Source organism: Panthera uncia, chromosome B4, assembly GCF_023721935.1.
Source record: "Panthera uncia isolate 11264 chromosome B4, Puncia_PCG_1.0, whole genome shotgun sequence".
NCBI classification, from domain to species: Eukaryota; Metazoa; Chordata; class Mammalia; order Carnivora; family Felidae; genus Panthera; species Panthera uncia.
Window position 1 is genome coordinate 128672357 of NC_064809.1, and position 70440 is coordinate 128742796.

Below are 70440 nucleotides of genomic sequence, written 5' to 3' on the forward strand. Positions count from 1 at the left end.
ATCTCGCAGTTCGTGGGTTTGAGCCCCGGGTCAGGCTCTGTGCTAATAGCTTGGAGCCCGGAGCCCGCTTTGGATTCCGGGTCTCCCTCTCTCTCTGCCCTCCCCCTGCTTGCGTGCTCTCTCTCTCCCAAAAATAAATAAACATTAAAAAAATTTTTTTAATGAACCCAAGGGGCACCTGGGTGGCTCAGTCCATTAAGCGGCCGACTCTTGATTTCAGCTCAGATCACGATCTCACAGTTTGTGGGATTGAGTCCCATGTCAGGCTCAGCGCTGACAGCTTGGAGCCTGCTTGGGATTTTCTCTCTCTCGTTCTCTCTGCCCCTCCCCCCCCCCCAAAATACATAAATAGACTTTTAAAAATTACATATTAAAAAAATAATAATATAAGCCCAAAAGGGAGCTCTTGAAACAGACCAGACGAAGGAGGGATTAATGCCCAGGGATGGTGGAGATGATGGGAGCCAAGGAGCAGGAAGGGAGAACGGAGGAGGCCACAGTGAGAACAGGGCCCTCAAACTCCTGGGTCCTGTCCAGTCTTGCCACAGTGTTCCACGGGGTAGGTATCTTCCTGCCTGCCTGTCTGCTTCTAGGCAGGGCTGGGAACTAGGAGCCCCGGGTTCAGGCCCCACCTCTACTTCCTCTATCCCCCAAACCACCACTGTGGCCTCGGGGTGGGGGTCCACTTCCCTCTTTGGGCTTCGGTTTCCGTTTTTTAAAACAAGGACGTCAGCCCAGTGATTTAAGGGCCAAGCCTTCTGTCTGTATGGAGATACTGGTCTACTGCCCCCGTCGCCTCCAGCCCAGCCTGCCGGGAGCCACGGGGTCCCCGAGGGTCTGTGGTTTCAGGGCCAGAGACCCCCCTGTCTCTTCCCCTGTCTCTCACCTGCGTGTCTCGTACCTCTTCCACATTTAGCGCCTTTGAGGGCTCTGTCGACCCCGTTTGACGGGTGAAGAGACGCAGGTCTAAGGTCTTGCTAAAAGTCACAGTGAGCCACCAAAAATGCAGAACTCCTCTGTGCCCAGGAGCGCAGCAGGACCCAAGGGCATCTTTTTTCAGGAGAGTCCCCAAGCTCTCGAGTGGCCAACTGTTCTCCACACAGATGTAGACACTGCACAGGGCGGGGGTGGGGGGCGGGGGGACCTGCCCAAGGTCACACGGCAAGGCGATGACAGAATGTGCTGCACTTAGGCTCCCTGCCTCCCAGGCGCCACCTAGCCAGGGGGACAGCGACGCGGTCTGACCTCCGGCCCTGGCCCTGGGATCTCTCCAAGATGGGAGCCCTCGTCCTGCCTCCAGGCCCTGCTTGCCTGCTCCCCGGAAGCCCCCAACGCCTGGGACTGAGGCAGCAAGAGTGAGCAGGAAGACAGGAATGAAAGTTGAGGCTTGGCCACTTGCCCCCCGGCCCTCTGTCCCTCCCTCTCCTCGTGCAGGGGGAGCGGCGGTGATGTAATGCACTCGGCTTTGGTCCCGGTGCCAATCTCAGAAGAGAGACGACAGATTGCGTGAGCCAAATTTGGCATCCTAGGGGGAGAGGCATGAAAAGTGGAGATGTGGAGGAGAGGAGCGAGGAGCCTGGGGAGGTGCGGGAGAAGCCCCCTGCCCGGCGGCCCCTAGAGTCACCTCTCCTTCTGCCCTCGCCTTCTCTCCACCCTAGCCCACCTGACCTCAGGGTCTCCCCGCTACTCCCTCTGGGAGACCAGCCCGGTTCTTCTTCCCCGGACCCTCCAGCCCCGGTACTGCCACCCCCCACCCCCCCCCGACACACGGCTCCAGCTCCGTTTCCCACCGCCACGAGTCTCCTGGTTACCATGTTGCTGGTTGTCATGTCGCTTCCATGTCCTCGTGACTCAGTGGTCCCCGCAGAGGGGGCCCCTCCTCCTCACACCCCCCTCGGCACTCGCCCCCGCCTCCCCCAGATCCACATTAAGAACCAACCCGCCCTGTAAGCCTACACTGTTCCTCCTCCCCTTCCTTCTTATCCGAAGCAAAGAAATCTTTCCACAGCCTCTAGAGCTACTTCATCCTGGTTTCTGCAAACGTCTGAGAACCTACTATGCTCCAGGCTTTTGCAAGCTGCTTTCAGAGGCCTCAAATAGTCGGCAAATCGCTCGGCAACCCAGTGGAGTCAGTACCAACGTCCCCATTCTCCGGTTGAAGACACTGAGGCCCAGAGAAGTCGAGCCAGCGGCCCAAGGTCACCCAGCAGATACTCAAGGCCAGCTCTGCCTGTTCCCAGTCACCCCAAAGGCTTTCATGGGGAGAGGGGCTTCCTTTTCCAGGACCCCCAAAGGTTCCTGAGGAATGGCGCCCAAGCCCCAGATGCCCCTCTAACTCCTGGACATTCCCCTCCTTGGTCAATCCTCTCTTGGAGGCCATATACTCCCTCCCCGTTAGCTGTTCACCTTCCTGAAGGTAAAAGGAATCCTTACTGCCGTCCGCCCAGCACTTTCTTGAGTCTGTGAACGGCCCTCCGCTCATCTGAGCCCTTGGAGGTCAGTGGGGCAGGGAGCTGTGTCCTCATTCCACAGCTATGGAAGTTGAGGGTCGGGGAGGAGAGCGACTGCCTCAGGGTGCTGGTCCCTCAGCTAGTGAGCTGATTTCCAGGAGCCTGAACGTAGGGTGTGTGAAGCCCCCTGCCCAGGGTGGAAAGCCCCCAAAAGAGCCCGCCTCCCTGTGGAAAACGGTCGAATGTTCTAGGCTCACCCCTCCAGGCTCCAACTTGGATATGGGTCAGCTCGACGGCCAGCAGCCCGTGCTCCTGCCATGTTGCAACCCAGACCTTAACCCACCACCTCTTCTAGCTGTGGCTGCTCCCATCCCAGGCCAAGGCAGGGCTTGCGTGGCTCACAGGGCCCCCAGAGTCCTGCCAACAGCTCCCCAAACTGCCGAAGCCCTGGAGGTCACAGGACTGTATGTGGGGAGAAGCGGAACAGACATTTTACACACACACACACACACACACACACACACACACACACAGGAGGTCTGGCTCCTCTCTGGGTCTCGAACGCGTGGCCCTGGGACCTCCATCCCTCAGTTCCCGGTTCCCCCAAGCCGCTGCTAAGCATCCTACTGGCCTTGAGGGCCTCACCTGCCGGCCTAGCCAGGCTGCCCTGCCTCGGGTGCTTCCATCACACTCCCACCTGCCACCTCCCTGTATTCTCTCCCCATCTCACAGCCTAGGCACCCACGGCCGAAGTGTGGTGTTGATGCCGGTGGGGAGGCAGGGAAGTTTCCCTGCTCAGGGGTTCATTCAGACCTCTTTCCTTGGGGCTCTCCTCCAGGGAGGGAAAAGCAGCCCTTGCCTCTCTCCACAGTCTCTACCTCGTTTACTGGACCGCACCCTGGGCTCACCTGGCCCAAAGTAGGTGCTCAGAGCATGAGAAGTGGGACGTTGTCGTCTTCTGTCAGATCAGAGGGCCAGGGCCCTTTGCAAACAGGTTGCAGCTGGGGAAGCGGAAAGGGGACACCCCCCCCCCCCCCCGTCCTTTGCCACAAGTCACCTGCCTCGAAGCTCCTCAGAACGGGCTGACAACCGGGGGTGGGTGGAGGCAGGGAAAGGTCGTGGCCGGGGCAGGAGGTCAAGGCCTCTTCCGCCCACCTCTCGCGGCGGCCTTGCCGGCCACAACCCAGACCTTCGCGCTCCCCACCGACCGACCGACCGACCGACAGAGCGACAGAGCTTGCCAGCTCCCGGGGAGTCGCCGGACCGCGCTGAACGCGCGCCTGGAACCCGAGACCCGCGGGGATAAGGTGCTCGGCGGGCGGGGCCCACGGAGCCCAGACGGGACACACAGACACGCACGCGGCCGGACGGACAGACGGACGACGCCAGCGGTGGGCGTGGGCCCGGCTTACCGCGGGGCGGAGGTTCCGACGAAGGTCCAGGAGGCGGCGAGCGGGCTCTACATCCCCCGGCGGCGCAGTCGGGCGGGCGGCGTCCCGGGCGGGGAGAGGGGAGTCCCGGCGCCCCCTCCCCGCGAACTCGGCGGGCCGGCCCCGCCCCCCTCCCCGGCTGCAGGTGGACGTGTCCGTCGGTCTCCGGGTCTCCGCGCCTCCGGGCCGTCCCGCGCCGCTCCCCGCGGGCCGCCCAACTTTCAGCGCTGCCCCGCGCCGCGCCCCCGGCGCCGCCTGGGCGTCAGCATCGTCGGGCCGGGCCCCGGCTCAGAGCGCGGGGGTCCGGGGGCCCATGGCGCTCGGCCGCCCGCGCTCGCGCCCCCCGCCCCCGCCGCAGCCGCCTGCCCCCCGCCGCCCCCCCTGCTGTTCCCGCGCCGTCCCTCCGCGCCCCCCCCCCCCCCGCGCCCCGCCCCCCCCCCCTTCCCCCCCCCCCCCCCCCCCTTCCTCCTCGGCCGGCCGGCCCGGGATCCGCCGCCACCTCCCCCGGCTGCCCCCTCCCCCCGCCCGCCTCCCCGGATCTCTGTCGCTCGGTGGGTCTCCTCCTTCCCGCTGCCGCTCTCTCCGTGTCTCCCTGCGGGGTCCCTTCGTCTCCGTCGCCCTCCCGGTGTCTCCCCTGCCTGCCTCCGCCTCTGCCCTGTCTCTCTCCCCTGCGCGTCTCTATCTGTCCTCCTCCCGGTCCCCGTCTGTCCGTCTCCGTCTCTCTCCCCCTCCCACTCTCGGTGCGGCCCCCGCTGTCTCGGACCCAGGCCCGCGCCTCCGCCGCGTCCCCGGCTCGCCCGGGAGCCCGAGCTCCCGCCGCCCGCGGCGTGCCGAGAACTCCCAACTCGCGGCACGCCGCCCCGCTTTGCGAGACTTTCGCCCCTCCTCACACGTGACCCGCGCCCCAGTGCGGAGGCCGCGCCCCCCCCCCCCCCCAGGGCCCGGGCCCCCGGCGGCCCGCGGGCCCCCGGCCCAGCCCCCTCCCCGCAGCCCGGCGGGTCTTCCAGCCCCCTTCCGCCGGCCGGCCGCGCGGGGCAGGGCCGGGGGCGGGGGGCTGCGTGGCCCCGCTCCTGCCCGCGATCCTGCCCGGGTTTTCCTCCTCCCTCCCGGAGCGCTCCTCCCAGAACCCATTCCGAGAATCCGCTCCCGGGTTTCCTGGCCCCCAGGGACAGGTCGGTTGGGTTCCTCCGGGCCGGGAAGGGGGTGGGTGGGAGAGGGTCTGTCCTGGGTTCCGTGGCTCCCGGCCTCGCGGCTCAGCGCTCCCCTTCCCCTTCCGGGAGTACCCGCACTTAAAGACCCTACGCACCGTGCTCGGGGAGACGGAGGTGGCCTGGCCGGAGGGACCCTCACGGCCGCCTAGACAGCGGCGCCTCATTTTACAGACTGGGAGACTGAGTGCCAGAGAGGGTCAGGAGCTCGCCCAAGGTCACGCAGAGGTGGCAGAGCCGGACCCAAACCCAGTCTCCGGGTCTCTGCGCCCGCATTACTCCGAACTGTCTTTGCAAGGGAGGATCCCCGCCCCGGCGTCCCCCCAGGTCTGGGCCCCACACTCTGGGCTGCGGGGAGTACACCCCCGGCCCCTCACCGCCCCTGGCCACCCCGACCCTCTGAGGAGGGGAAGTGCTCCTCCACCGGTGGTGGGAGGAGAGAATACCTATAGTTAGACAGCCAGAAGAACTTCCCCGAGAGCCTGGCCATCTGTGGCTAGTCTCAGTTAAGAGGCGGACAGACTGAGGCACCCCAAAGCCGGATTGAGAATTTATTGCAGGTGAAATTTCCTCCAGCTTCTCCTCCAAGCTGATCCCGGAGCATGTGTCCCGCACACTAACCACCATGACAGCCTCCCTTCCCCGTGCCTCGTCCCCACCTCCAGTCGGGATCCAGTCCCAACTCCTCAGCATGATGTACAGTCAGGCCCCACCTTACCCAGCACCCTATATACCCACACATACGCCCTGATTCCCACAGATTCCAGAACATACCAGATGCTTCCGCACCTCTCTGCCTTTGCCCGTGCTGTTTTTCCTGCCTGAAGTGCCCTGCCTCCTCCTCTGCCCAGAGAATTCCTGGGGCCCTCCGAGCCCAGTCTCCCCGCCACGTCCCCTGGGAGGGCCTCCTGACGCCCGAAGCACAAGTCGTTCATTACCCACTCATTCATTCATCCAGCCCTGGTGCCCCGATTTTTTATTTAACCTGTTTGTAACACGGGGTCCCTAACAGTCCCGCCCCCTCACAGGGGCAGATTAAGGGAGGTAGATGCACAAGAAATGCACAGCTCATAGCAGGTGTTCAATAAACGTGACCATCTCGCACGGCTCATAGTAGGTGTTCAATAAACGCGACCGGCCCTTTCTCAATCCTCCCTTCAACACTGTGCAGAGCCCCAGGGAGCACTCCATGCCCCCTCCCTCATGACTCTGTGGTGGCCTCACCGGCAGGCAACCAGGACTGGGGTTCCCGTGAGTCTTTGGTGTGAACCGCTGGGGAAACTTAAGTAATCGGAATCCTGGGTCAGTGGCAGAGAAGTGCCTGGTCACTGTCACACCTTTCCGGGGAAACTGGAAGGATTTCAGGGGAGGCAGATGACCTGTGTGGTCCCTTCACCCAGCCAGAGGCCTGGCCTGGTGGCTGCCCTGGGAATGCGGGGTGCCAGGGAAGAAGGGAGGGGCAAGAAGGGGGGGGGGACAGAGGTGTCTGTAGACCCAGAGCCTCTGTTCCTGTGGGATCAGTCCTGATGCTAGGTCACTGGGCACAAGTTTAAGGAAAAGGTAGAGGCTCGGGGACAGTGACGTTTGGGAGACAGGAGAGGGAGGCCTGGTGGCTGTGACACCATAGGGTTGAGAGGAAAGGTTTGGTCATGGCCACCTTGCTAGTTCCGGGACCCCTCTGGCTCATCTCCTGTAAGGAGGGTCTGGTGGAGGCCGACGGTGGACTGAGAGGAGGTGCGGTGAGGCAGACAGGGCAGCTCCAGTCAGAGAGAGGTTCAGGGACCCCAGGAAAAAGAGTCCCCTCCCCACACCCAAGCCTTGAGCGCCTCTGGGCAGCTCTCCTCTCCTCTCTGTGCCTCAGTTTCCTCATATGTATGATACCCTATCATATCGTAGGACAACACCCCCACTGTTGAGACTAGAGGGAGAATTCGCTATATTGGGGAAGGGCAGGGGTGGGGAGGGGGCGGGGGGAGGGATGTGAGACAGGAGCGCAGAGGCCTGAAGGGGCAGGGGAGAGAGGCTTAGATGTCAGAACCTGGGTGACCCCCGGCACGTGGCTTGTCATCTCTGGACCTCAGGAGCCTCACCTGTGGTGGGACAGTCTGGACTGGGTCCCCAGAGGGTGAGTAGGCTTTGACTTCATCTAGCACAGAAGCACGCCCCGGAAGGAGTGAGTAGAACGGGCCCCCTCGAGTGGTTCCATTAGCCCAGCACTATGTCACAGGCCTTCGGGGGCACTGTCCCATTTAATCCTTGCAAGAACTCTATGGTGCAGGCGCTTGTTACTCAACGGGGAAACTGAGGCACGGGTCATCTTGTTGTGAGCGGCGGTGCCCCCGGTGGCCAGGGACAGCTCTCTGGAAGGGCGAGACTTGCTCTGAAGTTGGACGGGTAATGATGGCGAAACCTTCGTCCGCCTGGACGTTTTGCCAAAGCCTCCCTGCCCGTTTCCCACTCTCAGATTTGATCCTCGCAATGTCTTTATGAGGGAGAGTCTACGAGCGTCCCTAGTGCACAGGTGAGAAAACTGAACTAAGACACGGAGAGAGGGAAGTGCCCAGGCTCACTCAGAGAGTAAGCAAGTGTCTGAGCCAGAAGTGGAACCGATTCCCAGTTTCTGGAAAGGTCGTTCCAGGCCAGCAGGGCGCTCACCGGTCGTTTCGCTCTGGGAGCCCAGTCAGGCCTCCCTGGTCCCACGGGGGCCTTGAGAGCCTGTGCAGAGGGCAGGGAGGACTGGAGGTGAGGGGGCTTGGGCCAAGCAGGTTGGACACCCGGAATGGGGGAGGTGGACGGGAAGGGCCGGTTCAAAATGCCGGAGTCACAGAGCCCAGGGGTTTGGGGCTTAGAGAGTTCCTGAACATCTGGCCAGCCCATTCTACAGATGGGACAAACTGAGGCAGCCCAGCCGCTTAGCTTGGTAATCAGACCAGGACACAGCTGGCCTGCCTCAGAACTCTAAAGTCCCAGCAGCCCCGAGGGGGTGAGGACCCACGGTGGGGAAAGGGGCCACGGGGGTCCAGCGGCCCAAGACCCAGCCCAGCAGGCTGTGCCCTGGGTATGGAGGACCGAAGGGGTCTCTCCCGCCCTCCACTCCCACCCTCGCCCACCCCCCAGCACTCAGTAGTCACCAGGGTGGAATATTTTAGCACCTATAGAAAAACCGCCACAGACGGCCTGTGGCAGCTGTTGCTAAGGAAACGCTCCCAAAATAGCCCCCCTCCGCCAACCTTTCCCGCTGCTGCTCCTGCTGTGGGGAGGGGAGGAGGCCAGGAGGGGAGGGGGTGGCACACGAACCCCGGACCCAGCTTCACCCACCCGCCCTTGCCCCTGCTGCCACGCTGCCCCAACACTGGGGCAAGCCAATGACCTGGGCAGCCACAGGTCTGCAGAGGGGGCAAGGGCTGGCCGGTGGCCTCGACCACAGTCCTCGGCTGGAGGAAGGTCACCCAGATGAGGGAAGGTGGCGGAGAAAAGAGCCGCTGCACCCCCACCCCCCCGGCACACTCCTCTACGGGCACCATCACAGACCTCACCGTTTTACACGTCCACTTGTGCACACCACAAGTACAAACGCACAAATGCCCCCCCCCCCAGATATGCCTATTCACCACCCAAGACACAAATAGACGCCCGGGTAAACACATATGCCTCAAATACGCAACACACACCTGCAAGAACATACCCGCAGCCATAAATACGCACATTGACATACACATACTCAAATATGAATCCCAAGTACACACAAACACCAGTGCATGCACGTATGCCTGGCACATGCACACGCACACACACACACACACACACACCCCGATGTATACACAGTCTCACAGCCCGCGAATATACAAGTGGACAAACACGTGCCCAGCACGTGGCGTTCAGAGAGCCCCGAGTGGTGTTACCGTCGGGTTCTGTGCAGAAGCCACGCGCGCCCGGGGCTCTCCAGACACCCTCGCTTAGTGGAGAACTCCTGTGATCCGGCCACGGAGTAGAAGATTAGGAGGAGGTGTACAGGAGCGTGAGTAGAGGTCGATGTCTCTGCGAATCCGTCGAGTAGGCAGTGGGGGGACCAGAGGATCCCTGGTGCCTGGGAGAACGAACCTGGGTCCATTTCTGGGGAAGGGGGCAATTCCGGGAGGGAACTGCAGACCGGAAACCTCCGGGCCTGGAGAGTTGGGAGCCCCAGGTTCACCGGGCATCTGGATGTCACCAGGCCTGCAGCTGGGGGGGGGGGGGGGGGGGGGGGGGGGGGAGGATGAAGACAAGAGGACACTGGAGTGGCAGCAGTGATGGTCCTTAACATGCGCACAGCGCTTTGCAGTTTACAAGCCACCTGACGCTCGTCATGTCACATAGTTGGTAGCAGCTACTCTGAGTTATTCGCGGTGCTGTCCCATCTCTGCGGCACAGGAGGGAGAGGGGACTGGAGGGCCACGCGGCGAGGCACTAGCAGAGCTGGAGCCGGAGCCCAAGCAGGTGCCAGCACCCAGCTCAACGCGCCTGCCACTCGGCTGCACTGCGCGAGCTGGAAAGCAGGCCAGCGGGGTGCAGGGCTTGCCTTGGCCCCTGATTTCGCCCTGTGATATTGGGGAGCAGCCAAGCCCTCCATCTCCCCGCCGGGAAAGCGGAGAGCGGACCCCGGGGGTGTATACGCTCAGCAGTTTGTAGCCACAGGGCTAGACAGAGGTGCCTGCCGGATGCCCTCAGAACGGCACCGCAAGGAGGCAGGGCACCGGTCGCTCGCCTCCGCACTTGGCCAGCCACCCCTTCCCCACAGCCCCCCCGCCCCCACCCCCGCCCCCGCGCACCACGCGCTCCGTGGCTCCGGTTCCTCGATCCGGGTTCCGGGTCTTCGCTGACGCCTCGTCACTCGGGAGACTCGGCGAGCGGCTTGCGGTTGCCTTGGGAACCTCGCGGCGGCCCGGGCGCGCGGCGCACGACTCGCGGGGCGCGGGGCCTGCACCGCGCGCGCGGAGTGTGGCCTTTGATGTCTCAGAAGGACACCTGTCGCCGGGAGCGAAGGGAGGGGGTGTCGCAAGGTTTGTTATGTTTCCTTTTTCTATTAATTGAGGTGTAACTTACAAGCCGTAATACCTACATCTTAAAGGGTCCAGCTCAGTGGATTTTTACGTGTGCATGAAACCTGTGATCACCGCCCGGATCAAAACACACAACGCTTCTAGCGCCCCAGAAGGCTTCCTCGGGCCCAGAGGTTATTTTTAATTGTCTTTTTTGCACTTCTCCTGGAATAAACCGGCGAGGGGATGATCGCCTTCTGAGAACACGGAATGTTCGGAATTTTCTTCTTTTCTCCCGGCTCTGCTTCGCCAGGCCCTCTTTGGGCCTTGGTGTCCCCTCAAGGGAAGCCAGGGACTGGTTCCCCTTGTTGAGCGGTTTCCTGTTTGCAAAGCGCTTTAGAGACTTAGCTAACTTTGACTCGGATAACTAACCTATGAAGTCAGTACTCGGTTCACACCCAGGTTACCCATGAGAACCGTGTGACTTGGAAAGAGAAAACGAATTGCCCAGATTCGGACAGCTCCTCAGTAAGTGGTGAAACTTGAGACTTGAACAAAGATCTGTCTAACCTTGGTGGTCATTCTTCACCCCCCTCCCCTTTCCCCCATTTATTGGCCTCTTTTAAAGATCTATACAAATAAAATACGCTGGGAGAGCGGGTCGTATCCCATTTCCGTGCCTTGGCGCACATCGTTCCTTCTATTTGGGACTCCTACTCTTTTCTCCCAGGTTTTGTCCTTCAGGCAAGCTCCTACTCATGCTGCAAAACCCACTGGGGCATCGTCTGAAGCCTTCCTAACTGCAGTCCTCCCTCACGACTCCCCCCACAACCAAGGGTAATCAGTCTCTCCCCTGTGTCAGATTTAACCCTTGCAGGGACCCCGCCTCCCACGGTGCCCCAGGGGCTCCTTGAGGCTGCCTCTTGGTTCACCCTGCAAGGCACCAGCACGCAGCTGGTCTTCAACAAACGTGCTCAGAGCTAAAAGCAGAGGTTTTGGAGCCTTGGTTTCCCACTGTGTTAAAAATAGGGCCGCACTCGCTCTGCGGAACGTCGCTCAAGAGATACTGGGGGGTGGGAAGCTTCCAGAACACCTGGGCAGAACTGCAGGAGGAGAAAGGCTGCCTGCAGCCCACCCAGACTAGGTGAGGGAACGGACTTGTCCGCCCCTCCCGAATGACGCCTTGGGGGGCTGCCCGGGAAGAGTTCATTCCTCCTACTGGGGGGCGCCCACTCGTGCAGGCCAGAGGATGCCATAGCGGCCCCCGGTGACCCTAAGGGAGTCCCAGGAGCTGGGGCCCATAGCTCCCCAGTGTTTCCAGGGCCCTGCCCAGCGAGAGGCAGCCAATTCACTGGTGGGTATCCTTGGGACAGTGCTTTTCACTCGATAGCCGCACTTTCCTTCCACACGGAATTTGAGGCAGCTATTCAGTTGGGCGTGTAACAAAGTATAACAAAGGGCGAGGACCAGGGAGGAAAAGAGATTGTTATACCCATTTTCTTTTCCCCCTAGAACTCAGTAACTCCCCCATCCTCTCTCCTTTGACTCTGAATGTACAATTTGCATTGTTAATGAGGAAAACAGAACCCTTGCCCTTTGAGTTGAAGGACATTTCCCTCCTGGCGTCCCCCCAACCGCATCCCCGACGCACCCACCGACCGCAGACACATGTTGGGTGTCGGGAAAGCGGGGCTTGCCGTGATGAGGGATGTGCCCGGAACCACCCAGCATCAGGGAAGGACAGTGTCAGCTGGTGGCCTAAGCGCTGGCATGAGCCAGAGCCAAGGGCTTTCCCTCTTCTCCACGAGGAGCTTTGAAAAGGGTTCCAGCTTAAAGATGGGGTGAGTATGAGGAAGGCAGGGCGGGTCACTAAGAACAGAGTGGTAGGACTTTGGAGAGAGCCGTCTACGTGACCTGGGGGAGCAAGAGACAAGTTTGAGCCTCAGTTTCCTCATCTGTAAAATGGGCGTGATGAGCTCCCTGTCTTGAGACCTAGGGAGTACCAGTTCCCTGGGGACGCTGGAGACTAGAGGCAGGGAGGACCACGTCCCCCATCAGCAATACTTTTCCCTTCATTGTCCCCACTAACAGGTGGGAAAGCTGAGGCCCAAGGAGGGGCCCTGGGAGGCTCAAGGCCACGGGGGCCACCCAGCCCGGGATCTCTCCCCTCCGCCACCACGGTGGCCATTCCTCAAACCTACCCTGGTCTCAGCCAGTTCCCCTGGGACGGGGAGGGGGGCCTGGAGAAAGAGAGGGAAGAGGAGAATTCTAGCCTTGTTCCAGCCCCCGCTGGCAGTTGGGGCTGCTTCTCGGGAGGACAGATGTTTCACCAAATGGCAAATGCACGTGCTTTTCCCTGGCTTGGGGAGGAGGTGGGCGCTGAGAAGGAGATGCCAGCTGGTAGGGCAGAGAACCGTAGCCACACCTGAGGGGTTTAAATAGCCACCGCCTTCTCTGGGCGAGAGAAGCATCTGGGCAGGACTGGCGGGGGGGGGGGGGGGGGGGGGGGGGGGGGGGGGGAGGAGAGAGCAGAGCAGCCCATTCAGAACCTGTCACAGCCCCGAGACGAGTGCCTGGCTCCTCCTTCCAGAAAGACTTGGCTTCCGCACCTCACCTCCCTGGACCTCCACAGCTGTCACCTGCAAAACGAGGATTTCAAGCCTGCTTCGGAAGGTGTCTGCGGAGGCTGAACGGATAGAAGCAACTAACGTGCCCGACGCATGCAAGGGACCCGGTCACCGCTCAATACTTGGCGGCTGTTGTTACTCCAAACTCCCTGCCAGGGCAGAAGTCCCCCCCCCCCCCCCCCCCCCCCCCCCCCCCCGGGCAACCCCCCCCCCCCCCCCCCGCCGCATCCTTGGCAAATGGACACCCACTCTCTGTTCACCCACCTCTGGTGACAGGGATCTATCTCATCATCCCCTATTGACAACCCACGGTGTCGTACATTCATTTAATTGCATAAACCCTGGGGGGGGCCTGGCTGGCTCGGTAAGAGACGCACGCGACTCTTGATCTCAGGGTCGTGAGTTTGAGCCCCACGTTGGGTGTAGAGATTACTTAAACGCAAAATCTTTTTTTTTTTTTTTTTTTTTTTTAAAGCCACGAATCACATAAACCCTGGAGCCAGACCGTGCTGGAATCCAGGCTCCAGACTTAGGGTCTGCGTGACTGGAAGCACATCACCTAACCTCTCTGTGCCTCAGTTTCCCGGCTGTAAAATGGGAGTGATAGCGGTACCTCCCCCATGGTATTGCTTACATCAGTGCCTCTCAAACTCCCGTGGGCCCCTGAATCAGCCAGGAATCTTGTTTAACCACAGATGCGGATCCAGTGGGCCTGAGGTAGGACTCAAGATCCCCCCCTTTTTTTTTTAAGTTTATTTCTTTATTTTGGAGAGAGAGAAAGTGGGGGAGGGGCAGAGAGAGGGCTCGAGAGAGAATCCCGAGCAGGCTTCGCGCTGTCAGGACGGAGCCCCGTGCGGGGCTCGAACCCACAAACCGTGAGATCATGAGCTCAGCTGAAGTCAGATGCTTAACTGACTGAGCCCCCCCCCCAAGGAGCCCCGGGGCTTGAGATTCCGCATTCCCAGCAGGTGATACAAATGTTGCTGGCCTGTGGACCGCATTCTGAGTCTCGAAGGACTGCCTTGCCTTAGGAGTCATGGTGAGGGAGCCACGGAAGGGTGATGAGTAGGGGCGAGACAGATTCCATGGTAGCAGAGCCTCTCTGGCCGGGGCAGGGATGAGGCTGGGAGGAGGCCGGTGTTTGGGAGAGAAGATCCTGGGGTCAAAAGGAGGGTGGTAAGGAGGGGCCTTAGCTCATGCCGTGCGCTCTTACAGATGCAGAGACCAAGGCCCAGAGAGGGTGGCACAGCCCTGGAAAGACCCCTGCGGGCCCTTCACCCTTCCCGCCTCCCAGCCTGCTGGCCAACAGCCCGCAGCCCCCTGGAGTCTCCCGGCCTGTGTTCCCGTTTTACATCCTGTCACACCAAGAAGAGGGAGACACTAGTCGCGGCCCCCCGGGGTCTCCCTGACGGACATCTTTCATACTCACAGCAACCTCATTTCACAGATGAAACCACTGAGGCCAAGAGCGGGGGAGGGAGGCCCACAGCACTCGGGCGGGAACAGAGGTCAGCCTGACCCCAAACCTGAGGGCCATCTTTCACCAGCTTCACCGCCCCGACTGGGTGGGTCAGGACAAGGGGGCTCTGGCAGTGGACAGGTAAGAGCGCGGGAAAGGAGGGAGGCCTTGAACCCCAGGCGGATGCTGAAGCGGCAGTGGGTCACATTCACGGGGCGCTGCCAACCCTCTAGGCTTAGGCCAAACGCTGGCGCGCGCCCCGCCCCCCCCCCCATCCACCCTGGCCCCCGAGTTATAAACCCTGGAGGCGGATGAGGGGGCCCCCGGCGGCGGGAGGGGCGCGGGGGCCCGCCCAAGGTCACGTGCGGGAGGCCCCGGGGCCGCGGCGCTGGGACGGGAGGGAGGCGGGATCTCGGGCGGCGGCGCTTCCTGGCTCGCCCGGCACGGCTGCCGGCCTGGCCACGTCACCGCCCGGCCGAGGGTGCGCTGGCGGAGCGGCGGCGGCGGCGCCGGCGGGGAGCGCGGGGCTCGGAGCGCGGGACCCAGAGCCCGGCCCGGGGACGTGGCAGCCGCCTCTCCCGCCAGAAAGTTTCCCAGGAGTTGGCCGCGCGCGGTGCGGGGGCAGGGGTGGGGGCCGCCCGCCCGGGGAACCATGAACGTGTTCCGGATCCTCGGCGACCTGAGCCACCTCCTGGCCATGATCTTGCTCCTGGGGAAGATCTGGAGGTCCAAGTGCTGCTCCGGTGAGGGTCGCCCGGGCGGAGGTGTGCGACGGGGTGGGGGGTGGGGAGTGGGGTGGGGGAGGGAGGGCCTGGGCCGCCTGGGCCCCAGCCGGTGCCGCCTGCCTGCAAGCCCTGGGTGGGGGGCTGCTGAATTTCCGTTCAGGGTGGGGACTTCGGCCTGGGGGTGCTTGAGACTGTCTTCGCACAGCTCAGCTTCCAGAGAACATGGGAAGGTGCACCCCATCAAAGAAGGAGGACCCTCGGAGATTCTGGAGGGAGGGTGATTTACCCCTGCCCCACCCCTGCCAGTGGGAAGAGGAGGGGGTGCGCAGGAGGTGATACCCTCTTGCTTCCGCTAGTCTGGCTTGTTGGACAGTTTGCTCTTTCTGCTTCTCAGGAGCTGGCGGCCTGTGACTCTGTGTACCCTCACTCAGGCCCAGAGTGGGATCCGAAGGTGGAGGGAGGGGTCTGCACCCAGGACTGGCCTCCAGTTCTCAGGGGCTTCTCTTTCCTCCCCCCACCACTCTCCACGGCCCCTTCCAGACATCCCCTCAGGCTGGGCCCTCTTCCCTCCTCTGCCTGCGCGTGGCACACGAGGCTGTGATGTGGCAGGAAGGACACCAGGCTGGGCCCTGGCGAGCCCGGACCTGCCCCTGTAGCAGAAGCCCCGGGAGGGCAGGAGAAGTCCCCCTTTTGCCCAGCAGTCTGGCTGCCTTCCCTGGGGGGTTTGGAGACGTTTCAGGGTGGGACTGCTGGTGGCCAAAAGGACCCGGTGCGTCAAAAAGGCTGCTCAGGCCTCCTGCAGCCATCTTTGCCCCGCTGGTGTCCTGGAGGGGCCCACCCTGTGCTTGGCACTGGGGTCAGGGGATACAGAGATGAATGCAGGCGGAGTGGGGGCCCGAGGAGGCAGAGAGCAGACCCCTGAAGTGTTGGTGGAGGGAGCAGCTCTGTGCTGGGTCCTGGAGGATGGGCGGGCTGTCACCAGGAAGGGTGTGCTGTGTGGAGGGTGCTGGGGGTGCCAAAGCCCACAGGGATTGTCCCAGGGAGAGCTAGCAGCCCGATGTGGGGGAGGTCCGCAAGGGAGATGAGTGGCAGAGGGGTGGGGGGTCCAAATGTGAAAGCGCCTTGTTGGTCAGGCTAGGGAGTCGGGACTGGGGAGCGGCGGAAGTGTGGGGAGCAGGGGAGGGGGGCTCGGAAGGGACGTGAAGCAGGTCACTCCCTCGTGTACTGGCCACGGAGGAGGGGCTGGGTGCTGGCGGGAGAGGCATTACAAGAGGGTGTGGTCCTGGACCTGCTGGCCATTCCGGTTTCCAGTCTCTGGAGAGATGGGCACTCTGGGCCCCTCAAGTTCCCACTCGGGGAAGTGAGGCAGGGGCTCCGGTGTGGGGAGGGTGGGGGAGTCTAGCTCGGACCTGTCCCTGCACTTCCACCGAGGACCCTAGGCGGGAGTGAGCAACCATGACCGGGAGGGGGCGCTGTTCCCCAACCCACGCTGCCCCGCCCGGCCCTTGGCCCCCCGGAGGGAACACCGACAACTTGGGCCCCGCGCCTGGTGGAGGGGACTTTCTAGCAGTGGAGACGTGCCAGCCAGCAACAGTCGTAGCAGCCAAGTAAATGATACGGTTTCTTAGAGGTGCTAAGTGCTACGGGGAAAGAAAAAGGGCAGCTGGGCGGTGAAGCGTGTGTGTGTGTGTGTGTGTGTGTGTGCGCGCGCGCAGGGGGATTGGCACACGCCTGGCGGGGATCTGAGGAGGTGAGGTGCCTGGACGCCAGCCCCGTCTGCCCCCAGACGCAGAGCCTGGTGTGACCCTCGCTGACCCACCCCAAAAGGTAGGAGACTGGGGCTTAGGTCTCGCCCAGCCACTGACTCCCTGTGTCACCCTGGGCCTCAGTTTTGCCATCCGTCAAATGGAAGGAGGGCTGCTGTGTGCTCAGGGGATCCCCGGGGCGGGGCGGTGGGGGGACTCTGGCCAGGTACCGGCTCGCATTCCCTTCCTTGTCCCGGGTCTCTGTGCCTGGCTCCCTTCGGTGGAAATGTTTCACTGCTTTCAAAGGAGCGTGAAAACCTTTGTGCTCCTGACTGTCGGGCTTGAGCACTGAGGTGTGAGTGAAGCCCAGGAACCCAGCAGGCTGAGGATGCAGAGGGGAGCGGGGGAGGAAGGCCATGTGCCGAGAGGGTAGCTGTCCCCCGCCGGACCCTCCTCCTGGACCCTCCTAAGTGGTGCCGAGGACCTCCCTGGAGAGGCCTCTGGGAGGGCTCAGTGAGATGGGGTGGCCACAGGCATGGCCCGGAGCTGGCCTCGGGTCGGCATTGCCGCCTGGACCCCAGGCCACTCCCAGCAGTGGGCTCCGTCACCACAGCCAGCCCCACGGCCTCAAGTCCAAGTCCCAGACCCCCCCAGGGGGCACTCACACCCTCACTGAATCCTGCGTAGGCCTCACGTCAGTGCTGTCCCACCCATGGCAGGGGTGGGGGGGGGCGTTCATCTTACAGATGAGGAGTGTGGGGCTCGGGCTCGCCATACTGGCAGGAAAGCCGGCACGGGGGCCCGGTGCCCCCCAGAACGTTGGGGGGCGTCAGCAGTTGTCTCCCTCCCCAAAATGTGCAGCACCAGAGAAATAGATAAGGCACAGTTCAGGCGTATAAAGGAAGCGGGCCCTTAATCGGGTAATGTCACTTCTGGGTGCCAAAGTCCCCAGTCACTCGGTTACACGTAGAGTAAAACCCAGATGTTATCATCGTGACTGGAGGGAGGGACTGAGGGGGACAGTGATGAGATATGGGGCCAGGCAGGCCGCCAGGAAAGGTTGGGCGGGACCTCAGGAGCCACGAGGAGGATATGAGTCTCTATTTTAAAGGGCATTTGGGAGCCACTTAAGGGCTTTAAGTGGAATTTTATTTTAAAAATTGCCCATTGGTTGGCAAGTGGAATGGGGGTGGGGGTGGCAGCAAGGAAGGACTTGGGGAGACGGGTGGGAGCCCTGAGGTAGGGTGCTGGGCCGGCGAGGGGCACGGGAGTGGGGGCGGTGGAGGTGGATGGCTCTTGCTTTCCTGGCGTGAGCTTGGAGGGGACCGTGGCGGCGTTCTCGAAGGAGGGGAGGGGCTCGCGGGGAGATGGTGAGTGTGGTCAGGCTGGAATATAGGGGTCAGAACTCGGAGGAGAGTCCGGAGCTGGGGCGTCCCTGAGACGGCACGGGGCCAGGGAGAAGCCCGGGGAGCCCTCAACGATTAGGTGGTGAGGACGGGAGCGGCCAGGGGCGGTGAGCTAGCCATGAGGACAGTCGCAGAAGCCCGGGGAAGGATGTGGTTCTGAACGCAGTCCTCAGCCGCCTCTGGGGAGGTTGGGTGAGTTGACCTTTGGATCAGACACGCGGGCATCGTCGATGGGGATGGTTTGGTGAGGTGTCCAGACTGTCCTTGCCTCCCCCACCTCCGTGACGTAGCAGAAGTGGCCGAAGGGCGATTAAGGAACGTGACCACTAAATGCAGCATCGATCCCTGGATTGGCTCGCGGAACAGGAGGAGGGTGTCAGTGGGAAAATGGGTGAAACCTGACTGAAGCCTGGAGTTCGGTCAGTAGTGCCATACGAGGGTGAATGTCTTAGTTTTGGTAAATGTTCTGCAGGAGGAAGCTGGGTGACGGGTATACGGGAACCCTCTGCACTGTCTTTATGATCAGCTGCTTTTTGTTTTACAAAGAGCAAAAATAGTTATTCCTTTTATCGGTGAAAAAAAAAGCGTTTTGAATCTTTGATTTCTTAATTGATTTTCTTTTTAAAAATTTCTTATGTTTGGGCGCCTGGGTGGCTCAGTCGGTGAAGCGTCCGACTTCAGCTCAGGTCACGATCTCACCGTCCGTGAGTTCGAGCCCCACGTCGGGCTCTGGGCTGATGGCTCGGAGCCTGGAGCCTGCTTCCGATTCTGGGTCTCCCTCTCTCTCTGCCCCTCCCCCGTTCATGCTCTGTCTCTCTCTGTCACAAAAATAAATAAAACGTTAAAAAAAAAAATTAGAAAAAAATTTCTTATGTTTATTTTTGAGACAGAGAGAAACAGAGCATGAGTGGGGGAGGGGCAGAGAGAGAGAGGGAGAGACAGAATCCAAAGCAGGTTCCGGGCTCCAAGCTGTCAGCCCAGAGCCCGACGCGGGGCCCGAACCCACGAACCATGAGATCGTGACCCGAGCCGAAGTCGGACGCTTCACCGACTGAGCCACCCAGGCACCCCGCGTTTTGAATGTTTAAAATTTGGAAAATAAAATAGGATGGTCCTCCGGCCCTGCTTCTTCCTCTGCCCGCTCTGGTCTCCCTGATGAATCACCTCTCAGTGAGTTGCCGTCTAAAAGGCAGAACTTTGGGGACTCAGTGGAAGTGTGAGGGTGGAGCGAAGAGAGGCCCGGACCCCCCTACCCCCACCACTACACACACCCTCTCCAGAGCTGAAATCCGGGCAGGCACACGCAGGGACACCGGGATCCCTGAGATCGAGACCTGAGCTGAGGTCAAGAGTGGGACGCGTAAAGGACGGAGCCCCCCCCGGGGCGACCCCGGGCACTGGGCTTCTTGAGTGTCGTGGGGCCTAGGAGTCCGGGTCTCATTTTCCCCTCTTCTCGTTTGGCCACAGGCATCTCTGGGAAGAGCCAGATCCTTTTTGCTCTCGTCTTCACCACCAGGTACCTGGACCTGTTCACCAACTTCATCTCCGTCTACAACACAGTGATGAAGGTGAGGGCGGCGGGGGGGGGTGGCCGTGGTGGCGGGGTCCCCTGAGCCCCGCAGACCGAGACTGCGCGCTCGGGAACACGGGCTGTGGAGCCGGGCAGACCTGGATGGGAATCCTGACTGTGTTGACAGCCGCTGGGGGCCCTGGGCTTGGGCGAGGCCCTGGGCCCTGTGCACTTCATCTTCAGACTGAAGACAGTGCCAGTACTCGCCTCGGCGGGTTCCGTTGTGAACACGAAATGAGGTAATAAATGCAAATACACCACAGCCATCGTATATCAAGTATTCGATAAAGGGTGGCTATTATGACGGTTCCAAAAAATGAGCCAAAAATCAAACCTGGTACCCTGAGCTTGCAGAGAGGTTATTCGTCCAACATGCATTTGACAAATATCCGTATTTCTTGAGCACCTCCTGTGAGCCAGGTACCTGAAGAAGACCCGCGAGGCTTCTGTTCTCAAGGAACCTACATTCTCACTGGGGAGACAGATAATAAAACGGCCAGCAAAACTTTGGTTAGGGGTGAGGTTATGCAGATATTATTAAAATAGGGTGACGTTGGCTTTCATTCTGTTTTTTAACATTTATTTATTTTGAGAGACAGAGTGCAAGCGGGGGAGGGGGCACGGAGAGCAGGAGACACAGAACCCGAAGCAGGCGCCGGGCTCCGAGCCATCAGCACAGAGCCCGACGCGGGGCTGGAACCCACGGACCGCGAGATCATGACCGGAGCTGAAGTCGGACGCTTCACCGACTGAGTCCCCCCAGGCGCCCCTCCTTTGGTTATAAGAAAAGAAGTTTTAATACCTGGGTTACGTGATAGAGAAGGAACAGGAAAATGTTCAGGGAGTGTGACCAGGAGGGGCCTCTCTGAGGAGGTGACACGTAAGCCAAGGTCTGTGTGACACAAGGAACCAGCCACGAGGCGATCAGAGGAAGAGCGTTCCAAGCAGAGAAGAGCTGGTTCAGAAACCACCCAGGTGGGATCAAGCCTGCTGTATTCAGGGGACAGGCAGGGGCTCTGCCGCCGAGGGCTGGGGGAGGGCGCAGGTTAACTTGGACTTAACTTTGTGATGGGAAACTGTTGCTTTGAAGCATGGTCCTGTTTCACAGGGGAAACCGAGAATGTCTTGGTCCTATTCTGACGTCTTGGGCCCCGGGCCACAACCGTTGGAGGTTACGTTGGGGTGAGCTTTTTCCAAATTAGCCATCCCACGTCTTTTTAAACTCCGCACCCAATGTGGGGCTTGCACTCGCGACCCCCAGATCGAGAGTCACGCGCTCCACCGACTGAGCGAGCGGCCAGGAACTTCTCCCTCAGCCATCTTAGCTCTTTAAGGCAACACAGGTTAGTGGAAGGAGCCCGGGTTTCAGAGGGAAGTGGAATGTTCCTGCTTGGATGCTGGTAACAGAGACTTAAGAGTGGTCTCAGTAGGGGCACCTGGGTGGCTCAGTCGGTTAAGCGTCTGACTTGGGCTCAGGTCACGATCTCGCAGTCTGTGAGTTCGAGCCCCGCGTCGGGCTCTGTGCTGACAGCTCGGAGCCTGGATCCTGTTTCGGATTCTGTGTGTCCCTCTCTCTCTGACCCTCCCCCATTCATGCTCTGTCTCTGTCTCAAAAATAAATAAAAACGTTAAAAAAAAAAATTAAAAATAAAAAAAAGAGTGATTTTAGTAAGATGAAGGTTTATTTTTTCTTTACTCATAACATGGAATCTGGAGGTGGGCCATCCAGGCCTGGGATGGCAGCTCCTTTTGTTTGTTTGTTTATTTATTTTGAGAGAGCGCGCGCACACACGAGCAGGGGAAGGGCAGAGAGAGGGGAGAGAGAGAATCCCAAGCAGGCTTGTCAGCGTGGAGCTCGAAATGGAGCTCGATGCGGGGCTCGAACTCACAAACTGTGAGATCATTACCTGAGCCCAAATCAAGAGCTGGATGTTGACCGGCCCACCCAGGCACCCCTAGCTCCTTTTAACGTTCTGCTCCACTATCTTTAGTGTGACCAGGACTTGTCAGTGTGGGACACATGCAGTTGCTCAGAAGAGCCCTACACTGGGTTTAATGCTTTGCTGTTGCCATCTTGAAATTTTTTTTTTTTTTTAACATTTATTTATTGTTGAGAGATAGCGCGCGAGCAGCAGAGGGGCAGAGAGAGAGGGAGACACAGAATCCAAAGCAGGCTCCAGGCCCTGAGCTGTCAGCACAGAGCCCGACGCGGGGATTCAAACCCAGGAACTGTGAGATCATGACCTGAGCCGAAGCCAGATGCTCAACCAACCGGGCCACCAGGCACCCCTTGAAATTTTTAATTTTTAAAGAGGCCTTGCAAGTTATATAGCAAGTCCTAATGTGGCATCTAGCCTCAAGGTTGCCTCAGGGTCACAAAATGGATGCCAGGGCTCCTACCATCACATCACATTCTGGGCAGGAAGGAAGAGGAAAGGAAAAAAGAGCAACAGTGTACCTGCCATCTGGGTAAGCCCTCTGTAAAGAGCTTTCCCTAACGCTAGCCAGTGACTGCGCGTCACTGACCATCCTTATCTGCAAAGGAGGCTGAGAAATATAGTTTTCAGTTGGGCACATCATCTAATAGTTCCATTTTTTTTTTCCTAAAGTTTATTTCTGAGCGAGTGCAAGCAATCATGAGCAGGGGAGGGACAGAGAGAGAACATCCCAGGCAGGCTCCACACTTCCGGCGCAGAGCCCGATGCAGGCCTCGATCTCATGAACTGTGAGCTCATGACCCGAGCTGCGATCAAGAGTTGGATGCTTAACTGAGCCACCCAGGCGCCCCACTAACAGTTCCCTTTTTAAGGAAGGAAGGCTACATAATGGGGAACTCTACCGATCTCGCGGGGCTATTGTGAAGACTGTATGAGATGATTTAGGTAAAGCGCCTGGCACCCAGAAGGTACTTTCTCCTCCTCATCAGGGATGTGACTTTGGGATTCCAGGCATCTTGCTGGAATGGAAGATGTTGTTGCCTGTGGGGCGTCGAACTGTGTGAAATTGTCTGAGGTCCTGAAATCACAGTCTGCTTAAATTCAACACGGAAATAGCAACCACCACCTGCTCGGTTCATTTTTCTGCCTGAGGGTCGGACTTGAACGGTCCTGGGAGGGGCTGAGGACCCAGCGCTTGGCATAGCAGAACGAGTTAGTTGTGGAAACCTCAGAGAGGCCAGTTTCTGCATTGGTGAAGTGAGGAAGTGATCACCACTTCACTGATTCATTCATTCATTCATTCTGGGATGTTTTTTGTGCCGGGCCCTGAGTTAGGGGCTGGGTGTTCAGAGGTGGACAGGACAGTCAGGACCCGCTTACAGAAAACGGGGGAAAGAGACCGGGTACACAGACATTTCCAGAGCATGTGATTATGGGGGACATCGTGTATGTTCCCGTGGAGCTATGGTGACACCAAGTGTATTTGCCTCATTCTGGTGAGGGACTGAGTTTTGAAGTTCACATAGGAGTTCTCTAGGCCAGTGAGTTCCTGGACCAGCAGCATCAGCATCACATAGGAACCTGCTAGAAATACAACAGGCCTACTCAGACCTACCAAATCAGTAACTCTGGGGGCAGGAGGGGAAAAAGGTGGCTACTTGTGCGATTCTGATGCACAAAGTTGAGAACCTCTGGCCTAGAAAGTTAGAGGCCAAACCATAACGTCACATGCTGGAGGGACGGCTACTGCAATTAGAGCTTTTCTGGGGCGCTTGGGTGGCTCGGTCAGTTAAGTGTCCGACTCTTGACTTCGGCTCAGGTCAGGATCTCACGGTTCGTGAGTTTGAGCCCTGCATCGGGTTGTGCACTGACAGTGTAGCACCTGCTTGGGATCCTGTCTCCCTCTCTTCTCTGCCCATCCTCCGCTTGCTCGCTCTCTCTTTCAAAATAAATTAAAAAAAAGAGCAGTGCCCGGGTGGCTCAATCGGTAAGTGTCTGACTTCGGCTCAGGTCATGATCTCGCGGTCTGTGAGTTCGAGCCTCACGTCGGGCTCTGTGCTGACAGCTCAGAGCCTGCAGCCTGCTTCAGATTCTGTGTCTCCGTCTCTCTCTGCCCGTCTCCTGCTTGTGCTCTCTCTCTGAAAAGTAAATATTAAAAAAAAAATTTTTTTTTAAAGAGAGTGCTTTTCCGCAGGACCAATGACCAAATGATTCAAAGGACGTTAGTCCTAGTGGAAGAATGCTCACAGGTCACTGATGCAGATCTAGGAATTTGACATTTAAGAGCCCTGGAATGCCACTGCTAAATCCCCCGACAGAGACCAACCCTCCCCCCCATCTCCTGCCTGAGGCTCTCCAGTAAGGAGATGCCCAGGCACCTTTGGGTCCTCACACGGTTAGTGCCAGTGGTCCTAATTAGAAGCAAGGAGTTACTTAACAAAAGGGTCATTAGTTTCGGAATCGAGGGGAATGACTCCGGAGAAATGGTACGCATTTCACTTCTTCCCCCTTGGGGCAAGAGCACTGGCCCTTTAGTTAGGCTGGTCCCAACTCAAGGTAGCTTGGAAGCCCAGCCAAGAGAGTGGAAAATGACTTCATTATGGATTCCCCTGTGGCTCTTTCCCTTGTTAGGTGGTTTTTCTCCTCTGTGCCTACGTCACAGTGTACATGATCTATGGGAAATTTCGGAAAACATTTGACAGTGAGAATGACACGTTCCGCCTGGAATTTCTTCTGGTCCCTGTCATTGGTCTCTCCTTCCTTGAGAACTACAGTTTCACTCCCTTGGAGGTAAGTGAAGGGACGCGGAATACCAATCGCTAAGGGTAAACACATTGCCGAACATCCTTCCCTCTGATCTTTTGTAAGGTCTGGGCTTGTGTTTTGGTACAACCGTGACCATCGCTCGTATATCGTTGTTAGTTGAGAAATCGGTAATAAGCTATTCACACGACTCCATTTGGAAATGGGCGCATCCAAATAGTCCTGTGGACAAACAGAGCAGGCATCACAGCACCACTTATGGTTACTGAGAACTTCTGTCCCAAAGGTGGACACCTGAGCACAGTCCAGGCCGAGAACGTAACTCAGGAAGTCTGGGCTGTGGACCAACAAACATGAACTTGTGATGCTCGTGCATTGAGAAACTATGGCCTGCATGAAGGCGAGTTTATACAATAAAGTTCTGCTACGATTAAAAAATTATGTTCGAAAATGTCCACGTGATGTGAAAAAAAAGCAGTTTACTTGGAACTTTTAAAATATTTCCTATTTACAGAGAAAAGGGGGTGGAATGGATTATATTTCGGGAACTTTTTTGTTTCGTCATATTCTGTCCCGTGAACATTTTAGTAGTTACCTTCTTTTGAAGCGACGGCCCCCTTCTTGGTCTTGATCAGCCTCCTCCGGCCTCTTCCCTCTTTGGCTCAGATCCTCTGGACTTTCTCCATCTACCTGGAATCGGTGGCCATCCTGCCCCAGCTTTTCATGATCAGTAAAACCGGCGAGGCGGAGACCATCACTACTCACTACCTGTTCTTTCTCGGGCTGTACCGGGCACTCTACCTGGCTAACTGGATCAGGCGGTACCAGACCGAGAACTTCTACGACCAAATCGCGGTGGTGTCTGGAGTGGTACAAACCATCTTCTACTGCGACTTCTTCTACTTGTATGTGACCAAAGGTAGGTGCTCGGCCACAGCAGTGTTGCTGGCACTGGCAGGTGTCACCCGTTCACCAGTTGAGGGCGTTTGGGAAGTGAACGTAGCTCCAAGTCTCTGCCCCTCGTGGTGCTTTTATTTCAGTGGGAAGAGAGGAACGAGTGTCGTTAAGAAACGAGCACCGCGAAGAACTACAGACCAGGACATGGACACAAATGATATACATAGAGAGGTCGACTAGGAGAGGACATCGGACAGAATGCTTGTTAGAAAGATATACAAGGAACATTCCAGAAGAATAGCTTGCGCAGGAGCCCTAAGGCAGGAACCAGCTTGGTGTGCTAAAGGACAGAAAGGCTAGCGTGTTCAGAATCTACGAACCTGGAGAGATCAGAGGGTAATAATGGGTTTGCATCGCACAGGGCGGCCACCGGAGGGCTCATTTACAGAGCCAGCAGCTGCTGGGCAGTGAAAGGGGCCGAAGCAGGGAGACTTGTTACGGCAGGTGCGGTGCGGTTGTTGAAGAGGTCACCGGTGGGTGGGCATTCTTGAGCGGAGAGGAACCGGATAGGTGTGAAAGGGAAGTGGAGGCCAACTGCATTTGTGGCCTGAGGGAGCGTGGGATCAGGAACGTAGGTGGGGCGTAGGGGTGAGGGAGTCTGTAGGTAATCCGTGACGAAGCTTCCCCCTTGGCTGTAACGTGTAGCTACCGTGGACTGGGCATTAGAGATCCTAAGGTTATGTAGTTAAAAGGGAGTTCTCGGTGTGGTGAATTCTCATTTCGTCTCTATTTTCTCCTAGTCCTTAAAGGAAAGAAGTTAAGTCTTCCAATGCCAATTTGAGGGCCCCACAGATGGTTCTACGCCTTCACGAGGACACAGAATAAACTCTTTGAAATAGTCTCCTGGACGACTTCTACAGGACTCAGGCCTAACGTCAGTCAGAAAGATGCTTAGTGGGGATATCTCAGCAGAGCACTGATCTACGTAGAAGACGTTCTCACCAATCTCTCCCTTAAATTATAGCTGCAATGAGAAACCCAGGCCAATTATACGAGCATGGTGCCTGTCAGCTGGACATCAAGAAATCTTAGGTGCTTAACCCATATATGGGTGAAATAACCTTGCTCTCTATGGCCCTAGTGTGAGCCTCCCACTAAGGAACAGTCAGTCCCACCTGGAAAGATGTCGCTCTGTGCAGAAGACAAATGCCCCCAAAGACCAGACCAAGAAAAGCAGGCTGCTGTGGCGATTTTCACTTCCCAGACAGGAGACCAAGTTTAGGCAGGGATACAAAGCTGACAGTCTCACGGGGATGAAGTGTCGTTACTCCACTTCTAACCCGCCTCCAAAAGCCAGACGAAAGCCAAACAGATGAGCTTCGGCCAGACTTCAGTAGTTGTGTGCCTCGGCTCTAAAATGGCCTTGCGTCTTGCCACGGCTACGGCAGCTCCACACGGAGTACTTAAATCCAAGCAATAACCCAGGTGGGTACTGCTACCGCGAGGACCATTTTATCAGTGAGGAAACCGATGCTGAGGCCTCACCCTACTAGGTATTCTGCCTCGTTGCTTTGGGATTCAAATCTTCCCAGTAAGAGCCATCAACCCCACCTCCCTTCCACGTTTTTAGGTGCTAAGGTTACTACTCAACCCAACACGCCCCAAACTTGGTCCTGAAGCGAATAAAAACTGTAAGGCGACTACCACTGTCCTGTGCAATAAAAAGCTCACACCTTATTGTCAACAGTGTTTTATTTATACCTACAAAAGAAAACAAGATGGTATCAAAAGGACAATTGACAAACTAAGAACAGTAACGTAGCTCTTAGAATCCTGTGCCTGAACATCACACATCTACACATCTTTCAAGTCTTAATGCGACAGGAATGTGTTCAGAGACCAGCAAGAACATGAATAGAGCACTGATCCCAAGCAAAAGCCACCAACCTTTTAGATGAGAGAAGTCCACACAACGAATGGTTAGGGAGGAACTGGGGAGAAGCAGCCCCAGAGCTTAATTTTGAAATCCTTTCCCTAAATGAGTTTCAACCGTGACTGCAGTAACTAGCCTCACACGAGGACTCTTCTGCTCATGTCCTGAAGCAAAGGCAGAGCCTGAATCATGAGGGACAGACGTAGAGGCAGAAGAGTTACTCTAAAGCCGTTTAGGAAAAACTCTGCCCGATTTCAGCTGCGCTCAGGCCACGATAGCTTTTGAGATTCGGGCTATGCCGTTCTTTTGACTCTACGACCACAATATCCCTGGCGGAAAAAGGGAAGCGAGTGGCAGACCGAATGCCGTCTGCGGGCCCAGAGGCCTTCACCACCAAGGGAGGCTTTAAGACCTGCGAGAGAGCAAACGGCACCCCTTACAGTGGCACCTCTGCTTAAAAATAGTCACGAGTCTGATGTAGAAAGAAATGTCTACGATGGACTGGTCAGTGCTCAGACACAATTTTTCTGTGGCGGGGGGCACTTTGGTTTGAAAGCACAGAGCGGTTCTGCCCAAGTTTTCCTGTGCCTACCATCCTCCCTCGGCCTCAACTTCTATAAGGGGGGAAAAAAGAGAAGTAAAGGAAGAAGAAAGTGTGGGGGGACTTGGGGGAGACGACATGTCAAAGTTCTCACATGCACAGATTTCAGCTTATGCTGACAACCTACCTGTATGTTGCACATTCAACCATACTTTTCAGAACCCCTCAGAAACCATCCCTTCTCTCTCCCTGAAGAATTTTAAAAAGAAAAGAAAAAAACAAAAGAACCTCAAGTATTTAGATATTACAAACCAGCAAGCACCCTCAGGCCTTAGCCAAAGGACGCAGTGGAGCCTTCCCCCTTTAACTACATTGTTCATGAACGATACCAATAGCATAAAAAAATTAATAGTCCAACACTGGATATGGAAGAGGTTTCTGGTGCTGTCTGGTTTCCCTGTCCTGTTACGGTGACCACAAGAGCAGAGAGTTCTTTCTAGGCCCGTGTGCTACAGGGAGTCTCAGTTAAACAGTATCATTCTAAAGGGGACAAACTCACCTACCTTCGGAAGGAGGAAAAGTGAAAGGACTTAGGCTTTAGTCCTCTGTAACTTCTCTTAAGCACTACCTACCTGTAAAAAGCTGAGTGCAAAAGGATGCTGAAGAAAATGTGCATCCCAAAGCTGTTACAACAAAGCACTGCAGAGAAGAGTATGAAGAGAATTAAGAGTTCTTTCTTAACAGACCCCGAAGGTTCTTTATTCAAGAGAATTTGGCCGAAAGGGCAGAGTAGCTGGCAAGAGTTGCTTTTATTCTAGCTTTATAGATACGGAGTTTAAAAAGAAACTTTGCCACTGAGTATATTGTTTATAATTAAAAGTGGTTTTTACACTGCAGGTGAACGCATATGTAACTGGTTAAATTATTTAACTGGTTAATAAATTTTCAGTGAGCATTTACGTTCATTCTGCCCCGAGCAACTATCTAGTTGGAAAATGAATTTCACAGATGGTCCCTGGTTATGTGGGGAAGAAAACTAGGCAGCTTCCACCCAGACGCCGAGATGCTACGTTTCACCATTTCAATAAACACTTGGGGTTTTTAAAAGACACACTTAAGAAACTCAGACTCAGCAATTCAATGTCTAACCTGACTAAAATGGTTATTTTTCAGTAATTGGGAAGGGGCAAGGCAGATATAAGGGAGACAAAACCAATTAGGAATTTTTTTAACTGTCAAATGCGCTTAACGAGCAATCAGCCAAAATGACAACGGCCAATGCATTGTCTTAAATATTCATCAGGCCCAAGGAACATTAAAAAGTATTACAGAATGTGCAGGGAATTCCCTCTTGGTTTTCTAACCCAGTAATGAGAGCAATCTAAAGCACAGATGCCACCTTCTTCTGCAGAATTCAACCCTCTACCCTCCCCCCTCTACCCCCAACTCAGGACAACAAAAATGGGCTCCCACAAAAGGGCCTAATACCTTACTTTTTCTTTTAAGATGAAAAATAGCTCAAGTATCCTCAACATGCAAGAAGTTGGGGAAAAAAAAAAAAAGAATCTCTTCCAGTCGGCTATATATATGTTTTTACAAAATCTGTTATTTCAGACTGGATCATTTTGGCGGACAGAAGAAACCTGGCAGTGAATTCTAACTAATCTGCATGAAAGACAAATCACAATGGTTGGGGGGAAAATAAAAAAAAGAAAGAAAAGGGGAAGAGAAATAAAAGGGAAAGACAGCGTTCCTTTAAATGCAGTTAAGTCTGCGCAAGTCACTACCACTCAAGTGGTTTCATTTACGTGAAGGGGGAGGGGGAGGAGGGGGAGGGGGGTATTGATAGGCCGTCTGCCCCATGTAACCTATCATATTGGTAGCTCCCGGAGGCTGTGCGAACTGTTGTGACATCAGTGGCTGTGGCTGCTGCCCAGACCGGCCTATCCCACTAAACTGCTGGCTAGAGCTCTGTGAACTTCTCCCAGTCGAGGTGGTGCTACCAGCCCCGTAAGTGCCAGCGCCATATTCCTGGGCTGTATAGCCACTGGTGCCATAAGCAGCTGCCCCATAGGTGCCTTGACCATAGGTGTATTGGCCTGCTTGCGCTCCAAAGGCAGAATTTGGACTTCCATAGCCACTGCCGTTAGCATAACCAGCTCTATCGGTTTCACTACGATCCCGATAGCTCGCAGAGTCTCTCCGGCCACCATCCTTGACTCCTCGAAGCCTCCGGTCACACTCGTCCTGATACATCAGATTGGGATTGTTGGCAGAAGAAGTGGTCCGGTATCGAGAACGACCTCCTGATGGGAGGACACGAGGAGTTTTTAATGCCAGAAATACAGTCCAAACACGACCACGTGTAAAAACTCCTACCGGGTACAAAAGCAGTCAACGTTCCTTCTTGATCTGATTTTTACCCAGGCCAGCCTCCAAATCCATTACTTTAAAAGATACCCACCATTTGATTCTTTAATAGGACATATTCAAAAGAATGGTAAACACGAAAAGACATTCAGCTTCTCACCATTGTAAATCCTTTTCTTTGAGGATTATTAAGAAACAATCTTACAAATGTAGCAACAATGGTAAAGAAGTTGAGGTGACTTACCATAGATTAAAAATAAAAAGACAGTGGGGCGCCTGGGTGGCTCAGTCAGTTAAGCGTCTGACTTGGGCTCAGGTCATGATCTCACAGCTCGTGAGTTTAAGTCCTGCACTGGGCTCTGTGCTGACAGCTCAGCGCCTGGAGCGTGCTTCAGATTCTGTTTCTCCCTCTCTCTGCCCCACCCCTGCTCACGCTCTGTCTCTCCTTCAAAATAAATAAACATTAAACACAAAAAGGTAAGCAGCCAAGTTGCTATGACCCTACGAGGACCGTCTACTAGCGCACACCAGCTCTCGGACGTTGCTCCGTGGGCCTAGCCGCGTCAAAGTTACCTCACAAACTTGAAGTTCCTAGGCTCAATTCCAAACCCACTTACAAATAAACCAAAAACCTTGTATTTTAAAAACCGTTCAGGTAATTCAGACACAGAGCTTTAGCATGCAGTAAGTTTGGGACAAAAGAATACCAAAATAGTAGTTCAGAAGCTATGACCCTAGCCTATTTTGCAACTATCCAATTTTTTTTTTAAGTAGGCTTCATGCCTAGTGAGGAGCCCAAGGCGGAGCTCGACCTCATGCCCGAGATCAAGACCTGAGCTGAGATCAAGAGCTGGGATGCTTAACCAACTGAGTCACGCAGGTGTCCCAGAACTATCCAATTTTTATATTCGTTAACTATACCTGTTTCTACTGCCACAAAACGATATAAAATTACTGCTCTCTTCACATGAGAAACTGAAAGCCTAATACACTAAAGTTTTTGAAGGTATTAAAAATAACCGTAATTCACCTTAATTTTGAACATGCACCATATACTTCACAACACAAAAGTCAGTTTTAGATTACTGTCTATGGAAATACCATGCTGCTAGGAGGCCAAACATGACAGCCCCCCCACCCCCCGCCCCAATCACGTGGTCTTACTCAGGAACAATTATGAAAACCTATTAATCACTATCCTCTGTTATTCAGTAACACTTAAAAGTCTTCACAGGACTTAAGCAAACCAAAAAAAGGCCCAATGAGCCCAAAAAGATACCTTGGCAGTACCTGGAAAACTCCAGGACTTACCCTTACCCCCTCCTCCGCCGCCTCCTCTGTGGTCCACCAGCTGCATCAGTTTTGGATTGATAGCCTGATTAGCCTCTTCCAGCACTTTGATCAGCTCTCTGGCCTGCTTTAGGTTCCCTGGGGTGAAGAAGGTGTAGGCAGTGCCCTTGTTGGTGCTACGGGCCGTTCGGCCAATACGGTGCACGTAATCCTCAGAGCTGTTTGGATAGTCATAGTTGATCACAAACTTGACATCTTCCACATCTTCGAGGCCAACGACGAATCGGTGTGTAGGTTGATGTGGCAGGGAAAGAGAAGGTAAAGGACATGCCAACAACAGGTGGGAAGCACGAATGCAGATGACAGCAAGAGGAAAGAAGATCAAGTTAGTAACCATTCTGAACAGGAACAAAAAAAGACTCATCCCAACAGAGTAAAAGAGGATTACTGATTCTTGGGACATGCACAGGAATCGGCATCTTTATCAGCTATGAAATCCTAATGGAATCCCGTTCGACCACCCGAACTCTTGCCTCTTTATTTTAACCAACGTACTGGCAGGAGTTGTATCGAATTCCAGCTCCTTTTCAAAACTGGAAATGCAGAAAAAAAGTGGTACCACCGATAAGCTACAAGATCAAATTACTTCTACTCTGTTGGGAGAAGCCTGGCAAAATCTACCAGTAGTATAACAAACTTACCTTTAAACCAGTCACAGAGCAAAATGAAAAAAGAAACTTCATATATACTTTACTGCATTTTCAAGGAGACTCAATCAGAATAGATTAAAAGAATTTTTGCTCTCCTTATTTAAAAAACTGATCAGAGCCAAAGTACAGTACACACCTATTTTCCTTTGCAGAAATATCCGAATTATCTTTCCCCATTCAATTACCACAAGAGCACATTACACTAAAATTTCACTGTACTACCAAGCCCAGCTCTGCCAAATGAGGTTTTTTTGCTCAACTCAAGGTTATTTCAACTCAGTACTTGCTTCAATTGTCAAAGATTGTCTACATAACCTGGGAAATTAAAATAGCCAAAGAGGGTGGGAAAAACCATGAAACCTTGAGACACAAGTTTAATGTTCTATCCACTGCTGGGAATTGGGTTGAATAACCTCCTAATGCTTCAAGTATGTAAATGTTAGTGTAATGCTTTCAGCTAAATGTAGATTTTTACCTACTTAAACAAACAAGTCTAACATAACAAAGAATCCTAATGTTTTGTGGAAAAAAATCTGCATTTTACAAAGAATATTCAGAAAATATCCTAGATAAAACACAGATTTTTGTGATATAAATAATTAAAAAACATTCTCTGTTTGTTACCAGACCGATGCACACTCCCTCCTCCTTTGGGAAACCGCTGCAGCCGATCCCGTCTCTTTGCCTTTTATTTTTGGCGGCCTCCTTTCGAAAACTCCGCCTTCTGACACGGGACCACTGGAGCGCGGGGAGCATGCATCAAGGGTCCGTGGCAGTGAGAAGTCCCCACACACGCTCGCTCTGTGAACTGGCTTAGATGCTTCTCTGTAGCCCCATTTGGTTGCCAAGCGCCGGAGAACCTGGGTTCGGGTAAAAATTTCAGGTCCTCCAACGCCTCCCCCAAGGATAATTGGGGTGATTGTAGAAAAAAATAATTAATTAAAAAATGTAAGTTACATCCAAAGGGTCAGACTGCATCTATTGCCCAGACTGGATCAATTTCAGGGGAAAGGGGAGATGATTAAAAAAAAAAAAAAAAAAAAATTCAGCTGTTGTTAAAGGGCCTGTGAAGAAAGGGGCATTATGTCTGTTTCTTATTACGATAAAGGCTCCTCAGTCTTTACTGACCCCTAAAGTCCTGAAATCACACCAGAAAGACGAGAAGGCAGTTATCACAGGGGGCAGCGTGAGTCTCCGGCTAGGGTCGTTGATGCAACAAAGGAAAAATAAAAATTGCCAGGGCCAGGATGGATGTGGGCTGAAGGGCTGGGAAGTTATGCTCCAGGACCACATCTTCAGACCTATGGTAATGCTCCTCAGAGTCAGTCCCACGGTGTAGGACCGTGGGCAGCAGAGCAAGCTGAATTACTGCACTGGAGGCACAGACGTGTGCTTTCCTAGCAGAAAGCACTGGGCACTGGAGTCAACCGTTCAGAAACTTTTAGTCGGGAGTATTTCTGGAGGGGTTCGATAGGGGACGGACATGTCGCAAGTTCTTCACCCTAGAAAGGGGTCCTGTGTGTGTGCACACAGAGCTGGCTGAGGGCACCAAAGAGCAAGCGCAGGATTTGGTTTTCTCCAGTCGGGCCTGCCCTGATCTTATCTGCGCACTGCCACAATATGATCTTGCTGCCTTTAGAGGAGATGCTGTAGCAGGGTAAGACACTGAAAAGTTAACGTTTTGGCCAGCTGCCCGGGATAACAACTTTTTGTCTGACAAACCCCTCCCAATCACTAATTGGGAGGGACTGAGACTAGCCAACAGGCTCATCTAGAGCTGCTTCGGGCCAATGTAGATTTGCCTCGGCCATGTACTGAGTGATCTGCAGCTGATATCAAAGCTTCTGTTAAAAAACAAAACAAAATCAATTCAATACTTTTAGTTTAACAGTGTGTAGTTTAAACGAAAAAAAAAGAAAAAGAAAAATTAAAAATATCCCAGCGCAAAGGGAATAGTGGTTTCCTGAGGATGACTATCATAAAACTATGGGAATTGAAGAACTTACCTGAAGGGAACATTTAAGAGGCCATCGCTGGACAGGAAGTGAAAAAAGGCCTGGTGACTCAGCTGAAAATTGCACCCCTGTCTATGAGGTAGAAGCCTTCACTTTCCAGGATCTTGTAGGACCTTGGTCAGCATTCTGCCATTTTGGTGGGTTTTCCCCCTCCTTTTGATTTTTACAAGGCAGCAAACAAAGGGGCCCAAAACAAGCACTGATGCTGAGTAACAAGAAACAGACTCAGGTACCTTCCCTCTCCCCTCACTTGGATGAGTGGGGGTGGGATGAAGAGTCTAAGTTATTCTAATGGTAGCCAATTGATTTGGTTTAGAAATGCAAGGGGAAAGGGAGGAAGTATTTTTAATTGTCTAGGCAAGATGCACAAAGAAGCTACCAGCACATAGCAAGCCTGTTTAAAAACCACCATCACTGAAAGCTTTTGTGTAAACTGCTTTCAGGCCTCAGCCTCTTCTCCCAACAGGCCCAAGTTCTAACCGCACAGATCCAGACATGACCTCTGAGGGCAGAGACAATTTTCAGTCATGGCTGCAGGCCACCACCCCTGAAGGAGGGAATGATGAATGCAATGTATAAAAAGCCTTCATTCTCTTGTATTCCGGTTGAACGCTTTCTCTTTACGCTACGCATTACAAGGGAATATGGTACTTCTCACCTTACTGGGCAAGAAATTAAACACCTGTCAGTAATTTAAAAAGATCTTTGTGACAGACATAATGTCATCTTTTTTAATATAAAAATTTCGAGATGTACCTGTGTACCTCAGAAAATAATGGGATCGAGTACCACAAAATAGTTCTATAAATTTAAATCATAATGGGTGGAAACCTCCAAAAGAACATAAGCTTCAAGTTAAGTTCTTAAACTGGAAGACAGCACATTGATGATAGGAGCATAGGTGGGAGGAGGGGACAACTGAGCGTACACAATTATCTTACTTCAGTGAATAAAATTGGGCAATGCAGATTTAATTACTGAATGATAACATATTTATGGACTCATTAAATACCAAGATTATGTTAGCATTCATGGAATCGGAACTCCACATACATATAGATGTATATATACACACGTGTATATATATATATATATATGTATATGCATATACAGAAGTGGGGGGAGAGAGGGAGGGAGAGAGGGAGAGGGGCGGGGGAGGATGAGGGAGGGAGGGAGAGGGAGAAGGAGGGAGGGAGGGAGGGAGGGAGGGAGGGAGAGAGAGAGAGAGAGAGAAAGGAGTATCTGCCGAAACTAGCTTCTAATAAGTTAGGTTCAATCAGACTCATCCTATCCAGCCAGAAAACAGAATAAAACCAGGAAAAAGCTGAGCTGTTCAACTGAATGTCTCCTGTCCCCTCTAACCATTTGAATAGTCATGCCTAGGCCTTGCTGCAGACCAAAGCCTGTTTGTCAGGAGCAGGAAGAGACTTTGAAAATAAAAGAAAACAAAAAACAAAAAACACCAAGGTTAAAAAAAAGTTGTGGGGGGAAGGGAAATTATCACACTTTGTGTTCTTCTCTTTTAGATATTTATCTAAACACATGTATACACGACTCTAATTTGAAATGACAAAGAAATCTTTAAACCAAAAGATACATATACCATTGACAGAGACGCCTATCTATACAAACCTAGCCCACGGGAGGCTACATCTGTGGCAATGAGGATGGGAGCCTTTCCTGAACGGAACTCTGCAAAACAAGAATAGTACCACGAAAGCCAAGTTATACAATCAAGGCCAAATGATTATCTTTAAAAATGACCACACAGACATTCCTAGCTATCTGGCCTTTTCACTCTACCACGTTAAATTTCAAGTGATGGTGTCAAGAACATGCCAAGCTCTTTTAAATTCAAAGGAAAACAGTGATTCTTTGAAAATCTTCACTCTACTCACTTTTAGCAGAGAGGCAACAGACCAAAAGCTACCTCTACTGAAAAGGACTGTTAAAACTATGTAGCAATTTGTAACAAAATTTATATGAGCTACAATTTTTTGCCCTTAAATTATGACACTGAAGTTACCTTTCACATGAAATAAAACCAAAAGTTAAGGGGCAGGAGAAGGAAGCAACTTTAAAAGATGTGAAATGAAAGGAGGAACCCTACTTTCCTCTGTGAAATAACAGAAAATACGTGTATTCGTCTCTGCCCCCAACTCCTGGCACTCAGCTCCTAAAATGCTTGTAAACAGAAATGCTAGGAGAGTCTTTTATTCTTAGTCTTTGACCTTAGGTCCTGACACACAGACCCCAAGTCTCTCGGAAGATCCTGGGTGACGGAAGTATCTTTTGTGCTGAGGCAATGCTTGGTGGAATCCTGGAAAGCTTCAGGATGGGGGCTGGTCACCAGGAAGACCAAGCCATGATTATAAGAGCTTGGAACTTTCAGCCCTACCCCTCATCCTCAGAGGAGAGGATAGAGATCGAGTTAATAATCAATTAAGCCTATGTTATGAAGCCTCCATGAAAATTCCAGAAGTACAAGGTTTGGGGAGCTTTACAGGCTGGTGAACGTATGTATTTTAAATTTTTTTTTTTTTTTTAACGTTTATTTATTTTTGAGACAGAGAGAGACAGAGCATGAGTGGGGGAGGGGCAGAGAGAGAGGGAGACACAGAATCTGAAGCAGGCTCCAGGCTCTGAGCAGTCAGCACAGAGCCGGACGTGGGGCTCGAACTTACGGACAGTGAGATCATGACCTGAGCTGAAGTCGGACGCTTAACCGACCGAGCCACCCAGGCGCCCCCGTATGTATTTTAAAGATAAGACCTTAGGGGCGCCTGGGTGGCTCAGTCAGTTAAGTGTCCAACTCTTGGTTTTGCCTCAGGTCATGATCTCACAGTGAGTTAGAGCCCCACACTCTCTCCCCCTCTCTTTCCCTCTCCCCTGCTGGCGTTCTCACTCTCTCAAAATAAGCTTAAAAAAAAAAAAAAAAAAAAAAAATAAAAGACCTTATGAAAGAAAATGTGGTGTAAGTTATGAAAAAGTGTAAACAGCCCGCATTATTGACTTTAAAGGACAGTAGAGATATGCCAAAAATGCCCCTAATATTCAATAAGCAAGGGCAGAGTTTGGCAAACGCTGGCCTATGGATCAAATCTGGCAATATCTATTTTTACTTTTACTGCAACACAGCCAGACCATTTTTTTCATATGGTTCTTGACCATCTTTTTGCTGTAACATAAGACCTGAACGACTATGACACAAACCCCCATAGAGTCTGCAAAGCAGAAAATCTTTACTACCTGGTCCTTTACAGAAAGCGTGCCCATCTCGGAAACAGTACGGACAATATTTAGTTTTGAACTCACCATTAAGCACCCAATCTCTTTCCGGTTGACTCTTGTCTCCATGGATACACATAGCTGGCCAACTGTCAGAGGAAAAGTAACCAATATTTCAAAAATCTTTAAAAAAGAGGAAATCTAAACTTTAAAAATTCCTACTGAACTATAAATATAAAACCTGAGGCTAATTACCTCAGCGCTGCACTCACCCATCTCTGCGCATCCTTCGAGTGAGGTCATCACAGCGTCTCTTTGTCTCTACAAATATTATTGTCTTATTTTCCTTTTCAGCCATTATTTCCTCCATGAGTTGGATCAACCTGAAAACAAGACGAGCAAAAATGCAGTCATTCGGAGAAGGCCTCCCCGTACACTATGTAGAAGGGAGGTCTACAACATAACTCCCCAAAACTATGGTACTTTTTTTTTCACATTATGTTCTATACAGCTGGTAACTATCACAACTAAGGATCCGGAATCCTTGCTTCTAACGACAGTGCCCTGATGAATGATATAAAGAAAGCTAGTAATGCTTTTGATGTTTTGGGGCCTCAAAAAATGTCAGGTTTCTCAAATGCTTTAATTTTGGAGGATAATTAGGAAAGGTTTAATAGCACCCAAACGGTAAAATCTCTCTTACTTGTGGTCTTTTTCACTTTCCATGCAGACATCCACAATCTGGAGGATGTTGTGGTTGGCACTCAACTCCAGATTGCCCACGTTGATCTGGGTGTAATCACGAAGGAAATCCTCTGCAAGCTGTCTTACTTCTTTTGGCCAGGTTGCGCTCCACATCAGTGTCTGCCTATCAGGCTACCAGGAAAAGAAAAGCTTTCTTTCAGGCTAAGGATGGCAACAGGCACTAGGCATAAAGATGGTCGATCATCAGCTTTACACACCCTGATTTGGTCAACAATTTTACGGATCTGAGGTTCAAAGCCCATATCAAGCATCCTGTCAGCCTCATCCAGTACAAGGTAAGTACATCGGCGAAGATTTGTCTTTCCTGACTCGAGGAAATCTATCAGGCGTCCAGGAGTAGCTATACAGATCTCGACACCTATAAAACAAAACCGCAGATCTAGTCAACTAAGAATTCTTTATACGCTCTCCGAGCCTCACCAAACTGAGAAGCACCAGCTCCGGTGGCTGCACTCAATACCACAGAGCACTAGCTACATTTAACACCATACTTGGAAGAGCATGATGTAAAGACACTTGACGTATAATTACCAAATCTCCACAAAGTTTGTCTCTAATGATGTTAAACTTTCCCCTAATAGCCTTTCAACCATACCTGAGAATTTCTAACCTGCTGGAATACTGAATTTCTTCCCACAAGGACCCACTATTTTCCTCTTCGATTTCATTCATAAAAATTGATAAAACTCTTACGTGCTAATTTTAAAAAAGATTACCTCTCTCCAAGTCTCGAATCTGGGGACCTTTAGGAGCACCTCCATAAATGCAAGTACTCTTCAATCTAGAACATTTGCCATAGTCATCAGCCACCTGCTGTACTTGCTGGGCAAGCTCTCTCGTAGGAGCCAGAACTAGACACTGAAACAAACATGCACATTAATACACCTCTCCCAAGTTAAAAAAGAAAAAGAACAAAAAGGTGATCTAATTCTTTCTACTGCCTAATCTGATATTTTAAAAATTACACGATGGGGAGAGAAGGCAGAGAGTTTAAGACTGTGCACCGGAGTGTGGCAAAAAAATTGTGACAATATTTAGCATATGGAATGATGGTTTACTTTTGATACAGGATTCGTTACAGTTTATTGCTATCTAAGTGGATTTACAGATTGTATCACCTAGTTTTAACAACTCACAGAATGAACAAGTGGCTTTAACCACGGATTAAATATTAGTAAAAAGAGATAAACAAGAAAGAAGCAGACACTTTTCTGAATTCCAGTTTAAACTTTTAGCCAGACACACAAGGCAAAAACAATGACGACTTCTAGAACACTCAAAACAATACAAAATTAGGACTCTTTTAAATAGGTATCGTATACATAGTTATCAATGACTCCCGTTTTGTGTACAGATCCGTTAAGTATTAGCTAACAATAATAAAGCTGATTCTATTAGCCATATGGAATATATGATGTATCATATAATGCAAAGTAATGTGTTACTTCTTTTTGCGAATATTTTGAGACGTACCTGTTTGTAAACACATTATCAAATGCGAGCCCAATTTTTTAAAGATTTAAGTAATCTCTACACCCAACGTGGGGCTCAAACTCACAATTCTGACATCAAGAGTTGCATGCTCTACTGATTGCGCCGAGCCAGTAAGGCACCCCTCAATTTTTTAAAAAAAAAGTAAGAATGTACATCCAAAATGTTTGAAAACCACTACACAAAACTTACAGGAAATAGCACTAAGTGAAAACAATCAAACCAGAAAATCATCCTGCCCCATAAACACTTACAGAAATACTACTTAACCACAAAGAATACACACCCCAAATCTGACTGACATGCAGAGAAGTGACATCATTTCACACTTCCTTTAATCCCTCACAGCACCATTGAGCAATTAAGAACTGTATTTGAATTTACTACACAGTAAATGCCTATATATGAAAGCAGTATATATAATGGTTAAAAGTAACATTGGTTCAAACTCAAGTTCAGCCATTTAATAGCTGTTTTGGCTAGGGGCGCCTGGGTGGCTCAGTTGGTTGAATGTCAGGACTTCAGTTCAGGTCAGGATCTCGCAGTCTGCCCGACATCGGGCTCCCCACTGATAGTGAGGAGTCGGCTTGGGATTCTCTCTCTCTCCCCCCCTTTCTCTGCCCCTCCCCAACCTGCGCATGCTCTCTCTCAAAATAAATAAAAAATAGCTATTTGGACTAGTCATTTAATTGCACTGTTAAAATTTATCAGTAAGAAAGTATCACTTTCAGATATGGAGGATGGACTTGAGAATGAAATCTGAAAACACATGCAAAGCACAGTGCCTGAAACACAGTGATCAATAAATTACAGTTAATTTTATAATCATAAACACACTTACAATTGGGCCGTCTCCCCTTTCCAAGTATGGCTGGTGGTTAATATGAACAATTGCAGGCAGCAAATACTGGGGGGGGGGAAAGAATGACAGTCTTATTCCAAAACTAAGCCATTACCTTAAATTATCACAGTAACTGATAATGCCTAATCACAAAAATGAAAACAGAACTCACAACTGTTAAACACACATGCAATGTAAATTTGAACACAAAATACTTGCACATATCTCACATAACTAAGAAAGCTGAAATACTACCTATACCATCTGAATCAGAACTTTCTAAGAATTAAGAATTAATGGGATAATCAGAATAGCAAAATAAGTCACCACAATATTAACCTTCCCCTCCTGGTGGTACGTACCGCCAATGTCTTCCCAGACCCAGTCTGCGCAATGCCCACCATATCTCGGCCACTGAGAGCCAACGGAAATCCCTGGCACTGAATCGGAGTTGGTTCTGTGAAGTGCTGATCCATCAACACATCCATTACATATTCTGTAAGAGAACAACCATTACCGCTTTTAGATAAAAAACTAAGAACACGGCCAAGAGAATTCTAAAAAACTGTTCAACTCATCAAAGGAAGGATTTACCCGGCTTTACATCCCTCCAAGGAAAGTGCTGTTTCTTTCTTTAGTTACTGAATCTCTGACCCGATGACGACTACCTCTCTGAATGCTGCTGCTAGATATATCTACCCTTCCCCTCAATACTTAAAAAAAATTTTTTTAATGTTTATTTTTGAGAGCGAGCGAGCGAGCATGAGTGGGGGAAGGGCAGAGAGAGAGGGACACAGAATCTGAAGTAGGCTCCAGGCTCTGAGCTGTCAGCACAGAGCCCAACGAGGGCTCGAACCCATGAACTGCATGATCATGGCCAGAGCCAAAGTCAGCCGCTCAACCGACTGAGCCACCCAGGCGCCCCCCCCCCCCTTTAATACTTTAAAAACCACTGCCGTAAGGTATAGAGTGGGCACATGGCTGTCAGTCATGTATTGTCTGCCAAGTCATATCCAGCTAGAAAGCAATTTCATTCTACTTTCTGAAAGAAGGAGACAAAAGTTCCAGGGGAAGATGAAATAAATAAATAAATGAACAGATAAGCATAAAAAAAAATCTCTTATTCAATTAATACAGCATTTACTTCCAAGCCTTGAAATTATAAAACAAAACATTTATCATCACCTTTGTGAAGGGTTTCTATTTGCCTCTTCAACAAAATCCTGAGCCCGAATGAAAACCTTTGAATAACCCGTTACCCATGTTCACGGTTCAATAAAAACTAACAAGTAAAATCCTGGATTAAAGAACACTTACGTGGGAAGTTAGCGTGATGGAAGGCAAACACAGGTTTAGGACAAACATCCCCCCCTCTCACTGTAATTTCTTTCTTTCGGCGTAGTTCATCAACCTCGTACTATGGAAGAAAACAAAGTAAAACAAGTAAGTGAACAAAGTTATTCTAAACACGCCAAACTTTACTTGCCAATCAAGCTCAACAATTATCATCCATTCCACGATTACACTGGAAAATATATCTACCACTTCTAACAGCTCTTTCACATACATTCAACGTCACCCAATTTGTAAGGATCCTCCCAACTTTGTGAGTCCATGAAGTGATAACGGTAAGAGTTCCATTTTCCCCACGAGAAAACGAGACACTTCAAAATATTAAGTAACGTGCCCAAGGTCAGAAGTAGGAAGGAGAAACGGTGGAACTCGGAACCAAATGCTCTTTCCATTACACCTTCTTCTGAACAAGTAATCATTTCATGAGTAGAGTCCAAAACAATCACAATGAGGTTAAAAAAAGACAGACAGAAGTATATTTAGACCAATGTTTTATTTTTTTAATTTATGTTTTCAAGTTTATGGAGACAGCACACACAAGAGTCTAAGTGGGGGGAGGGGCAGAGAGCGAGAATCCCAAGCAGGCTCCATGCTGTCAGCACAGAGCCTGACACGGGGCTTGAACTCACCAATGGTTAAGATCACGACCTGAGGTGAAATCAACAGTCAGACAACTTAACTGACTGAGACAGCCAAGGGCCCCTATCCTATATTTATGCCAATGTTTTCATTTTAACTTCATAGATGAAAAAACATGAACCTCCTATACAGTTGAAATCTCCTACATGACCAATTGGGAAGTATACCAATAAATGAAAACCAAACAAAGAAGAATCTAGGTACCACACTAGAACAAAACAAGTAATAGCAGTGTGAGTAAAGACTGCCTAATATGTCAACTGAGTTCGTTACCGTGTATACAAAAAAGGTGAAATAAACCCCCAAAACTTACCGGAGTCAGCCTTGCCACTTCCGGATGCTCTACATAAAAATTCTTCTCAAACTTGGGGAGCTCACTCAAATCCCACTTCTTTTTACGTAAACGCTCCCCAGGATTACCAAATTTCTTCGGGGGAAGGCCACCGCCACCTCTTGCTCCAAATCTAGAAACACCAAAATTTTTACTTTACTGAGTATTTACTTACGAGGGTGGCACCTTAGGTGCCATAAAAAACAAGCAAAAAACTCTTCTCTTAGGATACTACCAGGCCCCTCCAAGAATATGTTTTTCTTACTCAAAGGTATGGAGGAAAAGGGTTCATAAAACTTCCTTTACTAATATTGTTACAGGTATGGTTATGAGGGGTGAAAAATTAAAAACTCTTTTATGTTTACAGATACGTATCCTAGGGATTACAACCAGATTCGGGAATCACTGAAAAGGCTTGAATTTTGATTCTACTACTTAAGATGTTGTTATGAACAGTTTAGCTTCTCTGTACCTGTTTCTTATGTAAGTGGAAATACTACTACCACCACCTATTTCAGAGACCGCTATGAAGATGAAACGAATGTGTGAGAAGTATTAAAAAAAAGTACCTGGCATAGTATTCAATACAAGTTAGCGTAACTGTATTCATTCAACAAAGTTACTGCACCAGGTACTGTTTTAAGCGGTTCCTGGAGATACTAAACTGAATAAAACAGAAATCTCTACTCTCGTAGAACAATCAGACACGTAGGCAAAGGAAGACATTAGTTTATGTTTAAATTAAAGGCAAGCAGGTGGACAGGTAGAAAGATCCACTTGAAGCAAGTCGCCCCATACCTGCAACAGTTTCGTGGACTCCTTACCCGTAACTGTGGTAAGTACTCCTGTTGTCTGCTAAGCTAAGGAAAACTACCAGGGCCCCTATAAGACCAAGAGGCTACTCTTCACCTTTAGTTAATGCTAATGAATAGCCAGAAATGATTTATGACCTCTCCTTCCTCTTAACTGCCACCTTTACCTTCTCCTCTTTGTTCCCAGGGAAATAGTACTGTTAACTATAAATGTGCCGAAGAAAACACTACTGAGTCTTATTTAAGTTTTTCTTTTTTGTCTTTTTTTATTTAGTAACCTCTATGCCCAACATGGGGCTCGAACTCACAATCCCAAGATCAAGAATCACATGCTCCACTGACTGAGCCAGACAGGAACCCCTTACTTAGGGTTTTAAAAACTCAAACAGATTTAAGGCCAATCTTTGTTTTATCCAACATTCGTAACAGACAAGTTCAACTGGAATACAAATATGACCACTAGGCCAACTTGCAATGTCCTACTCTTCCTAGACCACAAAGATGATCTTCATTCCTGTGTTTCAACCTACTGAAGTGCGGGCCATTGTTTTGAATACAAGTAGTATACACTTACATGATGTTTCCATTCCATTTCTTTACCTCCCAAAATACTATACTGAATTTAACTTCCCCTTTCCACTCTAACCCACTCACATCATCTTGCAGATGGTTCCACATCACAACTGACAGGCAGTAGCTGTATTATTTTAAAGGGCTTCAATTCCCTAGGATTCAAAGTGTTCCTAAAACTTACCCAACTAGATAGTTCTCTAAATACAAAGACTGACCGCAGGAAGTTTTCTTGGGACCACTGAGTACCTACACTCAACAGGCAGAACTTGACAGATTCCATGTATACTACTGAACTGTTAACAGAAATCAGGAATCAAAACTGAAGCATGTTACAAAGATACGTCTATTGAAGACATAGATCAATGACTTCTTCAACTTGCCCTCAGGCCCAAAGGTCAATACCGAACAGATCAAAGACCACCTGGGTCAACTTTCCTCCCTATAAAGGAAGCAACAGTTCTAAGTAGGTAAGTCAAGCATTTTGATTGTCAGGTTTGCAAAGAATTATAGGACCAATTTTGAGAGACTATCAGCCTAGTTTATACTATTTTTCGAGAGACTGTCAGCCTAGTTTATACTATTACTAATTTATGTAGTTCCTAGGTGCTCTTTCCATGCTGCTGCATTCCAATGCTGTCCAGACCTTAAACTAATGATCTACAAGAGAACTTTGGAAAGTCAGGTTCCTTTAAAGGCTTATTCAAAGGAAGAGGTTTTTCCCCCGTATCATCTTGACTATTTCATTCTCCAAGACATACTACTCTATACTACAAACATATATTTTGAAACACGGGATTCTTCAAAAATATGCTGCACCTTTATAAAGCTAACCCAAGTAAGATAGCCTTTTACTTTCACAGAATTTTTGAGCACATATCCTAATCCCTGACATACCATACTGTTCATTAAGGTCTTGACTGCATATGAAGTTTGACTTTGCAATAAATGCAGCTCTTAAGATTCAGCAACATCATGCCAGTTTAAATTTACAATGTATAAAATGTTCAAATAATCCATTGTTCAAACTAATAATCCATTTCAGCTCTGTTAACACTCAGTTAAGAAAAACAGCAATTTAAATCGTAAATGAAATTTCATGGTAAAGGTAGAATTAAGACACAGACATTATGAAAAAGTGTCATTTTGTTGATATGAACCATTTTTAAAGCCTAAAATGTCATCTGATAGTCAATATGGGATAAAGTAGGGATCAGTAATTCACTTTTTCCTCTTTTAAAATAATTTATTTTTATTGTTACAGCATATATACGATGAAATTAAGTATTAAACCAAACACCCACAGTAAAGAGGACATTATCAGTACCTTGGTAGCTCCCTGTGCCCACTTCAAGTTCACAAACCCCCTAACAACCATCTCAAATTTTGCTTCATAGTTTTGTCATATACGTCTTTATAGCTATTATCCTTTTACCACGATTTTTTTTACTTAATGTTTGTGAGTCATCCATGTTGATGTTAAGTTTTTTTCTTTTCACTGTTGTGTTGTATTCTACTTGTATAAATACCCACACTTTATCCAGACATACACAGGAGCTGTGTCCACTATTAACATGAACAATGCTGGTATAAACGCTTTTGTATACAAATGCTGGGGAAGGTGTACAAGGTTTCTCTGCATTTTAATGTCTACAGTATAAAGCTTAAGAGGGGAATTACTTGGTCATTTTCAAATTTACTAGCTAACCTCAAATTCCCTTTCCTAAATGGTTGCACAGAAACTGACTTCTAAATTTAGCTATACTGTGAAACACTAAGCAAACACTCCACTTCTAGCCCTCCAAATTTAACACTAAGATCAAATATTTTCCTTCCTAACAAAGCATAAATAATCTTTTATTTTGCAACTCAAATGATAACTGAAGTGCTTGTGACTCGTACGTCTGGGACGTGTGTATCTGAACCACAAAAAACAAAAATGTTTGAAGAAAACATCAAGTAACAGAACACCCTACTACAAAGAGACAATTTCACATGGTATCTTAATTCCAGAGAACAATGCAAAGTAAAGGCAAGTATTATGCCCATCTTCAGTTGAGAAAACAGGCTCACAAAGGTCCAGGATCTTGCCCAAGGTCACATATATGTTAATAAGTGGCGTTCCATGACTTTTTATCCAGAGGTTAAGACTTTTATTACATAAAAGTAACAGCACAAACCAACATGGAGCTCTTAAGCAACTTCTTCTTTTTACGGATTTTAAGTTGAACCTCAGTATCTGCGAAGACGTCGGGTCGAATTTTATTAACTTTCAACCCAGGAACCGTGGCATTACCCCACCAAAAACTTTCTGGTTAGGCCGCGAAGCTAATACCCGACACCAAGCGGAGAAAAAGAGACCGAAACACGGGGTGGGGGGGAGGGGACCCCTAAACTAACGATTAAAAAAAAAAAAAAAAAACCCTCCCTCCTCAAACAAGATCATTTAGATCGCTAGCAATTCCACTGCTTTACTGTCCAATGTGCTTCCTTCGAATTACCTGAAATACGACTAAAGGTGATTTAAAAATACGTTTAAAACGAGAAGTCAGCCTTAGGGTCTCTAGTTAGTTTCCAACCAGGTTTCCAGCTCCATTAACAGTGATCTCTGGCGGCCGACAACATAAGGGAAGCCATTTGGCGTCAAGATTTTCCCAGGCCGAACTCGGAGACCTCCTCCTCTTCTCAGCAAGAACATCCGTGGTTTCACAGATGAGCGCTGAGGCCTGGAGATCAAATGACTTGACCAAATTGGCCGGGCTCGAAATGCCGGGCGGCGAGGCGAGGCCGGGCCGGGTCTGCGGCGCCGGGGCGGCCGCTGCCGCTCCCCGCCACGACGGCGGTCCGCAGAGGAGGGGCCGGGGCGTCGCCAGGCCGCCGCCCCCCGCCGGCTCACCCGCGATCCCGGGGCGCAGGCCCCCCCCCCCGAAGACCCGCGCCCCACACCGCCATTAAGTCCCCGGTCGCCTCGCCTCCCGGAGTCGGGAGCGTAGCTCCCGGGCCCGCGGTCCGCTCCAGGTCTCCCGCTGGGCCGGAGGCTGCGGTCTCCTCGGGAAGCAACCTTCCCCCTCCCCCCCGGCCCACGCACACGCGAGGCCTTCCCTCTCCCCCTCCCCCCTTACCCTCCACGGTCACGGTCCCGGTCCCGGTCCCCAAAGCCGCCTCCGCGCATGGTCCCAAACGGATAGAGATCTGGGAGCGGGGCACGGATGGCCGGGCTCGGGAGGGCCTGCGGCTCCGGTCTGGTGACGACCGATGGCGGCGGCGCCTCCGCTGTTGGGGCGGCGGCAGGCGCGGCGCTCTCTCGCTCCGACGCGCTGTCTCCCGTCGCAGACGCCACCGTCGCCGCCTCTCTCGTCGGAGACGGGAGCAAAACACAGAGAATCGGGGTTATAAAAACAGTGGGTAGGTTTGGCTACGCTCAAACCCGGCAGCGCCGCGGTCTAGGCGTCTCCTTCCTTCCCAGCTACTGCACAAAATGGCGGCCGGCGCTGAGACTGCTCCAGCTTAACGCTACGTACGTCGGAGACGATACGTAAACAGCGTCTTGGAATGGCCCGAGGGCTTCGCGGAGTCCTAAGGGTATTCTTGGAAGCACTTTACGTCAGTTGCGCAGACAAGCCCATTCTGCATTCGGTAGAAGAAAAAGAAAGTACGAAGCGGGCGTAGAGTTCTCGCGCCACCTGAACTAGAACGTGGGGTGGGGTGAGGGGAAGAGCCTCCGGTGCGACGTAACATTCTTTGCGTCGTTAGCCGGCCCACTATTGCGGAGATGCGCAGTGTGCGTAACGCATTCTGTTTGGAGAATAGAGGATTTTGCCGTGCTCCGAACGCGGGACGGTCTCCCGTCCTCCTTGTGCAAGTTGCTTTGCGGAGACAATAACTGTCCTCCATATTGCAGTCGCCAGGTGTCAGGGCCTTCAGGCGCCTTAAGCCCAGGAGGGTCTTCAGGGTCCCTGGCCGGCGCTCCCAAACAGCGCTGCCGGCTCCCTGGCCCCGCCGGCCTGGGCCTGCCGTCACGGGCCGCGCGCCTCGGCGCCATTTTCTTTCGGTTGCCTCTGGCTGCGCCGTCGCCGGCAGCCATGGTGGATGCGCCTCGTCCGTTCTTCCGGGAGGTGATCAGTCGACGACGTCTCAGTTGGGTTCAAGTCCTCTCCACGACGCCCGGTTCACACCGAAGTGCTGTTTCTGAGCCGAACGTTCCCGCTGGCCCCGGCTGAGCACAGTCGGCTAGCAGCGAACCAAAACGTGGGTGGGGTCCCTCTTGAGATAGACGCCAGGGTCCCTTGGCCGCCGTTCATCTCGGCGCCGCCTCCGGAGGCCCTCGGGAGACCCTTGGCGCTCTCCGGAGACGAAAAGGCTCAAAAGCTGTGGCCTGTAGACACGGAAGAGGTGAAGGCATAAGCACGTGTGTCTAACCAGGCCGGACGGCGTTCCTCTCGCTCAATTCCTTCTGAGCTGGCGTCCAGCCTCCTGCTTGCTTCTCTCCCAGACTGAACTTCAGTCTCCCAAGCAAGGCCGGATGGTGTCGCAGAATCGTCAAGCAGCTAGGGCCCTCCGAACAGCTCATCTGTCGTCTCTTTTGTTTCTTTCTACAGATGGGAGATTTGAGGTCCCTCGCTGTGGGGCTGAGTGTTTGTCTCCTACTCTGTTGAGAATGTTTCCCAAATTACTATGAAAGCATAGAGAGAGGAGCTTTGGTGACGAGCCGTTCAGGTGTCTCTGGCTGGGGCCATGGACGCAAATGGGCAGTGGGGATCACTGGACAAGTGTCGATCGCCTAATGGGCCAAGCGCTGTGCTAGGCCCTGGGGTTAGAGCAGTGAACTTCCGGGTTCCTGCCCTCATGGAGTTTATACTCTAGTGGGGGAGAGGAGACAAATGGTAGGTTAAGTATCGCCAACTAAAACAGAAAAAAAGAGAGGAAGGGCATAGTACTTGTGTGCCCGTGGGAGAGGGGAATGTGTAGGTGTCCTAGCGTTACTTGCCTACGATGCCCTGGGGAAGGCCTCCCTAAGTAAGTGACATTTAAGCAGAGAACTACAGGGATGGAACATGTGCAAAGGCCCTGAGGCAGAATGTGGCCCGGCGTATTTTGAGGAGGAAGAAAGAGAGAGGGCCAGATTGTGAACTTTATCTTTTCCTTTTGGTAAAATGGAAATCTCCGGAAAGTTTTCAGCCGAGTGACATAATGAAAGGACCCCTATGATGACAGTGTGGAGAAAAAATTGAGAGTGGGCTAGTGCAGCAGGAGGCAGATTAATTAGGAGGTTGGTGCAGTAGTCCAGGCAAGAGATGATGGGCTTGGTGCAGGTTAATAGCACTGGGTGAAAGAGGAACGGTCTGATTGGAAATTTAGCCAGTGATTTGCTAATGGGTGGGATAGGAAATAAAAAAGACTCAAGGATAAATCTTGTAGGAGTGGCACAACGGTCAAGCTCCCGTGATTTAGAACGTATGGGCACTGAAAGAATACTTTGGACTAGTTTGCCTATTTATCATGGATGCTAAGTAATTAAATATGAGGCTCTCCATATAACAATTTATAAAGTAAGGTAGCTCCACTGAAACCCTCCCTACATTTTGCTGAGGAGAAATAATTTGTATTTTGCTACGAGATCAGGTCCTTGTCTGACAGCATCTCATAGCTCCTTTGTCTTTATAAAACTTTTCACGGCATGCAATTCTATATTTATGTCATTATTTGATTAATACCACGTCCAAAAAAAGTGAACTTTTAGTCTTCCTATGTCAGACAAGTTTTTGATTATAAAGTGAATCCACAGTATGCATTTCTCATTCTTTTTTTTTTTTAATTTTTTAAATGTTTTTTTTATTTATTTTTGAGACAGAGCGTGAACGGGGGAGGGTCAGAGAGAGAGGGAGACACAGAATCTGAAACAGGCTCCAGGCTCTGAGCTGTCAGCACAGAGCCCGACGCAGGGCTTGAACTCACGGACCGCGAGATCATGACCTGAGCCGAAGTCGGACGCCCAACCGACTGAGCCACCCAGGCGCCCCTCTCATTCTTGATATATGTCTGTTTTCTTACCAAAGATGGTTGAAGCTTATTAAATTTTTTCTAAACACAGAGAAAGATTTTTATTAAGTAGAGCAGTCAGAGAACCTAGGAATTTCATCACTAACAGCCACGACTGTTGAGAAAAAGGAAATGTGCTTTGCTCAATTCATCTTTATTTGAAAACTGTATGATCCAGCAGTTGTGCCCCTTGGTATCACCTGTAAGATTTGAAACTTTAGTCCACACAAAAATTTGCACACGGGTGGCCATAGCAGCTTTATTCACAGTTGCCAAAACTTGGAAGCAACCCCGATGTCCTTCAGTAGGTGACCAGATAAACTGTGGTACATCAGGGGAACGGAATGTTATTCAGCACCAGAAAGAAATGCACTATCCAGACACGAAAAGACCTTGAGAAATCGTAATTGTGTATTTCTAAGTGAAAGAAGCCAATCGAAAAAGGTTACATACTGTATGAGTCTAACTGCATGACCTTTTGGAAAAGGCAAAACAATGGAGATAATAAACAGATCAGTGATTGTATCAGGGGATACTGGTGGTGGGGGGGGGGGGGGAGAAAGAATAAGTAGATGGGAGTACAGAGGAATTTTAGGACAGTGAAACTATTCTGTGTGGTACCATGATGGTGTGAATACGTATTATTATACATTTATCGAAACCCAGAGAATGTACAACATTAAGAATGAACCATAATGTAAACTACAGACTTGGGGTGATGATGATATATCGACGTAAGTTCATCAATTGTAACGAATGTGGAGAGGGTTGATAATGGCGAGGGGCTCTATGTGTAGGACAGGAGGTAGATAGGAACTCTGTACCTTCCTCTCAATTTTGTTGTAATTCTAAAACTTCCCTAAAAATATAAACCCTTAAAAAAAAAAAAAAAAACCCTGAGAACCGACGACCACGGAATGCTCATGCTCACCATATCCTAGGCATGTGCTATGAGCTGTTACTTTATTTTATTTTATTCTCATCTGTAAACGAGGTAACAGTACCCCATAGGATTTTAGAGCCAATGAAAATCCCATTCAGAGTGGCGTTGCCTGTTATCATCTCTCAGAAGAGATCACTTTCTCAGAATAAAGGGAAATATCACTTTCTCAGAAAAAAGGCTGAGGCTTAGGAAGATTAAGTCACTCAGCCAGGGTCACAGAGCCATTGGCATAGCTGGGACTCAAACCTGGGTGCTCGGAGAAGGTTTTCACATAGGACTGGTGACAGTTTGGGCCAGAGAATTCGTTGGGGGGGGGGGGGGTTGTCTCCTCGGGAACATTGAGAATGACTCCAATCGGGAACCACTGTTTTAGGACCCCTATGCTACACTCCCTCCCTGCGGGATCCCAGGATGATCATTCTCTTTCAGTTGTCAAGTTTTCCTGCGAGTTTGGTTTGCCTTCTGCACTCCATGTGCCAATACCAATGCCATTTTCTTTTTCTTTTTTTTTTTTTTTCCAACGTTTTTTATTTATTTTTGGGACAGAGAGAGACAGAGCATGAACGGGGGAGGGGCAGAGAGAGAGGGAGACACAGAATCGGAAACAGGCTCCAGGCTCCGAGCTGTCAGCCCAGAGCCCGACGCGGGGCTCGAACTCATGGACCGCGAGATAGTGACCTGGCTGAAGTCGGCCGCTTAACCGACTGCGCCACCCAGGCGCCCCTGCCATTTTCAATTTTATCTGTTTTATTGTTATTACAGCAGTAAAATTTATATTCAAAACCCAACTGCCAACCACGAAGAGAGTTATTCCTCTTGTTTAGATTTAAAGCCATAGGTTTTTGTTTTTAAGGTACTTTTACCATCAACCACCCATGCTAAGTTCTATACATACATTCTCTCTTCTCAGTGATACAGCTCTGCAATTTGGGTCATTAAACTCACCCAGAGGTGAAATGCAGTTGCCCTGCTTTCTGTCTTGGTAGGACTGACGTTAGTTTTTTGCTAGCTTGGTTCGTTGTACTTTAGATATAAGTTGAGAATACGGACATACTTAAGTCAACAAAGGTAACTTAAAGAAGTTGCCTTTAAACTATGGTATGTGAGGGACACACTGAAACAGAGTTTTTAGGAAATCTATTTCCAAAGCATGAACTTTCATACATACTTTTCTCTAAAATTGGTAAAACTGAGAAATATATTTAAAATGTCACCCTCCGATTTTACAAACAAAAAGAGTATTTCTCTTCTATCCAAAATCTCACTATGGGGGCGCCTGGGTGGCTCAGTCAGTTAAGCATCTGACGTAGGCTCAAGTCATGGTTTCGCAGTTAGTAGGTTCAAGCCCCGTGTCGGATTCTGTGCGGACGGCTCAGAGCCTGGAGCCTGCTTCAAATTCTATGTCTCCTTCTCTCTCTGCCCCTCCCCTGTTCGTGATCTGTCTCTCTCTGTCTTTCAAAAATAAACTTTGGGGCACCTGGGTGGCTCAGTCGGTTAAACATCCGACTTCGGCTCAGGTCACGATCTCACGGTTCGCGAATTCTGAGCCCCCGCGTCGGGCTCTGTGCTGATAGCTCAGGGCCTGGAGCCTGCTTCGGATTCTGTATCTCCCTCTCTCTCTGCTCCTTCCCTGCTCACACTCTGTCTCTCTCAAATAAAGATTAAAAATAAATAAACATTAAAAAAATTTTTTTTAATCTCACTATGGACTTTGCTATGCATGTAAAACCTCAGAGGTACTGAATACAGGGACAATTAGAAATGACGATATTGAAGTGAGAAAAGGAAATGATTCTAATGACTTGGTAACACATCCTTTTGCAAAGTAAGAGAATTCGAGTTCTTTGCTTTCAACAAATGGAAAGAGGACCACGTAGAATTTTCAGCCAATAGATTGTCAAAAATAATTTAAGATAGATTACTAGATTTTTGGCATATAGCTTGAAAGATTAAAGAACTGAGTGACATTACTATAACAAAGTTCTTTCCATTCCCACCCACTAAATTATGTGATCAAAGAATCTCAGCACTTATAGCTATAAAAAATGTAAAAAAAAAAAAAAAAAAAGAATACCCAAAAGTAATACTATTCCATGGATGCAGGATCTTTTTTTCTTAATCTGCCTCCATCTTGTTTTTAAAAGATACATTCCCAATAAAAAATGTACTATGTTTAATAGTTATTAAGAGGTTTGATGTATTTATGATGCTTTGTTTAATTGTGTTCTAATAATAGTTATAATGGTAACTTAATCCAGAAGAAATTTTAATATGTAGAGCCTTAGAATCATAGGAAATGAGAAAAAAAAATTGAATATTTGTGCCACAATTCTGGGTGACAGAGAAATAAAATTAAATGATGAATAAGACATTGGATATAAAAAACATGGGATGAAATTCTGGAAAGAAAATAAGAGTTCAAAGAGGAAAGAAAACCATATAAAATAAAAAGAAAACCATATAAAACCATTTATTATTATAAAGAATAATAATTTAAGTAATAATGATATAAATTATTCATATATTTTTATTTTTTTAAAGATTTTTAAAATTCTTAAGTAATCTCTACACTCAGCGTGGGGCTTGAACCAACAACCCCGAGGTCAAGAGTCTAATGCTCTACCAATTTAGCCAGCCAGGTGCCCCTCCTATTCATGTATTTTTAAAGGGAGATGCTGGGTATCAAACTGCTATGGTATTTAAATTACACTGGGATACATTTAAAAGAGTGATGTGACAGTTTCATTTTAAAATGTCAATATTTGGGGTGCCTTGTGGCTCAGTTGGTTAAGCATCCAACTCTTGATTTCGACTCAGATCATGACTCATGGTTCATGAATTCAAGCCCCACATGGGGCTCTATGCTGACAGCAAGGAGCATGCTTGGGATTCTCTCCGTGCCTCCCTCACTCACGTGCGCTCTCTCTCTCTCTCTCTCTCTCAAAAATAGATAAACTTAAAAAAAATAATTTTTTAATGTCAATGCTTTGGGGAAGGGAGAAAATAAAATTTTTAAAAATTAAAAAATAAAATAAAATAAAATGTCAATACTTCACCATATCATAAATTCCATCCTTTCAAACAATTTAAACCTACAATGAAGAAGTTTAGGTGTCAGCATACATTCTGTTTTCAGAATTTTCTTAGGGTCCTATTTGAAGACTGCTATTCCAAAAAGGCGAACCCAGACCAGGTGGCCATGCTCCATCTAGAACAGGTGCTTCACTGTCCAGCTAATTGTTGCTAGGCAGAAATTTAGGCCGAGAGGTGTTAGTTACGGACTCGAGTTGAATGTGTGTGTTTGTGGCTTCTGTATTAGAGAGACATAGGAGAATGGAATCCCACTGTCACTGTTTTTCAACTCCGCTATTCTGTATAAATCTCTTGCTTAAAAACTTTCCTCGGCTCGCCATGGCCTGAGGACCCCGTTTTAGTTCCATAGTCTGACATTGAAGGCCTTCCAAATTCTGGCTCCAACCTCTCACCACCTGCCTGCTCCGGCAAATCTCTATTCTCTAGGCTTCACCCACATTTAAAATATTTATGCTAAAATAAATAAATAAATAAAATAAAATATTTATGCTAACTTTTGTGATTTTTGTTAATCCTTGTCTATACGTGCGAGTAGAAAACCTCAAGGTCTACTTCTGTCCCCTCCCTGCTTGGAAACTTGGAGAAGTGATCTCCTGTGCTCTGGCATTTGGAGGCATTAATCACCACCTGGAAACATTTTTTCTGTTCTCTTGATAGATAATGGGGGCAGCTGTTCGGTTCCTCCCCTCAACACAGCACGCAAGCAGGCTGAGGAAGAAGAGAGTTGAGACTATACAGTCAGCGCACTAGGGGTGACACAGACAAGAATTAAAGAGAATGACTCACAAGCCTAGAGATTAACAGTGTCGCTTCGTCTTAAAGACTCTAAATGAGAAAGGGGGTATTATAATTAACAAGGTGTGACAAATACTATACTCGCATGCACAAACGCTTGGCACTTATCTTTTGGAATACACAGGATGATACATCCACCCTGCCCTTTCCCTCGGCAAATGTACCTTTCTAATTAGGGTGGGACAAGAAACTTTTTTTTTTTTTTTTTTTTGGTGACAGAAAAAGTTGTTACAGTTCCCCAGCAGCCTTCTAAGTCAAGGGATCCTAGTAGCGGAAGGCTCTTTGTTTTGTGAATATAAATGAATTTAAAGACAGGGTTAAATGATGTGTATGGGAGAGCAAAATCTGAGAAGCCCGAGAAGGTAAAAAAGTTTTGCGTGGGGAAGTGGGAGAGGAGGCAGTAAGGCAATGGCTTCACCTTCAGTAAAATCGGTAATGTTCTCTAGTGCTCAGCAGAGGGTGTTTGTTTAACGGAGGTGCCATTAAAATGCCATGGAGTGCTGAGTTCCTCTTCAAGATGGATACTGGTTGAGAGCAGAGACGGTCAGTGTTTTCGCAGCCACAGAGGAGGTAACTAATTGGTTCTCAGTCCAGAGAAAGTTCCGAGATGTTCCAGTAGATTGTAAAGCACAGGGAGCTAATTTTCTTTAGATTCCGGTTCCCCGAATTCTCTGTTGCTCCTCACTCCTATAGCCCCTGTCTCCCCCGCCCCCTCACCGCCCCATGTCCCCTGTTGCAAAGGTTGCGGCCAATCCCGGGGTTTTCAGCAGTTGGGAGTCCCGGTATGGCTGACGTTACTGGCTCTTCTGTGCATGCTAGCAATAGAAAACAACTGTCACAGGCTTGGACTGACCACGGACTGAGTGACCAAGGTGATTTCCATGGTACCTTCTTGGCTCTGGAGAAGCATAAAACTGACCCAAGCAAATTTCTGGGTCACTCTGGCCAAGAACCATCTGCCATGTCACAGCTGGGCCCCCATCTCCGAGCTCTCCTGGGTGTGGCTCAAGGGTTCAAGATCAGACCTGCCAGAGCTGTGTGACTAGCACCGCTGGTGCCTGGGAGGCCCTGACAGTCTCGGAACCCACAGCAGGGCCTTATCTTTGCCGGGGAAGACAAACCTGAAGAACCAGTGATTGGCAATCTTGGTTTACTTTTGACAATCATAGAGAGGAAAAGTCAGCCTTCATACCCTGGAGGGGAGGGAGTAGGTATATGTTAAAGCAGCCGAGCAGGAGTTACAGGAATGAGTTCATGTATTTAAATAGATTCCTCTGTGTCCTCCAGACAGATGTAGGGATGTTGATCAGGTCCAGAGCTGAGGAGAGAATCTGAGAGGAAACTTGGCAATGTCCTGCTGAAGAACAGAATGAAAAGGAGAATTGACCAGAAAGTATGTAATTATGTACTTTAATTGTACATTTAGAATTGCACTTTAGAAATACAATCGTACTTTGGAATTACATAGACAATAATGTGAAGAGAAACAGGCTGGCACCAAAAATCAGAACATAAGGACAAAGAGTGAAAACATCGATGGGTCAGTTAAACACCAACTGGTGTCTCTAAGGCATTATATAATGAGAAGGAACTCTCTGGTGTTTAAATAATTTTGATCACAGGGACAAAATGCAGTTTGCACACACTTGGAGGAAAACCAACTAGCATCAGGGTTATCTCTTAGGGAAGGACTGTGTCAAACAAGGACATCAAGCCTAAACACACACACACACACACACACACACACACACACACACACCCCTTCACACATATACCTACCTGATATCTGGGGGTGGTTCAGATCGAATCAAAAGGGAAGACTTTTGCTTTTAAATACATATATAATCCTAGGCATATACGTTTGAGAATTTATGGGGGTACTGCAGCCCTGTTGTTTCCCCTAACGGACTCCTGCTCAGAGTAGAGAAGTCAGTGCGAGTAGATTCACATGGGCTTTACCTCCTCTACCTATTGGAATTGTTGCAAAGACCAGTTCTTAGATTGGGAAATGAGGGAGTTGACTCCCTGGGCAGTACTTGTGAATTGAATTGGGACTGTAGTGTTCAGGACAGGGTTTTTTTGCTCTCTGCCAACAAGGAGTGAAAGTATTTGAGGAAGTGGGTGGAGGGAAGGTTGGCAAAGTAGCCATCCAAGAGCTACCCAAGGCAGAGGGTGCCTTGTCAAGACAATGTGAATGTCCAGGCTGCCTGGCGGGTCTTCGTATCTGCCCCAAACCTGGTCAGGTCAACCCCAGACAAGGCAGTTCCCTCAGTGCATACTCTCATAGCTACCTGTACTTTCGCTTTGTAGCTGTTTGCTGTTTGCTTTGTGGTTATTTGGGTGATTTGCGTGATTTTCCCTGCAAGTTCATGCCTCAGAGACTGTCTCGATTAATCATTACTATATCTGTTGTACTTGGCAACTAACTGGTGTTTCAATATTGGTGGAATACAAGACAGTATGCTTTGTAACTTAGGGATGCACATATATGTAATGTAAGAATTAAGAAATATATGGGAGTATTTGAAAACAAATTCATAAAAGTGAATAATTCTGTGGGGGAGGAAAGAGATTCAATCCTAGAGGATATTCAGGGGTCTTCCAGTTATATTGGTAATATTTCATTTCACAAATAATTCATTGCATTATTTTTTATACTTTTTTGTCTTGAGTACTCCATAACATATTTAAAATATACATGTGAATGAATGAATGAGGATAAATGCAGTGGGCCATCAGAGCCCATTAAGAATTTAAGATTTATACCCAAGAAACCTTATTTTGATTCCATGTTCATCAAGCAACTTTAACTTCACTTGAACTTGCTCACGGGAGGCAATGCGTAGTTCAGGTCAATCTTTACATCCGGTCTGCTTGCCATTAAAGTCCATTCTTCCGTATCACAGGCATTCTGGTATACTCTCCTTGGCAGCTTATGTTGCTTAGTCAGACTGAGCCATTTCTTTAGAAATCAATCAATACTGGGGCACTAAACACATTGAAGAGGAAGACTTTGAAGGCCTGCCCCTGAAGCATGAAACATTCACCACTATATAAGACCTCTTGGGAAAATTCCAGCTAGCCTTCCCAGGTCAAAACCCCTTTCTCTGAGCCTACCGTCAGACTCACATCATCTTAAAATGTTATTTAAATATTTAAATCCCGTGTTGCTATTTAACTTTCTAAGAGCTTGTGTCTCATGTTTCTGACCCTATTGTAAGCTCTTGAAGATGAAGTCTCCCTACCTGCAAAGGCCCAACAGAATACCCTGTAGAAGACTGTTATCCTGATGACTTCCAATGCTCCTGGCATTCAAGCCCCTGGGCAGTCCCCTCCCACTAGGACTCTGGGCTTGGTGCCTGGCTTGCTCTGGCCAATGGGACATTAGCACACATGAGACGAGCAGAGGTTTGATAAGCACTTGCTCTCTTGAAACCCAGCTCCCAGGTGGAAGCTCTGGCTAGACTACTGAATGATGACAGAGAGAAGTCCTACCCTTTCACCCATCCATCCCTGCCAAGACCCCAGACATAGGGGTGAGGCCATCTTAGACCCTCCGGCCAACCCATGAGCTGAATGCAGCTGTGCAAGTGGGCTGCTTTGTTGCCACTTTATCTAGGTGTTGTCATGCTAGGATGTGAAGCCTAGGATGTGAAGATGGCTGTTGCCATCTTTTGACTATGAGAGGAACTTTTGGAGAACAAACCAGCACTGAGGATGGGAAAGTGAAGAAACAGGAAGAGTGTGAGCCCTTGATGACGTTATACAGTTGCTATTAACTTAATATTAGTTACATTAATGAACTTACTAGTTAATTAGTAAGGTCAACTTCTGAAATTTTTATTACATGAAATGGCATATTTCGTCATTGCTTAAGTTCCTTTGAGCTGGGTTTTCTGTTATTTGCAGCTGAAGGCATTCTTTTGTTTGTTGTTGTTTTTTTTTTAAGTAATCTCTACACACAATGTGGGGCTTCAACGCATGACCTTGAGCTCAAGAGTCACATGCTCCACTGAGCCAGCCGAGCGCCCCCGCAGCTGAAGGCATTCTAACGGATACACTCTTCAACCAGCTCTACCTGTACAAGTAGAAAACAAGTAGACAGACTACTGATCAGTGTGTCTTTGCTGAGAAAGTGAAAGATTTTGTGGTAAAGACTGCTAGTTTGCTTACCCAACAGCCGTTCTCCCCTTCCCCCTTAATTACAGAACTCTAAATTCTAGCTGGGCATATTGCCGTCTAGAACAAAAGACTAGTTCCCTACTTCTTTGTAGGCCGTGTGACTGAGTTCAAGTCAATGACACACAAGCAGAAGTGTTGTGTGGGAGGGCTGCTTCACAGGGGCTGACTCAGCTGGAAGGAACCTTTTTTTTTTTTCTCCTTCTGCCTTTCATGCTTCTTCCCCCAGCTTGGTTTCTCTGACTAGAGTTCCAAGCACTATCTTAGGCCATAAGGTGACCTTGAGGACGGAAGCCAAGAGCTAGGGTGGTCAAGCAGAAAGACAGAGCCTAATGACAAAGCAGGGGTCCTGAGGAGAAAGTAGAGCCACCATAGCATCTCTGGACTGCCTGGCTTCCGGTTACTTGCCGACGAGAGAAATCCAAACCTTGATTTTAAGACATTGCTATCTTTCAGTTTTTCTTTTATATTCAGCCACGTAAAACCTCAACTTTCCTTTTAAACTATTGATGACTGGTTGGGGCGCCCGGGTGGCTCAGTCGGTTAAGCGTCCGACTTCGGCTCAGGTCGTGATCTCGCGGTTTGTGAGTTCGAGCCCCGTGTCAGGGTCTGTGCTGACAGCTCGGAGTCTGGAGCCTGCTTCGGATTCTGTGTCTCCTCCTCTCTCTGCCCCTCCCATGCTCATGGTCTCTCTCTCTCTCTGTCTCTCAATAAGAAATAAATGTTGGGGTGCCTAGGTGGCTCAGTCGGTTAAGCGTCCGACTTCGGCTCAGGTCACGATCTCGCGGTCCGTGAGTTCGAGCCCCGCGTCGGGCTCTGGGCTGACGGCTCAGAGCCTGGAGTCTGCTTCCGATTCTGTGTCTCCCTCTCTCTCTGCCCCTCCCCTGTTCATGCTCTGTCTCTCTCTGTCTCAAAAATAAATAAAACGTTAAAAAAAAATTTAAAAAAAAAGAAATAAATGTTAAAAAAATTAAACCATTAAAGACCGGTATAGAGGAGGAATCTCTCATCTGAGTGTTAACCAAGCCTCTCCTGGCTTCCTTTTTCTCCATTCCCCAGAAGCAGCATTTGGGAGTCACTTTCTCTGTGCCTTGGTTGGAATTCTAGGTTGCAAGTAGTATAGTCCAACTCTGGCTAACTGAAACAAAGGAAAATTTGTCAGAAGGACATTAGGAGTCACTGAATTGGCAGGAGGCTGGAAAACCACCCTGGGAATGGACGGGAGTCTGAGCGACACTGCAGTTTAGCTTTCAGAAACCTGCAGTCTAGCAGCAGGAACAGACTGCCAGGTCACTGCCACTGCTGCTGGCTCTGCCGCCCTGCTGTCACTGCACGAATGAATAGCTTCTAACCCATGTTTTAATCCTTGCAACTGTCACTCAGTGTCCAATGTCTCAGGAGAGACCATATGAATTGGGGAGAGGTAACTCTTTTTAAATTTTTTTTTTAAGTTTATTTATTTTGAGAGAGAGAGAGACAGAGGGAGAGAGAAACTGTGAGTGGGGAGGGGCAGAGAGAGGGAGACAGAGAATCCCAAGCAGGCTCTGCACTATGAGTGCAGAGCCTGACACAGGGCTCAAACTCAGGAACCATGAGATCATGATGAGGTCATGACCTGAGCCGAAACCAAGACTTGGATGCTTAACTGACTGAGTCATCCAGGTGCCCTCCCCTTTTGTTAAAAAAAAAAATCTTTTTAGGGGGGAGGTAACTCTTTTTTTTTTTTTTTTTTTGTTTTTTTTTGAGAGTAACTCTTTAAAAGAAAACCAGAGTGGGGGGTACCTGGGTGGCTTAGTCATTAAGCGTCCAACTCTTGGTTTAGGCTCATGTCATGATCTCGTGGTTCATGAGTTTGAGCCCCACGTTGGGCTCTGTGCTGACAGCGCAGAGCCTGATTGGGATTCTCTGTCTCCCTTTCTCTCTGCTCCTCCCTGTGTGCTCTCTCTCTCAAAAATAAAGAAGAACTTAAAAAAAAGAAAAGAAAAGAAAACCAGGGTGCTATTATGATGGAGAAATGGAAACTGCACAACCAAAAAAGTATACATATTCACTACATCCAAGTCAGTGTCAGGTGAAGAACACTTGACTGGCTGCAGCTTGGTTTCCAAGGTCCCAACCCCTCTTTTCTCCAGGAAAGATATCTCTTCTCAGGTGTCTTGTCTACTGGATTCCCTATTTTTGACTTGGCCACCTTATTCTGATCTTCTGGCTTTCTGAACTTGGTTTTTCTTTGCTCTTTAAGGAACAATTGAACAGGAAAGTAAGAAAGGGGTGGCAGAGATACTCTATTTCAACGCCTTCATTTTCTAAGGCCATTTTTATTTTATTTTATTTTATTTTTTATTTTTATTTTTTGAGAGAGAGAGAGTGCACAGAGGAGGGATGGAGGGAGAAGGAGAAAGAGAATCTTAAGCAGGCTCCACACCCAACGAGGAACACAAGGCAGGGCTCAATCTCATGACTGTGAGGTCATGACCTGAGCCAAAATCGAGAGTCGGCCAGATGCTTTACCGACTGAGGCACCTAGGGGCCCCTCAACCTCTTCATTTTCTAAATAGATACCAGGTTTCCCCAGATCTTGACTTACATGTTTCTGACTGTAGCCAGTATTGAGTAGAGATTGTGTCTTGTGCATCCTGGGGGGATGGTCATGGAGGGTTTGCAGGGAGGTCATGGAGAAGACCTGAATGCCTATTGACCTGTGAGCTGGACTCAGGTGATCAGAGGCTCCTTGCCCCTCCTCTGTCCTTGGAGTATGGATTTCACTTGTATTTCCCATTTTGCCAAGGACATAGCCTTGAGATAGTGATGTGAAGTTGAGAATACCTGCATGGTATAATACGTAACTGAACCCAGTTAAGGCCTCTACATATACTTTTAAGATTTGGCCGGCAGGGGCAGGGATCCATTTGTCTTACTGCTGCCCAAGACAAGCCTCATATTTAAGTTCCCTTTGCTTACTAAAATGACCACCCACCAACAGAAAGCCCTGCCTCTTTCTTCAGTCTCCCCCTGCCTTCCACCCTGGGAACCGATTTCAGATGACCCCCAGGAAGCTCCTGAGGAAGTTACAAGCCATCAGTGGTTGACCCTTGACTGCACCTGATTCTTACTCACTGCTATTATGGGTTTGTGTCCCCCCCTAAAATTCATATATTGCAGTCCTAACCTCAGAATGTGACCTTATTTGGGGATAAGGTCATTATGGATGTAATTAGTTAAATTGAGGTCATACTAGAGTAGGGTGGGCATCTAATCTAACATGACTGATATCCTTAAAAAGGGCCAATTTGAACACAAAGACACACACACACAGTAAGAATGTCATGTGAAGATGAAGGCAGAGATGGGGTGATTCTTCTACAAACCAAGGAATGCTGAAGATCACTAGGAAACCACCAGAAGCTAGGGAAGAGGCATGGAACAGATTCTCCCTCATGGACCTCAGAAGGAACCAACCTTGACCTTGGACTTCTAGCCTCCAGAACCATGAGGCAATAAAATTCTGTTGTTTAAGCTATCTAGTTTGTAGTACTTTGTTTTGGCAGTCCTAGCAAACAAATACACTAACCTTCCGAGGTAAAAGCCCTAATCTCTAGTTGACACTTCCTCGTTCCTGTTCATGATACAAACATAATCTCCTCTCATAGGTCAGAGAACTTTGTCACCTGTGACTCCTGTTTTTTCCTGAATCTCACACCAATTCTTAACTACCTTTGTTGTTTTTCTAAAATATATTTTTTTAATTTATTTATTTTAGAGAGAGAGAGCATGTGAGCAGGGGAGAGGCAGACGGGGGGGCGGAGAGGGAGAGAGAGAGAGAGAGAGAGAGAGAGAGGGAGGGAGACAGGGAGAGGGAGAGGGAGAGGGAGAGAGGGAGAGAATCTTAAGCAGGCTCCATGCTCAGTGAGGAGCCCGACATGGGGCTTGATCTCACCATCCTGGAATCATGAGACCTGAGCCGAAATCAAAGAGTCCGACATTCAACCTACTGAGCCACACAGGTGCCCCATTAATTACTTTTGAAATGTCTATTTCACTGCTACCCCTCCAGTCCCATTCTTTATCTCACAATTTTGTTATTATAACTGTTTCCTAATTGTCTCCCTGATGCCAATGTTATTTCCTTTATCCATTTTCCACATCACCATCAGATTAATCCCCCAACTTCCCATGGCCACAACTTCCAACCGGAGCACACCTAAAGCCTTTCCTTTTTTTTACTATAAAGCTTTCCCTGTTCCTCTGCCTGCCTTTGAGTCTCTACCAAAAGCAAATGGAGGTCACTAACTCTCTTGCCATAGCAAACTGCGAATACATAGCCTCTGTCCTCATTTGGTAGTCTTTGTTTTTTGTTTTTGTTTTTTGTTTTTCTACAGAATGAATAATGGAGGGAAAAAAGCATGCTTTTTCTAGTGGGTTTTTTTAATTTAGTGGGATGTAAGCCTAGAGCTGCAAGCAGCTTCTTGGCTACTGTGTGGGGAAAGCCTGTCTGAAAACAATAGCAGCATGGAAATCATCAGAACAGGAAAAGGAGGCAGGAAGAGCAAGTCCTGATGATGCTGTTTGAGATCTTGGCTCCATCTGTGGCCAATGTCAGCACTACTTCTGGACTTTTCAGTTTCATGAGCCAATGTATTCGTGTCTTCCATTTGCCGCCCTGAGTTTCTGTGGCTTGCAACCAAACGAATTCTGACCAATAAAATCTCTTTTTTGAGCTCTTCTGTCCCCCTTAGGATAAGGGGCGAGAGCTGTTTCTATAGTCAGGTGGAGAGGGAGGACTGAAAGCCCTGACAAATTGAACCCTGGCCTAGCAGAATTCCATGGGTGCCACACAATCTGCTGTGCTGTCCCAAAGTTGGGCCCCAAGGTCACAGCTTCCTAATTCACTGTCCTCAGTTCTCAGCTACTGTTCTTCAGAGCAGGACACAAAAGAGTAGCTGGGCCCAGAGAGCTTTAGCTACACGCCATATTAAAACTAGCCTCTCCACAGAACTATATAGGCTCTTTCTTGTATTAAGCCCTGGTTTCCAAACCCACTACCCACCTCTTGGTAAATTCTCACTGGTGAGGGGGTTACTCAGTTTAACCCAGAAAATTTTTCTGAATTTCCAGTCTTGGGACTTTTATTTCCTTTCCTACCAAAAAGGCTCTGGGCGTCTACATAAATTAGTCCATTCCCCTCCAGGGCTCCACATACCGTGGTATCTTTAGTTGTTATTCAGTTTTTATCAAGTAACAAAATCTTCCCTTCCCCAGGACAAAAGTATGCATTTATATTTGTATACCAAAAGAAGCCATTTGACTTTGCTGAATACAGAAAATCTGCTCCTAGATGACTTTGTCTCTGCTTATTCAGAGAAGCAGCTTCTGTGGTTTAAAAAAAGTAAAAAAAAAAAAAAAAAAAAAAGCTCTTATTTCCCAGTACACCACTCTGAACAATTTCTGCTTGTCAGGCTGGTCTCTGTTTCCAAATCCCAGCTTCTCTGACTTTGCACATGCTGTCCCACAGCTTAACCTTTCCTCTCCCATTTTTGCAATCCTGTAATCCAAGACCACACTACTGATTAATTATATAATCACTTGCTCTCTCTCATTCTTTCACAACTATTAGTATTTTAACACTAGTATCTTAACTAGTGTTCACATTCTTTGAGGACAGGAATCATACTTTCCTTGTACATCTTTTGGCTCCAAGCATTGGTGAGCGAATGACAATGGATAATCCAATACCTTGTGTAACAAATGGTACTTTCGATACTTGTATTTTCATGTGAAGTGATGCAACATAAGCTATGAAATCTTTTTGTGGTCAGTAAAGACTGTCGTTGTAAATATTGCTAGTATTTTAATTTGTAAATACTTTCAATCATACATTCATTTTGAAAACTACATTTTATTTTTGTGTCACAGAAAAACAGTATTTTTTTGTACATTTCTAAAATTAGTACTCAGAAATTTTACATGAAATTAACTTTAATATATCTTTTTAATATTTTGAATTCTCTACCCCAAACTTAAAATATAAAACTCATGCACTATTGATTACCCCGAACTATAGAGTTCCTAGTTACCTTCCTCTTTATCTTCCCAATAAAAAATGTTTGTAAAAAATAAAAAAATCTAAAAAACACGTTTTTTAAAAGTAATTTCAACTTGTCAAAAAGTCAAATGGTTTAAAATTTAGTTTAATATTTCCTTTCTGTTGCTAAAGGTGAATATACAATTTAATGCTGTAAATACAACAAAAACTTTTGTGTGTGTCCTGTAAACATTCCTTCCTTAAACGGTTCCCTCCTTTGGATGTGTATCTATCTCTGTTAAGTGTTCAAGAGGGAATGGGACATTTTCGAACTCACGTTTTCCATCTGTTTAGTGTCTCACTTTGGACACTAAAGTGAGGGGATCAGTTATCCCTTCTAGTTTTCAATAGGTTTATATATATTTCAATAGTTTATATATATTCCTGAATTGACATTCAATGTACAGTCATTACACATCAGAGACTTTTAGCGTAAATGTAAGATTAACATTTCTTTTGCTGACTTTCCTTTAACAATAACACATGAAAAAAACAAACTCTTACTTCGAGACCTGAAATTTGAGACTGCTTTGCCATTTCTTTAGCTCCTAATAAGCACTAAGAAGCAATTTGCATCAATTCGCCACCTACTCCTTGGCATCCCCAATTCCTCCAGCAGTTATTGCGAAGGTGGCTTCATTTTCAGGCATCTCGGGGCTAACAGAATACAAGGGAACAGAAGTTTATAAAAAGCTCCATTTCTATAAATACCATATTCATGTCACAGGCATCACACTCCTATCAGTCTGAGTCTCCAGAGACATTTCAGAGTTGCTAGAGCTAAATGTGGACTACAGAAATTTACCCACAAGTATTATCAACTCTCACACTTACTGAACAACTTCCATTTGCAAGGTTCTGAATATCAAGAAAAATTACCCCAAACTTGGAAATAGGCAGAAGGAATAACTAGGGGGTTCTTTTAGTATACTCTCAGGCATTGTGTAGCAGACCTTTAGGGGCCCCGATTTGAAAGGGATGTGCACATTTCTACTGACTAAACTAACGCAGGGGAAAATTGTGAAAGGTTTTGAAGTGAACTGAAAGATTACTGAGGGCCTTCAGTGGAAAAATAGGTTGGGGTGCTTGGGTGGCTCAGTCAACTGAGCGTCTGTCTGACTTGGGCTCAGGTCATGATCTTGCGGTCCATGGATTTGAGCCCCACGTCAGGCTCTGTGAAGACAGCTCAGAGCTCAGAGCCTGGAGCCTGCTTTGGATTCTGTGTGTCCCTCTCTCTCTGCCCCTCCTCCACTCACACTCTGTCTCTCTCTCACTTTCTCTTTCTCTCTCAAAAATAAACATTAAGGGGCGCCTGGGTGGCTCAGTCGGTTGAGCGTCCGACTTCGGCTCAGGTCATGATCTCACAGTTCGTGGGTTCGAGCCCCGCATCAGGCTCTGTGCTGACAGCTCAGAGCCTGGAGCCTGTTTCAGATTCTGTGTCTCCCTCTCTCTCTGCCCCTCCCCTGTTCGCGCTCTGTCTCTGTCTCAAGAATAAACAAACATTAGAAAAATTAAAAAAAAATAAAAAATAAAAATAAACATTAAAAAAAAGAAAAAAGAAAAGAAAAGAAAAGTAGGTTGCCCAGGACACCCTTCCCAGTTCCCCAGTTCTGTGAGGACCCTGCCTTCCATTGTCTTTGAGCTATTTACAACTTTGTAAATTGTAGGTAACCAAGAGTAATACAAATTATTCTTGTCCATAGAAATGTAAATTGTATGAGGAGGACTACAATGGATTATTGTCCTATGGATACTGACCTGCTTTTGATCAATTTATAATTCATGTTAGCATTCCTCATTTGGCTCCATATGTGTGCTCATTTGATTTTTTCTTTGATCTGGTTATAAAATTGTATTGGTTCCTGCATTAATTAATGAGTTAAATAAAATCTTTGACATTTCATATTTGTATGTGATTGTATGGTCTTTAAATTTTTACCTTTTAATTTATTCTACAACACTGTAGGAGTCAAGGTTAATTTGTAGAAAAACGATAGCAATGGAGATGAGTTTTGTCTGAGGGTAATGCAAATGATGCCACGCTATAGCACTGGAATCATTGTGTAGAGAAGCAACTGATTTCCCTCCAGTAGAAAAGACAACTTCAAATGTTATAATTTATCACCTTGTAGGATACTAACCAGTTTTCCATCTATTTGCAAATTTATTTCATCACTCCTTTGATTGACTACGTAAATCTCTGTCAAATTATCCTTTGAATCAATTTCTTCATCAATTAAGGAGTTGAAACAAGACTTTGACATATGTTTTATATTTACTTCCAAGAAAGTAATGTTTTTAAGCTTATGAAAATCATACCTTATTATATACTAGATCTTACAGATTTCACAAAAATAGACAGTCTACCAGGTGAGGGGCGCCTGGGTGGCTCAGTCAGTTAAGCATGAGAATTTGTTTCAGGTCACGATCTCACAGTTCATGAGCATGAGCCCCGCTTTGGGATGAGTGAGTTTGAGCCCTGCTTTGGGTGAGCACAAACCCTGCTTCTCTCTCTCTCCCTTGCTCACTTGTGCCCTCTCTCTCTCTCTCTCAAAAAAAAAAAAAAAAAAAAAAAAAAAAAAGAAAAAAAAAAGTCTAACAGGTGGAACTATGACAAATGACAGATATGCAAAGTAAGGTAAATTTCATAAAGTCAATATATATATTATAGAACTCTGAAGAGAGGAGGCATTATCCCAACTAGGTTGATTAGGGAAGGCCTCATAGATAAGCCTCTAGAGGCTTTTGAGGCAGAATTGAGTGGTATTCCAAGTAGAGGGAATAGCATGAATAAAAAATTGGAATGGAGATACTTGTTTTGTAGATAAGAAAGAGAAGACTAAGAAGTTAGCTTTAGATATGTTCTGTTTAAAGTACCTGTGGGATACTCCTGTAGAGGAGTTCTGTAAGCAGTTGGAAGTGAATATCTAAAGCTTGAGTAAAAGGTTAATAAACAAGAAATAAAAATTTGAAAATCACTGATCACAAGAGAAAGAGCCTACTGCTACTTTGTGCTGTTATTATATCCAAGTCGTGGTGACTGTTTAGTAATATTAATAGCTTTCATTTATTAAATATTTACTAATTTACTACAGGCTCCTTTATATTATTTTACTTAAATCTTATGAGAACCCTTGGGTATGTATTATTATCCACATTTTACAGAGAAGATTGAGGTTCAGAGAGAAGTAACCAGGGGGCACACTGCTGGTAAATGATGATGCCAGATTAGAGACTAAAGTATTTGACTCCAAAGCTCATGTTCTTTTTTTTTTTTTTTTTGAGAGAGAGAGAGAGAGAACAAGTGGCAGAGGGGCAGAGAGAGAGACAGAGAGAGAATCCAATGCAGGCTCTGTGTTGTCAGGGCAGAACCTGATGTGGGGCTTGAACTCACGAACCATGAGATCGTGACCTGAGCTGAAATCAAGAGCAAGATGCTTAACCCACGCCCCCAAATGTCATGTTCTTAACCACTAGACTAAAATACCTCTCAAAGTTGGTTTTTGGTTTTTGTTTTGTTTTGTTTTGTTTTGTTTTGTTTTGTTTTGTTAGAGGGGTAGAGATTAGACTATACACTCTGAGCACCCTATGGGTGAGGTTACTTCCCTTAGGAAATAGCGGGGGGGGGGTCCCCTGAGGATAGCAAATGGGCTATAAATAAGGCTTGCTAAGCTAAAACTACAGCTGCTAAAAAGGCCTGAACAGAATCAGAAAAGAATGTTTGATGGCAAATACTCAGCTGGCCACTTACAAGTGGCAGGAAGATAAGGAGATGAGAAAGAGGGAAGCCTCGCAAGCTATCTACAAAGTTGAACTGGTGTTTTTTTTATTCTGTTCTAGAAACAGAAAAAAAAATTACTTCAGAAACTTGACCATTTGGGTACCTTTTCAATTTTTGGTAATTATTTAAAATTTGTTTTTCCTTTGAATTCAGTGGGATTCTTTGTTTCTACTGTCCACTGACCTCAGATATGCTAAGTAGAATAAAATAAATGGGGTTTTTCTTGATTCAAAAGCTTTAAAGGGAGAATAATGTATACTTGGGGGCCAGCAATAGTTACTTATGGGAGTAATAACTATAGTGACATCCTACGGAAAGAACTGAGTCCCTTTTTGTAGTCACTCCTGTACATCTGAGAATTCTTCTGATAACTCCTTTCTGTTCAATTCCTTGAGAATTTTGTGTTTTTTTTCTGAACAGGAAATGCCTTTCTACTACATCTGTATAAAGTAGTAGCTGAGGCCATGGGACTAGCTATGACTGTCCTAAATAGATCATCTTCAACAAATTAAAAAATGGTGTAAGATTAAAAGTGTCGGCCTTAGGGGTGCCTGGGTGGCTTAGTTAGCTGGGTGTCTGACTCTTGATTTCATAATCTCATATTCTGTGAGTTTGAGCCCCATGTCAGGCTCAGTGCTGACAGCATGGAGCCTGCTTGGGATTCTCTCTCTCCCCCTGTCTCTTGCCCTTCCCCTGCTCATGCATGCTCTCTCTCTTTCTCAAAATAAATAAACTTAAAAAAAAAAAAGAAAAAGAAATAAATAAAGGTGTCAGCCCTAGATTCAGACAGCACAGATTCTAATCCTGATTCCAATCTTTATTGATTGATTTCGGGGGAGTCCATTCATTTACTCATTAAGAAAATATTTATTGAGGACCTGCTATATCCTTATTGTAGGCACTTGAGATCTAGAAGTGAAAAAAATAGACAAAGATTCCTGCCCTGTGGAACTTATATTTGGCAAGAAGAAATGGATAATAAATAATGAACATAATAAATACATTATGTAGTATGTTCGAAGATGATGAGTGTTATGGGGAAAGAAAAAATAGAGCTGGGTGAGGGAGACAGAAGTGTGGGAACTGGGAGGAGTTGCGATTTTAAATAGGGAGATCTAGACAGGTATTGTGGAGAAGGTAACATTTGATCAAAGACTTGAAGGAGGAGAGACTGGTTACCAGAATGAGGGCTATGTGGGGAAAGAGTATTCCAGGCAGGGATAACACTAAGTGCAAGGCCCCTAAAGTAGAAGTGTGCCTGGCATGTTTCTAACAGCAAAGTGCCCTCTGGGGTTGCAGTGCTGTGAGAAGGGGGAGAACAGGGGAAACAGGATAGGGATATTTACATAGTGCTCTGTAAACCACTGCAGAGACTTGAGCTTTTATTGTGAGTTAAAATGGGGA

General features: G+C 48.7%; 3 protein-coding genes across 4 annotated transcripts in view; 1 reads left to right on the forward strand and 2 right to left on the reverse strand.

Moving 5' to 3' along the window:
* Positions 1-14643: 14643 nt before the first annotated feature.
* On the forward strand, positions 14644-27159 carry KDELR3 (KDEL endoplasmic reticulum protein retention receptor 3). The gene is made up of 5 exons (XM_049626365.1): positions 14644-14935; positions 19536-19636; positions 24207-24365; positions 25005-25257; positions 26036-27159. The coding sequence occupies exons 1-5, from the start codon at positions 14845-14847 to the stop codon at positions 26074-26076; spliced, it is 645 nt and encodes a 214-aa protein (XP_049482322.1). The 5' UTR covers positions 14644-14844; the 3' UTR covers positions 26077-27159.
* Positions 26970-47538, reverse strand: DDX17 (DEAD-box helicase 17). 2 transcript variants are annotated; one of them, XM_049626354.1, is made up of 13 exons: positions 47247-47538; positions 42725-42875; positions 41737-41836; positions 40782-40915; positions 40420-40485; positions 38804-38945; positions 38285-38445; positions 38026-38198; positions 37595-37705; positions 37410-37471; positions 35727-35786; positions 31397-31633; positions 26970-30015 (listed from the first exon to the last, which is right to left on the reverse strand). In XM_049626354.1, the coding sequence occupies exons 1-13, from the start codon at positions 47294-47296 to the stop codon at positions 29510-29512; spliced, it is 1953 nt and encodes a 650-aa protein (XP_049482311.1). In that variant the 5' UTR covers positions 47297-47538; the 3' UTR covers positions 26970-29509. The 2 variants fall into 2 exon arrangements, with proteins under 2 accessions (XP_049482311.1, XP_049482310.1); XM_049626353.1 differs by having other exon boundaries at positions 31391-31633.
* A 17483-nt stretch (positions 47539-65021) lies between these two features.
* DMC1 (DNA meiotic recombinase 1) overlaps positions 65022-70440 on the reverse strand; it is a 42740-nt gene continuing 37321 nt past the window's right edge. The window contains exon 14 of the mRNA XM_049626364.1: positions 65022-65912. Coding sequence (XP_049482321.1) covers positions 65843-65912 — 70 coding nt within the window. The 3' untranslated portion in view covers positions 65022-65842. The remainder of the gene's footprint in view (positions 65913-70440) is intronic.

Bases quoted from the DNA above. Each gene is read 5' to 3' on its own strand.
- KDELR3 (XM_049626365.1), top strand. From the start codon at position 14,845: ATGAACGTGTTCCGGATCCTCGGCGACCTGAGCCACCTCCTGGCCATG. The intron at 19,637-24,206 runs GTGAGGGCGGCG...TTCCCTTGTTAG, and splicing joins TCTACAACACAGTGATGAAG to GTGGTTTTTCTCCTCTGTGC. The intron at 24,366-25,004 runs GTAAGTGAAGGG...TCTTTGGCTCAG, and splicing joins ACAGTTTCACTCCCTTGGAG to ATCCTCTGGACTTTCTCCAT.
- DDX17 (XM_049626353.1), bottom strand. From the start codon at position 47,296: ATGCGCGGAGGCGGCTTTGGGGACCGGGACCGGGACCGTGACCGTGGA. The intron at 38,199-38,284 runs GTGTGTAAAGCT...TTTTCCTGGTAG, and splicing joins AAATTGTTGACCAAATCAGG to CCTGATAGGCAGACACTGAT. The intron at 37,472-37,594 runs GTGAGTGCAGCG...TTCCTCTGACAG, and splicing joins CGAAGGATGCGCAGAGATGG to TTGGCCAGCTATGTGTATCC.